A 53,931-nucleotide genomic window follows, 5' to 3' on the forward strand; every position below is an offset into this window, starting at 1 on the left:
ACTGTATTTTAGTGGTGCATGAGGTGTGTCTTGTGGATTAACCATTAATCTTAGTGTGAAAACTGAATGCAAAGTTGTCAGACTGGAAGGGATGTGAGACACGCATCCTGCCAGTCCCAGCCCTTTCAACACAGGAGGATGCAACGACCTGGAGCAGGTATGTGCCTGGACCTGAGTTTACACAGCTCTGCTTCTGTTGCTATGATAAACTGATTTTGACTAGAAAAGATGATTATGATCAGGAAATCAAGGTTGTGCTTAGGAAAAATTGTCACCAGCTGGTTTTGTCAAATGGGTGTGAGCTGGCCACATGAATAACCTCAATTAGAGATCTTGACTCGGAAAATGCATCGTTATTCCAAGTCTGAACTTGCTGGACGTCCACCTGACTGTCTCATTGGTTCAGTAGGTGGAGCCACTCTTCCTCATTAGAATAAAGTAAACGGATTCAACTCAATTATAAATAGAAAAAAAATATATGCCCTCCACCACTGAGGGCTGTAGAGAGTGACAACTAGCTGGAGGACTCGTGAGAACTGCTGGAGCATGAGTTCCAAGTCAAAACCCATAGGGATCATCGGAGCTCCTTTTTCAAAGGGCCAGGTGAGTAAACAGCCTGGCTTTTAGTAAACAGCCTGGCTTTTAATAACCAGAACTTACTAGAAACTTTCGAACTTTGATATTTGTAAGGTGTTAAGCTTAATATCTGCCTGATACAACCTGGCCTGAAATCTCTGTTTTCAAGGCTTCTCACCATTTTGCAGCATTCTATAAATTATGTTACAAACTCACTTATTCTTGTGACTCCTCTGCCTCAGTCAGTCCTACGTGAATCTGCTGAATTTTTTTCTCACAGGTTTTCAGAGAAAAATATCCTGATTTGAATGGAAATAGACTATTTCTGCATTGTAGCCACTTATTTAAATGTCCACGCTCTCATTGCTTTTGGTGTCGCCGTACACGTGTAGGGGGAGTGAGAATTTTCTAAAAAACACATTAGTTTAGTTACCTAACACCTAGAAAAATTTTATAGGTGGGCAGCAATCTTCAGATTCTTTTAAAATGTAGATAACCTAAATATTATCGCCTTTTCAATTTTGGGAGTGATTCATAGTGTTTTAGGGCTTTAATAATTCTGTAAAAGTGTTAGCTCATGGCCTAGGTAGAATCCTTTGGGTACCTCTCTTTGAGCGAGGGAAAAAGAAAAACAAAAAAAGGAAACCTGCCTGCAGGTTGGCCATGTTAAAAGGACAAATGGATTTAACAAACTCCCAGATTCCAAAACATGCCAGCAACATGTAAAGATACAATCTTTTTCTTATGCCCAGACACATTCATTCTGGCAAATCCAGTGAGACTGTAGACACCTTTGACTCCAGCAAGCGTCTGTACTAAAAGAGGGGGAAGAAAAGAACAAAAACAAAAGCAAACAAGATGAAGTGTGAATTGAAACTCCTCAGGCTGATTTTTGTGGTTGTGGTTGCTTTAAATGGTGTTTTTTTAGGTTTCTCAGAACTTTCTCTTTGCCCACCTGGGCAACGTTTTGCTTCTCTTAGTTTTGAACTCTTGCTCAGCACTCTGGCTTTTTTTTTTTTTTTTTTTTTTTTAATTGCAAAACAGATTAGAACAGGTTGGAGGTTAGAGACACAGACTGCATTTGGGCCGTCAGTCAATACTGCTTCTCTTCCCCTGGAATCTTTTAAAGTTCTCTCCTGGAACACGGGGACGTTTTGCTGACACAGAAGTGTTACTTTTAATGCTGGGGTTAATTGCAAAATCTACAATGTGTTCACCTGTTCTTGGAACAGATTCTAACAAAAGATCGTACTGAAATAACTGAAGGAGTGAAGGGAGGAAGGAAGGGAGAGAGAGAGAGATGGAGGGAAGGACGGAAGAAAGGGCTGAAACATGTCCTGATCCCTGGATCTCAGCAGAAAGCCTTAGGCTGATAATAGCAGCCCCTCTAGGGGATAATATTTTGAAAAATAGTCTGATGCATGCTCTGTTCTCCATAATTCTTCCCCCCTGCCCCCTGCAGCTCTTCCTTATTAAAACATGGCCCCATGAGAATGAAGCTTATTGTCTCATAATAGTAAGAACTCAGAGAGAGGGACTGCACTAAGCCATAGCATAGAGGGGAAAAAATGGCCAGTATATAAGCTTCTGTCCACACCTAAAAGAGGTAAAAATTTAATAAACAGGCAAAGGAGAGAAGGTTGAGTCTGAGAAAAGACTCCATCCCCTGCCTCATTTCCTTGCAAGGCAATGGTTGGAGGAAGGAGGTGGTATTAAAAAATGGGGTAGGTATTTATTATATTTATTTTACTGTTAATGAAGGCTCAGAGAGGTTTGATAATTTTCTCAAGGTCACACAGCTTTGACTGTATAATTCCATACAAGACTGTCTGATACCAGTGCCTGTGCTCCTGATCTGCATTGGTGCATCATTAAATCTATAGTGGATCTTAGAGTTGTGCCAGCTAGGGATTGGAGAGGACCTTCAAAGTCAGTTGGGTTAATCAAGTGATTTCCAAAATGCGCAGATAAATCAAACAATGAGAAAAGACCAATCATGAGAGGCGATTTGAATCAGACAAAAGAGAATGCTGCAAAGTGTCGCTCTGGGAAGTTGAACAACTGTTATCGTAATTATATAGTCGGCCCTCCATATCTGTGGGTTCTGTATCTGCGGGTTACATCTGTGCATATGGAGGGTCCACGTTAACGTGATTTTATGTAAGGGACTTGAGCATCTGCAGACATCCTGGAACAAATTCCCTGCAGATATTGAGGGGCAACTTTAGGATCAATTAGAGGGGTGCCTAAGATTTATTCTAAAGTTTGAATGGGAGAAGGAAAAAGGGCAGGGAATTTTCTCAAATTGACAACTTTTGAGTATTTACTAAGCGTGAGACCTGCAGTAGAAAATACCATGCTGGGAGGGTGATGGACACTGCCTGAAATTTAACAATGGAGAAGAAACAAAAACAAACAAAAGACCAAGGCAAAATTTGAGACAAGCATCACTCTAGTGGAGTTTAAAGAGAAATTTATCTACTTGATGAGGGGGTGGGAGTCTAAAAAAAAGTTTGTCTAAAAAGGGAGTGGCGCCCCTGAAGGAGCAAAATGTGTCGGGCTGAGCGTGCGCGGTCCCCTGCTGCCAGGGACAGGGATTTGCCATGGAGGACTTGCTGGGCAGCCAGGGCAGGTCCTCTGGCAATTTGATTTAGGAAGAAATATCTGTTTAGTTTGGTGCTACAGTGCAATCCTAGGGATAGACACACCAGCCTTTTGGCATTTCTTCCCATCTCACACACAGACACAAAAAAGTAACTTTCTGTATTGAAAAGCCCTGTTGGAAATTAGAATCAGAGAGACACATAAAAGAACTGCTTCTTTAGATGGCTATTCTGCCAGGAGGCTGGAGAAGACTCACTGCAGGAACGAAGTGTGTGAGCTTCCCTGATGTAAAATGAGCAAGGGTAGAATTACGCCACCTGTACTTAAGCAGGTCAAAACTTGAAATACTGGCTTGGTTTTCTTGATTTCAGCTCCTGGGTGATGATTTTCCCTGCTGCCGGCTTTCTCCCCAAGAGCCCTAGCTTAATACCATGAGGACTTGCATGGAAGTCTCTCTCGTGCCACACCTTTTTTTTGTTGTCGTTTGCCTGATGTTTTTACTGAGGTTGTTCTCCTGGTTTGTAAAGTTTCTCCATCATCCTGTCTTCCTGAATACCTACTCTTGTTGCTGGACTCAGCTGAAATGTCGTCTGCTCCATGCAGTCTTCCCTGACACACTCGGCCCCAGCAGAGTTAGGAGCACCCTGTTTTTGTGGCTGTGACATCTTGTATCTGTGTTGAAGCAAATCTCCCAAGTACTCTAACTGGGATTAAAAACCCAGGTCCCCTGTTAGCTTGCTAGTTACTGCAAGGCAGAAACCCTCTCCTTTTAATCATTATTTCTATCTATCAGAGTGCATTTGTGCAAAATCTGTGTTCACTGTGTTGGTGACAGGGTGTGATGGGAAGAGGAGATGCAAGTTTTAGAATCCAAAGGACCTGGATGTGAACTAAGGCTCTGCCACTTGTTAGCTGTGTGCCTGGAGGAAAATGCTGTAACCTTTCTGATTCTCGATCCTCGTATTTGACATAGGAGTATTTCAGTCTACCTTGCTGTGATGATTAGAAGAGATAATGTAAATTCCTGGCTCTGTAGGTACTCAAAAAAGATTGTTACTCTTCATAAGGTTAATGAAAAGGGTTCCTAATGGGCATCTGATGGTACTGATCCTGTCTGAATTACTGTATTTTTAAATTGTTCAGCCACGAGGAGGGGTGGAAGAAGGCCCTACAGTATTGAGAAAGGCTGGTCTGCTTGAGAAACTTAAAGAGCAAGGTAATTTTAAAAAATTAATAATTTTTTATTGAAGTATAGTTGATGTACAATATTATATAAGTTGTAGGTGTACAATATAGTGATGCCCAATTTTTAAAGGTTACACTCCACTTATAGTTATAAAATGCTGGCTATGTTCCCTGTGCTGTACAATATATCCTTATTGTATATAAGGATATATTGTATCCTGTATTATGTATAATATAAGCTTATTTTATACATAATAGTTTGTACCTCTTAATCCCTACCCCTATATTACCTTTCCCCTCCTCCCTCTCCCGACTGGCAGCCACTAGTTTGAACAAGGTAATTTTTAAGTTGAAAAATGATCAGCCTGATTTCCTTCCCATGCTGAAGGAAGGAGCAGGCTTCTGCTAAAAGAGAGTCTGTCTGGAGTGACATTTATAGCACAGAATTTCAGCTCTGCCTATCACCTTACAAGTACATCCATTAAAAAAGCTGCAATGTGGAGAATGCTTAATAAATACTGTTGGATGAATAGTCTCACTCAGATGTTTTGTCTTTCCAGCCAGACTATTGTATGAGAATCTGTATGTGCAAGAACTGGGGGTAGGGGTGGGTGGGGAGTCAGGGGAATTGAAAGCAAAAAGCCAGGGACAGCAAGAAGTGCATTACCGGCAAGAGGACCCTAATTTGTAAAAGGAAATTAAATAAAATGATAATATAATAATAGTGCCTAGTGTTTGCATAGTGTGTATGTGTGAATGCACACACACACGTATATACATATAGGCACATATTCACAACCACACAAGTGAAAAGTGATACACATTTTTAAAGTGTAGTCCAAAGCAAACATCATCTTTATATATAAAACCCTGATGAAGTGTTGGCTAGGATATGGAGTAACTGGAATCCTCACATATTGCTGGTGCGAATGCATAATGATACAGCCACTTTGGAAAGCAATTTGCCAGGTTCTTAAATCAATATTTGCCGCATGACCCAGCAAATCTCCTCCTAGATATTTACCCAAGAGAAGTGAAAACATACACTACAAAATGCTTCTACTTGAAGGTTTGTAGCAGCATTATTTATAAAAGCCAACAAATGGGAACAACAAAATGCCCATCACCCAGTGAGTGGAGAAGTAAAAAGTGGTACATTCATACTATGGGATAGTGCCCAGCAATAAAAAGGAACAGACTACAGACACCGTCAAGAATCTCAAAGACATCAGGCCGAGTGAAAGAGGCCAGACACAGAAGCCTACATACTGTATGATTGCATTCATATGACATTCCAGAAAAGACGGGATTGACCATAAAAGGGCATGAGGGGATTTTGGAAGGTAATGAAAATGTTCTAAATCTTTTTTTTTTTTTAATTTTTGTTGCCCTTATTTTTTTTTCAAATTTCCATTCTTTTTTTATTGAAGTATAGTCAGTGTACAATGTTGTGTCAGTTTCTGGTGTACAGCAGAATGTTTCAGTCATACAATACATACATATATTCGTTTTCATATTCTTGTTTATGGTGATGGTTGCAAGACTATAGATGTTTCTAAGACTGGTTGACCTGTACATTTAAAATGAGTGAATTTTGAATAGGAAAAGGTATATATATATATATGTATACATGCATGACTGGGACATTGTGCTGTACACCAGAAATTGACACATTGTCACTGACTGTACTTCAATTAAAATAAATAAGTAAAATAAGTGAATTTTAGTGAACAAAAATGATACCTCATAAAGCTAAAAAAAAAAACCCCAAAAGGGAACAGAAACCTTGGGTAAATGGCCTAGACCGGTCCCTCAGTTAAGAAGCGTAATTTGGTCACATTTTACATCAGATTGAACCATTCGAAGATGTTACTGAGACACAGACACATAGTGACATGTAATAAATAGTGTACGATGACTAGTTAGGTTAGAGCACACTGTAGTGAGCCCATACCACAGTTGTACATGAAGCTCTGTACCTTGAAGCCCAAGCAGGGCCTTTTAGGAAGTGTACCTGGGTCCTTAGAAACTTTGGGTGACCTACAATTTCTCCTTATTAAAACAGTATAATATTAGAGGCTTTATTTCCTGACCTCCCGGAAGTGTTAGGCTCGTTGCTAACCATGTGTTCTTATTTAATTCAGACAATGCCACTATGAGGCAGGTCCAATGGACAGAGCAGCGAGCTGAGCTCTGCTTCAGCAGGTGACAGGTTGGACTGAAATCAAGGACTGTTTATATAGTGTCAGAAAATTTAGAAAATACTGGTGGATTTTCTTCTGGTCATATACATGTACATACATATATATTCTTTTAAAATATTATTTTTATTACATATACAAAACATGCTTATTGTAGACGAGTAGAAAGCACATAAACAGAGAGACAGAGACCAAGACAGTGATGCCACCCATTAAGCCCAAATGAGAAGGTTACCACTGTTAGACTTCCGTGTCTCGCCTAACTGGCTCATTTCAAGAAGCATTTACAGAGAATGAGGTATACAGCAGGCACCTGTTCGCAGCAAAGGTGGAATGATAATGTCACTCAAATTCAAGCTTCAACAAGTTTTGACAGCTGTGAAGACTGTAAGCTTTTTTTTTTTTGGCAAATATACTTTTTAATAAAATTGGAATCATCCTACAGATGGTTTTGTAATCTTTTTTTTTTTTACTTAGTAACCTGAAACTTTTAATTTTAATTATAGAATGTAATGTGAAAGATTATGGGGACCTGTCCTTTGCTGAAGTCCCTAATGACAGTCCCTTTAAAATTGTGAAGAACCCAAGGTCTGTGGGAAGAGCAAATGAACAGCTGGCTGACGTGGTGGCAGAAGTTAAGAAAAGTGGACGGACAAGCCTGGTACTGGGTGGAGACCACAGGTCTGATTTCCTGATTATCTCCTTGGGGCTCTGGCACAAATACCACAAAGGAAGTATAACCAAGACCATGAGAAGAGAGTAAATAAGGAAGGGAAAACATTGATCAACATTTTATACCAAATTTTCTGCCTTTTTTCTTTTGATCTTATTGATTACCACTTTATTTTGGAACCATAGATTTAGCTCTGTTTAAAGTCTTGCATTATCTTTGTCTATTACAGCAGAAAATACATGACCTATGAGTGGATTTCAGCAAAATATTCAGGCTTCCCTATCTAAATAAATAAGCACTGAGGAAATTCATAGTCAGCATATTATACTTGGTTATTGATAATAGAAGCAATTTAGTTCAAAATTTAAAGTGTGTGTTTCCTGCTATAAAAGTAATCATTATAAAAATTTTGAAATAAAAATATATACATGAAAAAAAGTGGCAATTTCAGTTCTCTAACAACCATTTCCACCAGAATTTTGAAAATCTGGCATGTTTCTTCCTTCGTAACTTTTTCCTTGTATATGGCTGTATTTAACAATTGTGTGTGTAAGTTATTCTATGTTTTATTCTTAATCTACACTACAAATTTCCTTATGTTACTTCATGATATAGACAAGCATTTTTTACTGTTGCATAATTTTTCATCAAGGATATATCACTACATATATATGCATATTGTTCGACATTCAGGTCATTTTCAAATTTTCACCATTACAAACAACATAGCAAAGATGATTTTTGCCCACGCCTCTTTCCATGTTTACTCTCAGGGTCCTAGGATGTGTTATCAGAAGAAGTGTGATTAGATCAAAAGTACAAACATCATAACTTAAATCCTCACAACAACTCTATAAGGTAGTTGCTGTTAATATCTTTGTTCTCATGATAAAAAATTGAGGTACCGAGAAGTTAGATAAATTTCCCAAGGTCACCTGCCTAAAAAGGCCCATGGCTGGGATTTGAAGCCAGGTTATATGGTTCCAGTGCCAATGCTCCTAACCACTCTATGCACGGGACCTTGAGTAATCCATTCCAGAAATGCCATCTTTTATATTAATATTTCATACTTTGGAAGCTGTAGGTAAAACTTAATTGACCCACGATTTTATTTAAATATGACACAGTTCTGTTTTATTTAATCTAGGTATTGAATATATACCTTCATGAACTCGTTTTAAAAATGTCTAGTGTGCAGTTGACAAACTTGATTTCCTTTTAGTTTCTTTCTTTATTGCTTATATATCACAATAAATATGTGTCAATGTTAAAAAAGAAAAAGTACAAACATTACAAATGGCTCTCATTGCAAGAGTCAATGACTTCAGCCCCCTCCATCTTCTCCTCTAAAGCCAAATTTTACCAGGGCTTTTGTGACACAACTGCCACTGAGAAACTGGGGCTCACTTTCTTTTTTAAGTGTACAAATTTGTAAGTGGAAATTTTAAGAGAAGCAGATGGCCAAAAGAAAAGAAACCTGAAGGGGGAAACAAACATCAAGCTGAATCATCAATAGCCAAGCATCGAGGCATGACTGCTTCCACTCTGAGAATCTTAAAGTGCACGATTCTCTGGATGGTACTTGGACATTCACAAGTGGGAGAATGCAAACATCGTATTGCACATCCTGATCTCGTAACTTTCGTGTTAGATATTATTTAGCTTTTCCATTCCCACAAGTTTTCTGGAGCCTGGAGTGTCTGAGATGAACTTTGAGTGTTCTGGACCTGGCTGAGTCTTTCAATGCGTAGCAGGAGGGTAGAAAGTTCTGGTGGAGAATCTGAGCTTTGAATAGAGTGAGTGAGCTCCCAGGATACGCTGGCTAAAGCGGATGTAAGGACTTCTGAAAGGTGCTCGCCGACTGTAAAATAAATTGATTTTAAGAAAAATAGACTCTGTCATAATTCACTTGGGAGAATTAAGTGTTTATCAAGAGATGAGAGTTCAGAAAACAGGCCTGATTTAACCCTATGAAGTGGATAGTGTCACATGCTAAAAAGTTTCTTGTGTGGCTAGTGTCTTTGCACACATTTAATTTTTAATTTTTAATTTAAACTGTAATTTGTAATTTTATTAGAAGGTGGTTTTGAAAAAAATTACGATTTTTTAAATAATGTCACTGAAGTGAATAAATATAACTTGTTAGTAAATATTAAGTGTAAGCTATACTTTATTATTATAATTGTTTAATTGGCATCTCCAGTTTAAAACCTCTCAGAAATATTAACTATTTTGACTTAAAGGAAAACTAGGGGAGAATATTGTGTTAACCATAGGGTGGATGTAATGATATTTGCAAACTCGCTGTTCACACAAAAATTTTCCTCTAAAGTTTGGCGATTGGCAGCATCTCTGGCCATGCCAGGGTCCACCCGGATCTCTGTGTCATTTGGGTGGATGCCCACACTGACGTCAACACTCCCCTGACAACCACCACTGGGAACCTGCATGGACAACCTGTGTCTTTCCTCCTGAAGGAACTAAAGGGAAAGGTAAACAGCCGGTTGATATTTGGTTACAAAAGAATTATTGCTAACAGAAGCTCAGGAGCTGCAGCGGAAGTAAGAACTCCTCTGCCACCTTATTCTTGGTTAATTTCTCAAACCATCTTCCCAGCAGCCAGTAAGCAATGGGTGGTGGATAAAGGTGGTGAAGTTCTGTACCTCTACCTTACTTGATAGTTTGCAAACTGACTTCATTTGTAGCTTCCCTTTTGAGTCTTAAATTACCCTTTTTAGTAGGTGGGGCAGAGAGTAATCATTTATAAGCAAGTTAGCAGAGGTTCAGAGGTTAACAAACTTGCCGAATGTGTAGCAAGGCAAGGGCCGGAATGGTCTCCCAGTGCCTCCTCTTTCTCCTACATGCCCCATTGCTGCTCATTCTTACCAAGTGACCCCTTCACATCACAGGGCCTTTTTAAAAATGGAGTTTTTAAATGTGGATTATTATGGTTTATTATTTAATATTTTTACTGTAAGAAGCATACATCTAAATCACAAGAGGAAGAATTACCTCCTTGCTCCCTGGAAATTTCCTTTCTAAAAGATGTAAGATGAAATTCCAGAATAAGATTTAACATTGTGGTCCATAATGATTTTTATTGATACAATTGTAGTCTGTTGGCCTTTGTGATGAGACTTGGGGATCCAAACCTGCTTCTGCTAAATGTCACAAGTGTTGTTTTCTCAACAGATGACCAAAGAGGTAGGTTTATACACTTGCAAAATGTGTAGCTAGCTTATGGGAACAGCCAAACTTGCCTCCAGGACATTCGAAGATTTGGTCAAACTGAAGTTCTGATAAAAAATTCCCTTCAGCCACTAAGCCATCTTCTTGATTTAAGCATTGAGAAAGAGAAGGAAAGGAAGCTATGAAAGTAATGGAAACATACTGATTTCTTTATAGAAGAGTTCTGGGAAAGTGGGGCCCCACTGAAATGGGGCATGGAAAAGGAAAATGCTGACAAACGACTCTGGTTAGGTCTGGCCCACTGACTGAGGCTGGGTAAAGCCAAAGTGATCAAGGGTAGCACAGCGGGGCAGGCACTTCGTTCTTAATCTTGTATTATTTTTTAATGATTTCCTTAAAATTTATGTTCTAAATATGATACGCACAATCTAATAAATGTCCTTAACTTTCGAAGTAAGATTTGCTCAAGGGAAGTATATATAACCAAATGGAAACATTGCAATTTTAGATCCCCGATGTCCCAGGATTCTCCTGGGTGACTCCCTGCGTGTCTGCCAAAGATATTGTGTATATTGGCCTGAGAGACGTGGACCCTGCAGAACAGTAAGTCTATTCCTTGATGTGATTTAGCTTCCTTTTTGTCCTTTCTTGTGCTAGGCATGCTGGTCAAGTCAATGAGAAAAAATTATTTTTAACACTAAGTCTCTTTCTATATATATCTACATATATTTATACACATACATGTCCATACATATATATGAATGTATTCAGGTGATTTTTACCTTGACTTGCTATTAAAAATATATTAATATATATGTAAAGTTCACAGACTTATTTTTTGTATCTTGCTACATTGATCTTTTCTTTAAAATTAGAAAGCATAGTTAGCGTCCTTAAAAACTATAGATTATTTTACTATCTTCTCTTTCATAGCTATATTTTGAAAACTCTGGGAATTAAATACTTTTCAATGACTGAAGTGGATAAACTAGGAATTGGCAAGGTGATGGAAGAAGCACTCAGCTATCTACTAGGAAGGTATGATGCTTTGTGTGTGTGTGTATAACAAGTATTATTAAAAGGACTTGCTATGGACACTAATCAATTTAAGTTATTAATAAAGTCTGTAAGTATAATCACGGTACTTCACTGGGTTTTTTATTTTTATAAAGCAAGGTAAGAACTGTATTTTTCTACTAAACATTAAACCGCCAACTTTAAATTGAATTCCTTTCCTGTCTCGTAAAAGAAAGAAAAGGCCAATTCATCTGAGCTTTGATGTCGATGGACTGGATCCGTCTTTCACACCAGCTACTGGCACACCAGTCCAGGGGGGTCTGTCTTACAGAGAAGGTCTCTACCTCACAGAAGAAATTTACAAAACAGGTAGGTAACAATCTGAGTTAATGAAGAAGAAAGTATACGCCTGGCTGATAAATATTTAAACCTCTTCGATCTGAAAATCAAGTCCCAACTGGCACTTCCAGAATGCCTACCACACGATGCAATGACTAAAGTGTTTTCATTTGTTACCACTTCTTTGCATTCCTGGATAATATTTCAAGTCAGTCTGTACTAAATTAAAAATGTCAACTATTTAATAAATTACATTATTTCCATTTGTTGTAGGGCTCCTCTCAGGACTAGATATCATGGAAGTGAACCCATCTCTGGGAAAGACACCAGAAGAAGTAACTCGAACAGTGAACACAGCAATAGCAGTAACCTTGGCTTGTTTTGGAGTTGTTCGGGAGGGTAACCATAAGCCTATTGACTACCTTGACCCCCCTAAGTAAGTGTGGGAGCATGGAAACCTCCCAATGACATAATTAGCAAATCTAATTGTTCGGTTAAACTTAAGAGTTATCCTCCCAAAGATCTGGGCTTTCAGGAAAGTGCCTTGGCAAAAATTTGTATCATCAGTATAAACTGTATCAATTCCCTCCTTCAAGACATGGAAGAGCTAACTTTTGTGAAATTAAAAAGTTTATAATCCCATTTTGGCAAAAAACTTATCCTTAGAAATAGAAATATACATTCATTTCCAAATAAAAACTTGCTGGCATTAAAAATAAACACAAACATATATATATCATCCCCCACACATAGAGTGGGACTCTTGACAGCAGGAGATGAATCTACCTAACCTGAAAGAAATAAACCATATTTCTATGCTGTTCAAAGATGTAATCCCTAAAACGTCTTCTTTATCTCTTTATAAGGTTCTGTCATCCCTACACAGGTTTCTAAATACATGAAAAACACACACACACACACACACACACACATTACCTTGCTTAAGACTACTATACATATTTTAAAAGCCACAGTGAAATCATTATCCCCAAAACACTGTAAGACCTTGGTGAAGCTATTTAAACTCTCTGGTTCTCGTTCCTTCATGTGTAAAATGTGTAATCATAAGGCCTGGGCAATCTCCAAGTTCATTAATGTTAGATGATCACGTTTTACCTTTTCTAAACCTCAAACATGACATTGATTGACATATTAAATATGGCTGCTATCTAATATTCAGAGAATCTATTGGGAAATAGAGGAAATAAATTAAACTACTTATTTAATTTTCCAATTTCTGTTAATTCAGATAGGGATTTCACCTAAAATTATCTGTGGCTTCCAAATGCCCCACCCTTTCCTCACTGCAATCACAGTGTCTTATTAGTTGAACCCTTAAACATCCTAAAAGCTCATCTTGGCTCTGGCATATAGTGAAGAAAGTGGAAAAATAAATGAGAATAAGCTGTAATAAAAACAAGGGAAGCAAACTCTTCCCCTTTCCTCCAACCTTTCAGAACTCAAGTGGACACTGTGAATGAAGCCAGCTCCAAAAAAGAATTTTTATTGTTGTTCTTATTATAACAGCTTTATATGTTAAAGAGTCTCGACCATCTGATTTTTTAACCTACAACCCAGAACTAAACCTGTTGACACTATGGACTTTGGAGGATAAATATTTTACTGAATTACTTTTAGACAAGAACAATTATGATGTATCTTACTTTAAAGTACACTGTCCAATAGAGTAGCCACAGATGGTTAAATTCATTAAAGCTTAATAAAATAAAAGCTTCAGTTCCACATTTCAGCTGTTCAGGAGGCACAGGTAGCTACTAACCACTGTACTGGATTGCACAGATACAGATTATTCCCACCATTGCAGAAAGTCCTATTGAACAGAGCCACTTAAAGTTATGATTAGTTTTCAAAAAGAAAAATTTTAGGATGTAATAAATATTTTTTACCTCAGCTGCATTCTAAACACAAATAAAAGCTTCTGTCTTCTATTAATGTCTCTGATTAAAATAATCTCTTTAAAGTCTAAATGGGGAAAGCCATATTCCCTTAAGCTAGAGAGAAAAAAATTGATTTTTTAATAAATTAATTGGAATGTGTATGTCCCTGAGAAAGTGATACTGATTTTCATTTCCTTTATTATATTTGTATAATACCAGTGTCATAATTATTCCCATTTTAGGATCTCAAAGCAATATATTCCTCAAGGTAGCAAGAATATATTGAGACCATGACTTGAAATCATTTCTCGCATAAAATTTCTGGAGAATTTTAAAAATATTATTAGCTTTTTGCTTATACTATTATATAAAATTTAAACTGCCCTTGCATGGCAAATAAAGATTTAGTGATTATAATAATATGAGCGATGAAGAGATAAAGGTCTAGGAGGAATGTATCTGGAAATAAAAATTTGAGGTACAGTTGGTTAAACTTCACTAATTCTTTTCTGGAAAATTCAGTAACTCTTAATGCCTAGGTCAATGTCAGTCACCAACTCTAGGGTACAACTCATGGAAGTTGCCCAGTCCTCTGTTCTAACCCAGCCAGTACACTGCCTGGCACACAGCAAACGCTCATTCAAATTGAGTAATTAATCAGTTTATTCATTCAAAAGATTTCAATAATTATTTTACAATCTTAATGCCCCTCCCCGCCAATTAACAGTATGTCTCTCAAAATCTAATAACCCCTAAAGAACCAAAAATGTACATGATATTTAAAAATATAAATATTTAAAACTTTTAAGATTATAAAAATTCAAAGAATCATATAATCTACCAGGTGAGAATGTCACCCTGAAAAAGCAATTACTTTATTTTTAAAAACAGAGATTGAAGAATCACCATTTAAGCATGATTTTATTAAGCTTATGCATTTCTAGCTATGTTATTTTCATACATGGCTTCCAACTCATTTCATATAGTAAGTTTAAGTCCATAGAAAAGGCAAAAACTTGCCAATCTACCTCAATAGAAATGAGTCCATTTTACTTGGAAATCTATGATAAAAATTTTAAGCCATTTTTAAAAGAATATGAAACTGTCTGCTCCTATAATGCAATGAAATCTAGAGTCCTTTACTTGACAAATATCTGTTATCCCAAAGATACAGATTTAAATATAAAAGGCTTTGTAATAACTATTTTACATGTGTGGTGCCTTTAAAAAATGTATTTGAAGACTGAATAAGTCATTAATAATAAAAAATTAAAACAAAAACAATGGCCAAAATGGGAAAGATTGAGTGTCTAGTAAAAGTCATTTGATCAGATACTTCCACATTCTCGGGTAGCTTGAATACATTGTTACGGATATGACAACACGTAGCCTGATGATCTCTGGAGGACAAAAACACAGACAGGGAGATGGGAATTGGAGCTCAACAGATTCACCCTTTGAATCAAAATAAAACAATCTGAACATCTTCTACTGCATCATGACGTAGCACAGCCATGTTCAGGTTTAACAGACTCGAGTCCACCTTCAAAGACGGATGCACTTCCATTTTCTCCCCAGCACACCTGACATCACTGAGTTACTGGTAAAGACACTGGCACCTGGTTAGACTGGGGTGCTGGCGACCCGCTATTTATGGCTTGTGGAGGCACTGTAGCCGGTTCCATCTTGCTAATGTGAGTGATGAATCGAAGACGAAGTTTTAAAGCTGGTTTTAAATTACAGATAATCTTTTCTACCTAAAAAGAAAACCCAGTAAAAAATATTTTAACCAGAGAACCTCAGTTTCTCACCTTTAAAGAAGCGATTTACACATATCCTGAGACAATAAGCTACGGAGTAGAATGGGGTGGGTGAGAAGTTTCTCTACATGTCCTGTTTTAGCAAAGGCAGATTAAATTATTTCTCTCTTACACGTGGGAAAAAAAGTGCTGTCCCTCACACACACCTTATCTTTATGCATTTGTGTGCGATGCATATATATATATCTCCATGTATGCGCTATTTACAGCAACATACCACTTACCTAGCTGGCCAGTCACCCCGCTGCCAGTAGCTAGTACAGTTCACACTGGGAATTCTACACATCCAATAGGGTGATCATCCTTTTAAAATGCCATCTTCACAGAAGCATGAAACACATTTATATTTTGAAGTTCTCTGAATAACTTATGTTCATAACATTTATCTATAAAACTTTTTGTTTTGATTTACACTTAGAATTCAACTAAATCTAATATTTGATCTACTCTTAATTACAATACTTTAAAGAAATAAATGCATCAAGCAGTTCCATTGCTTTCTCAGCTTTACTCAAATGTTCTCTGATCTTACCAAGAAGGATTAGTCCATTAATAATTCTTCCTTTCTGTATTCCCAAAGTTCTTAGGGCCAAATATAAGGAATATGCTAAATAAAACATTTTTGTATCGGTTCCCACTCAGCTCTCCTTGACAGTCCTGCTGAGGCAGAAAGGTCAAGACGCTCCCCACCCCAGGGCCCCAGCTCCAAGGAATGGGTCCTGTAGACTAGGATTCATATGTTTATATATATCAGTTTACCTGCCTTTCTCATTTTAGAGAGAAATAACTTTAAAGTTTGGAGGGGAGATCACTTAACCTCACCTATCCGCTTTCCCTCCACCCTTCTAAAGCAGCCAAGATTCTGTTTCCTTCCCACAGACAGGAAACTCAGTTATGATTTAAGGAGGTCCTTTCTACTCAGAGACAGTCATACCAGGGAGTGGCTCTTTATATGTTGAGTCAGAATGTGCCTCCCTTTAACTCCACCAGACTGTGTATGCAACAGAGAACAAATTTAATACCCATTCCAAATGGCTACCCCCAAATAGTGAAGACACAAGTAATTTCCTAGGACTTTAAACATTCAAGTTAAGCATCCCTGGTTCCTTCAGATACCTTTCATTAGTTATTCTCTTCACCCTCCGGCTTTAGTCTTCTAGTCATGCTGCAATCTGTCTGACGTCCCCACAGTCTACCGTAATCACTGTGGGAAAACTATGCCCCCTGCACTCCTAACACAGGGCCTCTCTGATCTTTTCAGTAGCCATACTGTATGGTTTCTTCCTCGTGAGTTTACTATTAATAAACCCCCAGGTCTTTTTCAGATGTTTTGTTGCAAATACCAAGGGGGAAAAGTGAGAGACATTATAACAGGCATTTACTTTAATACTGTATCTAGAATAATATTCTTATTGCCTAGAAAGGTCTATTAACCATATCCCCTTAAAAGAAAATAACTAACAAAGAAAAAAAACCCCACTTACCCAAACAAAAAGGTCTATCATATGTTCAAGTTTTCTAAACTAAACATCATTAAAAAATAGAGTTAACTTACTTGCTCTTTTACACTGTCACCAGTAAACATATACTTCATATGATACAGGAAATCACAGATGGGGTCCATGTAGTTTAAGTGGGTGCTACACTGGTCTACATTCAGCAACATGTCATAAAATGCCACACCAATCTATTTAACAAACAATACAAAATGATTTAAATGGTCAAAAATGGTCCAATAATTCAGCATGATGCAGCTGGACTCCATCACAAGAGCAGCACAGAGAATAACATGTTTACTGAGTAACTGTCACTATCATACAGACCTCTATGCACATGAGATATGATATCGCTTGCATTTATGATAGAATCCAGAGTGCTAGAAAGTGCCCCTATTAGGGCTTAAATGCAATTTCTCTTCCTAATTTAGCAATTTCTATTAAAATTAAGAGATAGACAGTCCTTTTTCTAGAAACCACCTCTCAATTTCTGGGACACCTGCAGTCTCAGGGATCCTGTATACTGTACCTTCTTAGTTCCACTTTGTGGCTCAACTTTAAGGTTCTATTCCTGACTCCTTCTCTTTTCTCTACACTGTTGTTATAGGTGGTCGACTTCACCCATTCTCATGGTTTTAATTAATTCCTCTGTACTATAGTGCGCTTTCTCAAATGCACTTCTCCGTCCTTAATTTTCTTCTCAACCTAGATGATGAGCATTTCCCCCTGAGTCTCCAGTTTAACATATCCTGCGCCAAACCATTACAGGCATACTAAGTCATGGGGACACTAGTCCTCAAAAATTACTCTCAGATCCTATTAAACTGATGTTCCTACTAATGGTAATGACATGAATTTGAAAAACACTGGGGAAGAAACCTATATACATATACATTTTAGAACTTAATCTTATCACAGAAAACCCAGATTGTATTTACCTCTATCATGCATCGAGTTCTCTCTTGCTGAAATCTTTGTAAAAATGGTCCCACAAGATGGTACACATAAAGTAACTGGAACTCAGTTTTCACTATAGGAAGAAGTACTTCAGTAAGAAACCTGTAATTTAAAGATAAAAATAAAAATTTCTTATGACTTGAAATCAGTTGAATTGTTTGAATTTTGTTAATACAGCCTACTTGAGTATTTGCAAAATTTGTAATAACTTTTTAAAGTTTCTTTTAATTTTGGTAACATTTCTAATTAATCTCACATCTCTCACTGGTTCTTATTTTTATTTAATTACTGAAATAAATTACTTCAGATTTAGGAGTCATTCATAATAGTAAAATTACCAAATGACAGAACGTGAATTATTTGAAATAAAAAGAGAATAACCAACCTAATATAAAGGTCATTCTCAAGAAATTTGAATCTAATTAGTACCAATTATACAGTCAAAAAAATAATCAGGAAATAGGATAATATGATTATACAGTTCAAAAGGCAACTTTTGGGATATATTCTGGAAAAAGCATTTGATTAAGTCTCCGAAAATGGTAATGGAAAACTAGATACCAGATTATTATTTATACACACAAATTAATTTTATTCAAATAATTCTAAAATAAAAGAGAAGTTCTAATGATCTAGAAACTACTTAACACTTTTACTTTGTAAGTTGTTCTGCTGAATGAGATGAATACCTCACATGTAAATGAGATTAAAAAACAAAAACAAAATGAAAAGTCAAATGTCTTTAAGAAATCATAATACCTACTTGGGAATGAGAGAAAGCTGCCCGATGCTAGAATGGTGCCATACGGCGTGCGCCAGAGCTAACGTGTAGCTACAGCTCATCTCCGAATAGGACTGATGGCAAGCGGTGAAATCAAAGAGGCGGAACGGATAGCCGACCCACTCTGTCTCAGACGTCAAGCTGGGACTACTGATAACACTCACAATTCGATCGTGAAGGACAATCCAATATGGCTCCTTTAAAACCAGAAGAAACCCTGATGAAAATTATCATTTATCCAGTATTCCATCCCATATTCAGTATTCTACTCCAAGGCCCCCAATAATAGCACTTTCTCATTCTTTAATGTTTTCTACTTATCCAGCTTGTGTCTTTGTGTGGCTTCATAATGAGTCCAAATTAAGTTAGTAACAACCTGGGGAGAAGCGTTGTTAGAGGGCTCCATATGCGTGTCTGTTCATTTAGTATCTAATATTCACTATACAATAAATTGCTTTACCTATATTTACTACACAGATAACATTGGTACATATTCATAATTGATAAATATATATATAGGAGGTGTGTTTGAAAAAGATGATTCATAAAGGTTCATCATCAAACAAGTTCAGGAAGTACAGGTTTAGACAATATTACTGACATTCAAAGATGTTGCAGCAGACAACTGTGTGGTACTGACTAGACACTGTGGGGGTCACAGAAGGGAGACTTCACATGAGCAGAGAAATCACAGAAGGCTTCACTGAAGAAGCAAGCCCCAGGCCAGCGAAAAATGAGTAGGCTTTAAAGAAGGTGACAGAAGGAACAAGGTTCTGGTATATTCTCTTACATGGCAGAAGTACCTGAAACATGTCTCTACAAGCATCATTTGCAGAAGCAAAGGCTGTAGATACATAATATGTTAAGGAGTCAAAGGCAGATCAGATTGTAATGTGAAAATTAAAGTTGAATAAGCGAGGTGAGACCAAAGGATGCAGGAACTTGTAAGTCAGGTAGATTTATTTAGATCTGATGCAAAAGGCAAACAAAATAGCCACTGTAGATTTTTGAAGCAATAATAATGTGAAAACTTAAAAAAATATGAAACACTTCATTAACTGCATGATGTCCGTATACAAGGGCATCTTATGTGCATTTTATTCTTTTGGCTGAAAGAGAACAGTGCATCCTATTACTATGTACAAATCACAATGATTAACTTACTGGTAGGGCAGTGATGATCAATCCAATTGCATTCATCCATGATGTAATGTTCTCTCTTGGCACTAAAGGCTGACTGTTGGTGAGAAAAAAAGAATAAAAATGTGAAATTATAAAAACATTTGATATAGTTGACAATGGATCTTATTTTGAGAACACACATAATTTGGGGGCTGATAACTGACTTACCGCAATAAAAAATAAAACTACAATGGATTTTTGTTGAGTAAAAATTTAATATACACAAAAACAAGGCTTTTTTTTGTTTTTTTTTTGGTTGTCTCCTTTAACAATGGTTGCTGGGCTGAAAGATTTCACTTATTTATACGTCTTCTCCAATCATTAGCCCCTATTTTATGTTGGTCTTTAGTGAGAAGTTAACATTATTCCTAAGTTAACATCAAACAGCAAATAGAGTAGAGTGGGAACAAACCCAGGTCTTCTGACCCTGTTCAGGGATCATTCCATTCCACCTCTATCACAAAGACAAGATCTGGAACCGAAAGACAGTTACTATTCAGTGTGCGTTGGCCTTGAGACAACAGGTTTGTCTAACAGCTCCAAGTAAAGTAACATCTTCTACAAATAAACAATGAATCTTATGACATAAAACAGGATACACACCTTTTTAGGACAACATTGAGAAGAGCATTTCCAACATCTTGGCCTGAAACAGCCAAGGCCATGAGCTCCACACAAGTAACATGCAGTGCGTGGGCAGCAGGATTGGGAAACTCATTGAATCTCCAGTCACAGTTTGGAAATGGACCAGGAGATTTGCCAGCCATCGGTGCAGATGATTAAAGCAATAACTATCTGATTACCTTGAGATTTATGGCTCACATTTGTATAGTGCTTTACAGTTTTCAAGATGTTTCACATGTAAACATCTCATCTGATTATCAGTTTATCTGATAATGAGCCTCCAAGTGACTTATCAGAGAGTTTAAGAGACAAATAATACAAACCAAATACAAATAAGTTTGACGTGACTGAAATGTATCAATAGTAACCATGTGATCAACCCTAGGTATAAACGGTTGCTCTTATTGAAGTGTTACAACTGTGACATGACAGCTGTGGACGCAACCACAGTATCCCCAGGCTCTCTCGACCTATTTAATAACTAAAGGATAGTTAATAAGAAAATTAGTTTACAATGAGTAGTTCTTTTACTTCAGGAAATAATTCCTTTGTGTAGGAAAATAAATCATGCCCATTCATGTAAAATTGCTCTATCTAGTAAATAGTGGCATGGTGTGTAGACTTATTAAGTACAGTGTGCTAATAACTTAAAATGAAATAAAAGAAATAAAAATACCAATATAGAATCTTTTTCACTAAAAAAAGGAAAATTTCTATTAATGTTTTTAAAAAAATTCAAGGATTTATTTAAAGCAACAAAAGTCTATGTTCTCCAGGGGCAAAGAGATGCAGAAAATAGTGCATTTGTTTAGGAATAGGATTTTTTCTTGGAAATGAATCTCTTCTCTAAGGTCTTTATTAAAATATAAATTTTAATGAAGTAAATTTCTGCCTATCTGGAATAATGCTGCTAATTTTAAGATTTCAAAACCTTTTTACAGAAGTAAAATTAAAAAAAAAATCTTGAAAAAACTGAAGTTTTGGAATATATAAAAAGCTACTATATGTTCTCGTAAATCACTATACAGTTATTTTTGAAGAGTCTGAAAAAAATCACAATTAAAAGGATATTATCTACAAGTCTGCCAATCAATTTGCAATAGTAGGTGTCATCTGGGACCCAGGGATTGTCTTCTCGTGCATTCATAGCACATTTCAGGTAAGTGTCACTTAGACACCAGCCCTGTGGTCGATTATCCTTGAGCGACCCAATGATCGCATGGACAAGTTTTCGTTTGAGACTTTCACGATTTCTCAGGTGCATTTCATAATAGTGCAGAGTATTATACAAATAAGTCACTGGACGATCTGCCAAGAAGAAAACAGATCATTACAATGTTTATCTGGTTAGTAACAACTGTGAAAATCTAATCTTCTATTTCCAAGATTACCAAAAAACACAGTTCAGAAGATTATGAAACTATTTCTCATATTGGACAGCTGCATACAATGTATATTTTTATTCTAGGACAAGGCAGAAAGCTTCTTACCAATATACACAGCTTATACTGAGGAATATTCATAATATTCTAAGGTAGTGCAATTCCACTTCTAGAAAGTTATCCTGCAAAAATGACATATGCGCAAGGAATGTGGCTACAGCCCTGTTTATACTAGCAAGAGATTAGAACAGCCTAGATGGTGAAAAACAGGGAACTGGTCAAGTCACTTATGACATGTATGAAGCAGCTCTGGCTGTACTGATACAAAATAATCAATCTTTATACATTATAAAGGTAAAAAAAAAGTAAGGTGCAGAACAATATGTCTATTACATAAATATCTGTAAAAAAAAATACCAACCCCAGAATACCTAAGGTAGGATACACAAGAAACTAGTAACAGTGATTGCCTACAGAGAAAGAAAGTGGCTCGCTGGAGGACAGGGATGGGACTAACTACTTTCACTGCATTCTGTTCTGTCCCAATCCAAAAGAAAAACGTTTTTAAAGGAATGTTCCCTCAAACTTCATTCCTGTTCTGTAGTGCTAAAATGCAAACCAGGCTTAACGCTTTAAAGCTGTCTTTGATTTCTTTCTTTTCATATTCTCCCCATAACTGGTCAGTCAAGCCCAATTCCTGCTTCCTTGACTATCTGTCCCTTCTTTCTCATTTTCCATGCCATCATACTTGTCTAGATGTCAATCATATACCCAACCATTTTGACCTAAGTCTTTGAAATGGCTTCCTCCTTCCAAGACATGCTGCCTACTACAACTGGATTTATCTCTCTAAAAAATGCTTCCATGGCATGATTTTACTCAATAACTTCTAGTTAACTCTCGATTATCTGCAGGTTATAATCAGAACTTCTCAGCCTGGCATTTAAGGTGATCTACCATCAGGTACACTACACGAATCCTCAATTTAGCCCAGTGAGGCATTTGTTTTCAAAATGCCTTGTTTTTAACACCTCCATGATTCTCCCAAAGGACTCCTTTTGCTTAGTATTCTCTCTTTTCCTTTACGTTCATACAAATCAAATACATCATGGTTCAAATCCTTTTCATTCAAGAAGGCTGCCATGATCCATTTAGTCCACAGGACCATCAGTCTGTTCTAAATTCATACGTTTCTCCTTCTGTACAGATTTGGTAATTAATCACACAATATATAAAATAAGGCATCTCTTGCATGTTACTTTTTTCTTTGCTATGATCTACCTATTGACATTTTTATGTCATCTATTTCATACTTCATGACATCATCACATAGCACTTCCCTTCAAAACACGTTTATTAAAAATTACTAAAATAAAACCTTTAGAACCACTGTTACCCAAATGGTCACGTCCAGCCTACTTTTGTTTATAGAGCTATTATATGGAATTAAAATTTGAAAAAACTCACCATGAAATTTATATAAGCCTCCCAGGTGATCTAGCAGAGTCTCCAACGATTTGGATACTGGGAGCAACTCTAAAAACCTGTGGATTACTATATCAAACACTGGAAGGAATCGGAGACACACATTCCCAAAATAGATGGGCAGATAGGGGGACTGGATCTGCACAGGAGGATCGACCTGCTCCGCCAGGCCCTCAAAATAGAGCTTCTCCGGATATTTCTGTGGAAGTGAGGAAGTGGTAAATGTTTAGGGCATCTTTTTTTTATTTTCTTAAAAAAAGAGCTACATAAACATGCCATTTTTCAAAGAATATGAAACTGTGTTTTCCCCAGCAATGCAATGAAATCTAGAATCCTTTACTTGACAAAAATCTCTATTATCCCAAAGATACACCAAAAGAGATTTACATACAAAAGAATTTATAACTTTTTATTTTGTATTGTAAAATCCATGGCTACTAAAACTGTAGTTTCAATTTGTTCTTGACATTAGAGATAGTCTAGAACCCCGAGGAAGTTTAGAGAGCTAATTCGTTTCTATATAGACAGAGAGAAAAAAGCAGAGGTACAGAGAAAACAGCCAAGTCAATTAGCCAAACACCTAAGTATGGCCTTACAAAGGATTGACCGAAGCACTAATTTGCATCAGTACCTTGTGGTAGTTCATGTGCTTGGTGTGCCAGTCATTCTGTAGCCAGTGCTCTGGGGAATTTTCCTTCACAAAGTCACTTACTCGATTTCTAAAATCATTTGGTTTGAGCAACAGCAACTGGATTATGAAATAACAAACCTGGGCTTCATTCCCTTCATGACTACGCATGGCCTTTGGAGAAGAACAGAAACATTATATGAAAATGCTCAACCCATACAAAAGCAAGGCTCGAAGGAGTCTAAATTTGAGACTCTAAATTGGAATACAGTAAAATCTCATTATTGGAATTTCATTATGTGTCTAGTCTAACCCCAAAACAACTGTTCAAATGTTCCCCAAACATATCTGACCCTTTCTTGCCTATTTTTGGCTTTCACCTGAGATACCCATCTTTATTTTTTGAAATTTAACCCATCATTCAAGATCCATCACCTAGGTGGATGTGATCTCTCATTGCTGCCTGGCAATATTTTTCCTACATCTCTAACTTATCCTTTTATTTTACTGATTTATAGACTTACCTTAGTTCCCCTACTAGACTATGACATTTATATCTATGCTTTACAGGTAAGAGACTAATGTTAACCAATTAAGCCCCCCAAATATCACCAATATAGTATTTTAAAAAATGTAGCATTTTCCAGCCTGGCTCAGTGCTTAAAATTTGGACAGAAACAGATATCAAAGTCAGGAATAAAAAACACAGGGTGATACTGGGTGGCTATAAGAAACACTCAGTTATGACTACGGCTACCAAAGTGTACAGAAATGGTTACCAGCACTCTGTAAAGAAATTCAGTGACTTTTTACTATTTCCTGCTTCTGGCTGGAGCCTCTGAGAATCAGCTCAGAGCATCACAAGGCCAGGACCACATCTGTCTTATTTACTTCTGTACCTTCTGTGTATACAACATAGTGATATTTAATACAAACTTACTGAATAAATGAATAAAGAAATTGAGGAATCTCTAGTTCTTTACGGAACAGACAGCAATGCTCGATTTATAGTATAAATTAATTAAATCCTTAGAAACAATACAGAGTAGATCAGCACAAGATCCAGCAGTCATGCACAATGAGCCAAAAGAAAATGGGACTGTTTGCATAGAAATCTGTTAAGCAAGTGCATTCTTACCAGGCAGAGAATTAATCTGTCCAGTGTAACAATGTTGTACTTCCATACCATGTCATTAAGAATTTCAATGCATTTATTCAGTTGCTGACCCCCAGCTGATGTAGAGAACTCATATACCAGGAAGTCCGCAAAGGTTCTCACGTGGACTACCAAGGCCCTGGCTCCAATTCTCTCCAAAACTCTGAAGAGAAGAGAGTCAAAAATAAATTATATTGCTGTGTGGTATAATAGATTGCCAAATGGAATGCAGATCTAGGTTTCTGGCTTACCTGTAGCCAATCTGATTAATATGATCTGTTTCCAGGAGCATTTTCCAGAGAAGACAAAGGAAGAGAGGCGGAGAGCTTTGCATAGAAAAGTAGGTAATGATGTCATTTTCATTGGTCATTGACTTCCACTTCCTATACTCCTCCTCCACGTTTTTTTTCAGATTAAAACGACTTTCCTGAGGCACATTGTTTTGTTTAAAGAATGCCTAAAAGGAAGACCAGAAGTTTATTTCAATGATTGTAGTAAAAAGGGCACTGCTTTCAGTCAGGAAGCCAGTTCCGGGCTTGACTCTGACACTAATATATTCTAGGTGACCTCAAGCAACTCAGTAATCAAGGCCAGAATTTCTATACTGGGAAAATACTAGATTATCTATAAGATTCCATTCCTAGGTTTCCTAAAAAGAAATTCAAACAAGCTTGAATTCAAACTTTCTTCAATCATCTGTTGATACTTCTGCTCATCTTTGGTGGGCGGGGGGAGAAATGTATGTACCCTCTGGTTACATATTTTAGTCTCTATGAGGAAAATCCATTATACAAATCCAGTGATTCTTAGAGTGTGGTCCCCAGACCATCAATTATCAGCATTACCTGGCACTTGTAAGAAATGCAAATTCTTGGACCCCATCCCAGACCTACTGAATCAGAAGTTTCTGCAGCTGGGGCCCAGCAATCTGTAGCTAAACAAGCCCTCTGGGTGATTTTGATAAGTTTGAGAATTACTGTGCTAGCTCTATTAGAAGTTATGAAAAAGTTGTTCATTATGCCTAAGATTTTTTTCTGAAAATTAGAAGACAGATGAGGTTTTCCTTTCTCCATATTATAAAAGCCAACTTCACAGGATTTCTCTCTGTGTGATTTAAAAAAAAAAAAAGTCAATGTACATATGTGTATTCTGTGAAGCTCCATTAAACTGCATTTCTCCCCACTCCAGTTCATGAGAGAGAGAATTTTTCAGGTAACATGTTAATTCTCTTAAGATTCTAAAACTGTTAACTAATAAGATGAAGCCATAATAATTAAAATTTTAGAAACATACCCAGTTCTAGAATAAGACAAAGAATAACTCAAGAGATTTTAGAAGCAATAGCAAAGTTTTTTAAAAAAAGAAATAAAAGCTAATTTTCTTTGGATGTCACCAAAACGCTCTAGAATTACACTGTAAATGGGAAGAATGGTTTTATATACTGTATATTCAATATGCAATTCAAGACCAAATTACCTGCAGTGGGCCTGGAAAACAACTAAGAGTGTGCGAAGCCCAGTTATGAGGAGTAAAACTCATGATGGTCTGAAGTATGTCTTTACACCAAGTTCCCTGAATTGAATCAGAGCCTGTGAAAAAATCTAAACATAAACAAACAGATGTAACCCAGGTATGAGAGATCATGGCCACAATTCATAAGTGATATCACAGAGAAGGTCACAAATATATACACTCAGAGAATTTCATGGCTCTGCATTCATTGCTTTACTAGTTATAGTCAACTTAGGACCTAAATTCTTTAGTTTATGAATGATTTACATTAGTAAATATGAACATAACTACTGAAGAGACTGCAAAAGACATCTGGAATCTTTTTCTTTTTCTTTTTTTTATAAGATTACAGAGTACCAATGATGCAATACTGGTACAGGCCACCAGAGTGTTCATTCATTCACTCTGATAATGAGGTACAGCACTCACTTTACTGAGCCAAGGAAACAGAATTAAGAAAGAACCACAGATATCTTTTCTGGTGGTTGAAACAGCTACTATAACTCTCTAAATCAAAGAGGTTTACTTATGTAAAATGAGACAGTTTACATTAATAAATTTGAGGTTGCTAAACACATTAACTATTTCTTTAAAACAGTAGATCTCAAAGTGTGGTCTGCAGATTCTGTGGGTATCCAACATCCTTTTGTAGATTCAATGAGATCAAAGCTGTTAAAACAATAATACTAAGATATCACTGGCCTTTTTACTATGTTGGTATGTGCACTGATGGTGCAAAAGCAATGGTGGGTAAAACTACTGGCCATTAGAACAAATCAAACAGTGGCACCAAACTACTAATAGCTATTGCAATTCTCACCATCACACACTTGGAGTATGAAAAAAAAAGCGCCAGTTTCACTTCAGAATATCCTTGATAAGACACAGGAAAAAGGATTATTTTTCTCAGCCCTTAAGTACACCGATTTTTAATATTCTGTGCAATAAAATGGAAGTATGCAAAAGGTTTTCTAGCTATAATACCAAAGCATGATGGGTATCTTGAGGAGAAACACTTGTGTGATTGAGTATTGTGTCAAATCAGCTCTTTTTTTCATGAAATTCCAATTTCACTTGAAAGAACATCTGACAGAAAACTACAGTTATCCAGATCTGGGCATTAAGCAGACATTTTCTTGAAAATTAGCAAAGACAGTCTGTCACTTCAAGAACACATGACTGCATCATTTTACCATTTGAACTTTTGAGTGAAAATTAGAAATTTGGAAACTTAAATCCTCTACCACAAGCCTAATCGTTTTCTAATACTTAAAGACTTTTTCTAATGAAATTTGTAGTGAGATTACAAAATGTAATTTTCTATACTGTATGATGAAGTATGTCAACATTTACAAGATCTATATAACTCATTAAACCAATGTTTTCCAAAAAACAATTTCATGAAGTTATAAAATATGTATGAATACAAAACCATAAAAGGTACAAAACAGACCAACAAACTATAATGTAGGAGTAGAGACTTCACTGATAGGACTTTAGATTCCACACTGCAATTAACATTTCAGAAACTATCAATTTTCCAGTTTTGTATAACATCAAAGAATATTCAAATTGGCTAAAAAAGCTATTAAAATACTCTTCCCCTTTCCAACTTCGTATCTGTGTGAGGCCATACTTTCTTTACCTACTTCTGCTAAAATAACATTTGCAATAGAAGAAATGTAGAAGCAAATATGAGAATTCAGCAATGTTCCTTTATATCAGACATTAAGGAAAGATGCAAAAAATGTAAAACAATGGCACCTCTTCTCACTAAAGTTTTGTTTTGGAAAACAGGGTTTATTTTTCATAAAAAGCACATCATTTATGTTAACGTAACAGGTTTATTACTGTTATTTTTAAATGAATCAAACATTTAAAAAACTTTTACTTTAATATGTAACAAAGTAAATATCATAGATATAATCTATATAAAGAAAATCATTGGAAATTTCAATAATTTTTTTAAGAGTAAAAGTAAAGTCCTGAGACCAAAAAGCTCAAGAATCATGACTTTAAAATGTTGTCAGATGACTGAAAACTGATGTTCAACTTAAAATGATTGCACACAGAAGAACTCAAATTAATGACTGAAATGGTGAAGCTACCAAGAAGAATAGCGAAGATATCAGAAGAGCTGGTTTTCTGGGAACAAGTGAGAAGTATCTTTTCAGTGTGTTATCCCCTTAGCAGTCAGCAGTGGCACAGCACACTCTAGCTCATGTGTTTTTGTTGGTGGTAGCTGTATGTTCACGGTACCTGTTACGTGAGTTGCTCTAGCTAAGGTCAGTATCAAGGCGCGGTTGAGTTCTTCTGATTCCGCTGAGAGCACCGTTTTGGGGTCGCTAAGGAAGCGTGTAAACTGCGGCTGCACCTCCGAGCTACCTAATGCTGTTATAAGCCTGAGTGCAGTGCTCTCAACACTGAAAGGAGGGAGAACAAAAAGAATCATGAAGAAGTTAAGTTGCACATAATATCTCAGAATTACAGAATTAAATCTAATCCTTGGTTAATCACAATGGGAAAATATGCAAACTATAAATTTCCCTTCCTCGATTAAAAAAAAAAAACTCATCTTTTGTGTGAGAATGAGTTTTGCTTAATTTGTTTTAAGGACCCGAGGTGTCAAATTATACAGCAAAAACCATCTGACAATTTTATACATTTGAAAAAAGATAGCTTATAGTGTGTAGGACTGAAAATTTTCACTTGGATATACAGCATTTCAAAAATTACATTTAAAAAAAATCTGAAATGTATTTTCACTTAGAGCAAAATCAAAATGACATGATAAATTAACCATAATCTGAAATATATAAATCTAGTATAGTAAGGGGCTAAGTTAGAATATAACGTCAAAGGCCTCAGAAGTATGTGTTCTCAGTCCAGAGATCCCCAGGCAAGGACTCAACTATTACAATAGGTTTCTACTTAAAAAGCTGGACTCTACTTCTATTTTGGAGTAAAATACTCCAGAAGCAGAGGAGTTTTATGACAAGTGAATAAAAATATTACAAGGCAGAGAATTAGGTTCCCCATCTCTAACAAAGTTTCTAATAAATCCAAGGAAAGACAGTCTGTAATGAGCTCACCAGAGATGGAGCTGGTTCTGGTTTGTTTGTGCAACTGCAGCCAAAGTATGAAGGTGACTCAGGAGCTGAACTCTGTAATGAGGCTGAATGTGGTGCATTCGGTAGCTGAACATCTCAAGAAGGGTGTGCAAGATTCCCCAGGCATGAGACTTGAAAACAGTTGGCAGAAGCTGACCTGGAGGAACAAGACAGTTTAAAGCACCAATTAGTAAGAGCTATACATTAATAGATATTTGAAGAAAAGTCACATCGATTAAAGTCCAGGCAAAAATTTGATCATGAACACACACACATACATACATACACACACACAGATACATATGCACACATATATAGACAGATTTTCCAAATTTTCTCCATAATTTCTATTTTAATTGTAAGAAGAAAATCTGGATCCTAATTAGAGTGCCAAATTTGCTTTTTTCTCTGGAATTTGACAAATGATACTCAAGTTCATCTGGAAAAATAAAATAAGAGCCATGATATGGGAAAAAAATTACTCTAACCTTCTTTACTTATTTATTTAGTTATCTTGAAAATTATTTTTATAAAGTTAATGTTCCCAGCCTTTTGAAGCATGGGGATCACTGTTTAATATACAAATTGCATCATACCTGCTTTATTACCTCCCCCTGCTAAGAAAGTTTTATTTGACTTTGAATTATCTGGGAAGAGTAACCATGGTTACTTAAAATTAAAGTTATACTGTATCGGTAAAAAGTCAGAATTACCATAAGTCAGAAAAGCACTTCCATATTAGGAAGCATCTATTATTTAGAACTACATAACAACGAAGACACATTATAAACTATCGTCTGCAATATAGAAAAACTCCTTTGCTATCGCCAGTCAGACTTAGTACTCATTGCTTTCCCAGGGGCAACTCAGCAAAGGAGGCAAATGGGACTGTGGGTTTTTACATGAGTACAGAGACCATGTCTGTCCTGTTCACTGAATCCCAAGCACCTAGCCTGATACCCACCCCTCCCTCTTTTCATTTTACCATAACTTTACCTAAAAAAAATGCAACCCACTCCCTGAATCCTCTGTGGGTCCTTTTTGCTTAATTTTTCTTTTTGCTTTACTTTCCTCTCTAAGACTTATTGCCTGACATATTCCATATTTCATCTATTTATCTTTTTGTCTGTCTTCCTCATTAGCAGGTAATCTCTACGATGGCAGTAACTTCTGAACACTGCTGTATCCCTAGCAATTAGAAAAGTGCATGTCCAACTAATGAAAGGGTTAATGGTTATAAACACCAGAAACTCCTGTCTTACTGATAAATCCTTTGATGCCCAAAGACTCTATTTCCATATAGACCAATAAACGGCTGTAAGTTTCCACTAGGGCTGGAGCCAAGGCCACACTGGACTTTGCATGAGCAAGTTTTATCACTCTGGTAGCAATGCTGTGGATAAGGCTAAGAAAAAACAAAAAGGAAAGAAAATAAAAATCCGTATTTTTGACATAAATACAAGGATTACTCTACTTACAGAGAATTTGGTACAAATCTGAGCTTAAATACACGAAGTGAATCAGCTCTGTTTTAGCCATTTAGGTTGTGCAGGACGCACAGCAGTGACGCACTGTACAGCTTGAGACTGATGCTGGTTTCCAGGTGCTCTCAACATGCATCAGGACCCCTCTGCTCACAGAACAGCAAAATTTTGGGACAACTCACAAGAACGTGCTTGAATGGTTTTAGTCTTTTTTTCTTTTTCAAATATGTTAAATAAAACCATTAAAGAGATTATTTAACTTTTGCTACAGAATTACTTAGTAAGTCACTGCTAAGACCCAAATGTTAGGTTCTAACAGGGCTTTCCTCAGTTTCGTCACATATGCCAGTAAAGTGCATGTTTAACTCCATCACAATGTTTACCATTTGAAAAAGAGCATGGATTTTCTAGAACCAATACCCCACCTGGAGGCTCACACAGGCATTCTTTTTGACTATGCAGTGTTCAACGTTTTAGCCAATATTTAACAGCTGAAAGTCTAGAAATAAAAGTCTGGATCTCTAGCCCGTCCCCCAAAACTCAGACAAATTAGCTACACTACTGTGCATTCGCACATTACAGAAATTAGCCAAAAGGGCAGCACCGTGCGTTGAGCCCCACACACTTCAGTCAGCCTCAGGCCCCGCTAACCATACAGCTTCCATGCACACTGTAATCTGACTCGCCTTCGCATAGCACCAGCCTCGCTCATTCATATTACAGGCCTGGCTTGAACTTGAGGTTCTAGACTCACACCCAACACAGCCTTTTCTGTCTTTTAGAAACCATAATGTCAATTCTAAAAGCGCCCCTATCCAGAAGCAATATAGGACCAGTGTTACAGCTCTGGCATTGCGGGACGCAGCAATTCTACTTCTGGCGAATTATTTAATAAAAATGAAATCATGGATAGATGCAAGATAGCCAGACAATCTTCATGGCCATCTTTATAACACTGAGACGTTGCAAATAACCTCAGTGTTCAACAATGTGGAACTGGCTAGATAATCATATATAGCCACACAAAAGACTTCTTTGTACTAATTAAAATAGATGTTTCTGAAGAGCACTGAATCTAAGATGTTAACATAGATAAATATATAAATAAAAAGATGTTTAATATATTACCATGAAAAAAAGGTGGTTATAAAATAGTATTGTAGCTAAGGACACATTTTGTAAAACCAAACCAAAAAGCCCCTATAAATTCATATATTTATACATAGAAAAAAGTTTCAGAACGTGTGTGTGTGTGTGTGTGTGTATGTATATATATACACAATTTTACAACACTTACTTCTCACGGAGGGACTATATCAATTATTTTCTTTGGATTTATTTGTCTATCCTAGAATACCTATAAATAAACGATATCATTTTTGTAATAAGATAAACCTAAATTAAAAAAAATGTACTTGACCATAAAATACACACACAATCATCAAATCAAGTCTATACTACACTGATATCAATTCCCTGACATCAGGCCAAATAAAGAGAAAGAACATACCTCATTTTGGCATGAACCGTCAGTGAATCCAGGAGGTTCATCGGTAAGGGAGTAATAGATCCTGAAGCCAAACAGCTCGTTCCAGGAAGAGGTATCCTCATAATTCCATTTCCATAAATAGTTTCCACCAGAGCTCCCATGGGTAATGTAAAACATTCTGAATTTGTAGAGTATGCATTACAGAGCAGGGCGATCTTATAGTCATTCATCTGTAAACTCTTATTTCTAAGACTCTGCTGTAGGAACCTAAAATTTCAAGTTCCATAAACAGAAAAAAATGCAAATAATTTCCAGAAAGGTAACTGCACTGTAAGACAGTTTAATTTCATGAAACTATATATTAATACTATCTTTATTCCTATAGGTATTATAGTTTCTGCCCAAAATAGAGTGTTAACACATATAAAAGTTTGAGAAGCATTTCAGAAAGAACTTAAGTAAGTATAAGTTAACAATTAATGGCTATTTAACCATTAAGTATGTACTACATACATGTACAGCATTAAGCTTCAGATGATGAAGAAATAACTCACAGATTCATGAACTAGGCTTCTATTATCTATTTGCTTAAGTACACACTAAATCTTCACTACAGATATCGCTAAGAAGAGATAGTTTAGAGGTGTCTCATAAAACGAAAGCCAAATAAAGCGTGAAGTCTGACTACCCTACAGTCTTCTATGATGAGATCTGGCAGTCCACTTCAGAAGTTCTAGGTGGGAAGTTCACCTATTCCTAATACTCCTGACTGAAACCCAGTCCTATCCAAAAAAGGGAATCTTCTTTGAGTAATCACAGCTTTGGAAATGATGTGAGGGAGCAAGCCAGCCAGATCAGCTCAATCAATCCTGGCAGCCCAGGGAGTGAATGACATCTCAGTCAGATCATGCGCAAATCCCAAATACTTAAGAAATTCTGAAACATTTTCACACACTTTTGGAAATTAAGTATTTTAACTGAAGTAAAACATGTAAAAGCAAAGATTAGACCTGAAAATTTTAAAAAAAAGTATATATATATATATATATGTGTGTATATATATATGTACGTATGTATCTCCACGTACTAATAAACAGGATTGGTTAATCTTCTAGTTGTTTTCTGATGCTGGTATTGATCAGTTTCTCTTGGTTATGACATACACATTAACTATTTACCCTTACCTCTAGTGGGTGTGGGAAGATTTACATACTTTACATAAATAGACCAATATTAGTTTATACCATACTGTTTATTAAATTTAAAAAAACAGTCAAGCTAAAGTAACTTACTCATGATGAAGCTTTAGGGAATGAGGTATTGGAATCTGTAGCTTGGAGTTGTCATTTTGGGCTTTTCTATTGAGGTGAATCCAAATGCAGGTCATTGCAAAGGCATGAGTTGACTGGGGTTTGTTAATGTCGGGAACTGGGATAAACTAAAAAACAACAATTTGCATGTTATAAGAAAGAGAAGAATTAACTAGTTATATGTATTTTAGTAATCATTTCTGATATATCTTTTTTTAAAATATCCTGTATTCAAATATTCAACTCCAATTGTTCTTTGACTATTCAACAACATAAATCAGAAGGTCTAACAACTATCAAATATTGAAACTATTGCAAGATTGTTCTCACTTGCCAAGAAAATAACAGAAATCCACAGGTGCTTAGTCAAGCTTTTCCTACTGCCACAAAGCATTCACAATCATTAAATTTTTATTCTTTAAAAATTAAATGCAGCATTATGAAATCTTATTGAATATGGTAAATATGAATACAGAATTTTCTAAAAGTCACATATATGCTTTTCAAAAACATAAAATTTAAGAAATATGCAATCTAAATGAGTAGCACCAAACATATTGTACATTGATGGGTGAAATGACATGGATATCTGGAATTTGCTTTAAAATTGTCCAGCATTAACAAAAAACGAGGAAGAAAGATGAAGTAAGAATATTTATTGGTGATGGGTACATGGGAGTTTATTTTCTATTTACTCTACATTTTTTGTGCATTTTAAAATTTCCATAATAAAATGTCTCAAAAAAATGTCAATCATCAATATATACCATATTTTATTCAAACACCTTGAATAATAAAACATTAGGAGGACACACTCAACTAGCAAACAACCAAAAAAAGATACTAACAGATACTGATGTTATTTGATCATTCAACACGTATAGATTAAAAACAGTTTCATGCTTTTTAAAATTATAAACCTCCTTAGAATGTATTGAAATAGTTTGCCATATTAGATACTCAATTGTGTTTTAAGATAAACTTCAGAAATAATCTAGTTCAATTTCTTCATTTTACATATGAGTAAACTAATGTCAAGAGAGACAATGTCCATCCCATGATCACAAAACTGGGGAAAGAACCAGGCTTCCAGCTTCCAAGTTCATGGTTCTTTTCACAAAACCACAGTAAAACCCTTAAACATAAATTGGACATAATTCTAATCATATTCTAATCACATTCTAATCACACTGTTAACTATTTAACCAAACTTACTTCTTTTTCTGGGTACAGAAGGTCAAAGAGCTTCATGACAGGAAGAAAATCAGCAAGTGCATTTTTCTGAATACTTCCAGAAATGAATTGCAAGAGAACCCACATCAGATGATCTCTGCCTTTAATCAGTCCTCGCCCTGCTAACTGTAAAAGATCTTTAAATACACATCTACACAGCCAGTTAAAGAAACAGATATATTAAAGTTTAAAGAAAAAAAAGAGAGAGAGAGAAACCATGCTCTCAGAAAGTTAGCATCAAATTTTGGCATTTACTAATTACTTAGCCTCTACTCAAGGCACACCAAGTAAAGCCTTTTAAATTATTTTAATATTATATATGTTTTCTCCTTGACCTCCAAAACAACTATGCATATCAAAAGTTAAATGTTTTAGAACATAATTAAGTTGATTATGTGTGCAAGTTTAATATGGGAATATTAAAAATATCTCATCAAAACACATACCGAAAGGATTAATTTTTTTTTTATATTTTTACTTCTCAGGGACTGGTTATCAAAAATGCTTTTCCTGGTTTCCTGTAGATTATAACATAAATTAGTGATAGTGATGGGGCTGGTGGTAAGTGGTGGTTGAAAGGATTTTAACAACTCTTATGAAAGAATTTTCCCCAAATAATCCAGGCTGCAGAGATGGTATAGACAAAACAACACTTATTTTACTGCCTTTCAGTGTGTCTAAAGTCCTATGCCTAAAACCAACCCTCCCCATGAAATTACTCTTCCACTTGGATTCCCTGTTTTGGATTCATTGTCCTACTCTTTCATTCACTGCCAAAGTAGAAAGCAGTGAGTGATCCTAGACTCCTGGTCTGTCACCTACTGTCACCAAGTCCTACTCATCCCTCAGCATACCTGGTTTCTGGCTCCTCCTCTCCGTCCTGGTTTAGGCCTGCAGCATCTCTCACCCAGATCACTGCAGTAGTTCCCTTACTAGCTTCCTTGATTCTGATTTTGGCTCCATCCATCTCTACTTCACTGTCTTCCTGTATATCGTCATTAACAGTAATTTTTCCAACTCGTATATGATGATGTCATTCTCTTCCTCATTTGCCTCTCAAAGTAAATTTAACTCCTTAGAACAAACACGTGGCCATATAAAGTTCTCCACGCCTGGTCCTGCCTTTCTGCTTTCCTCATCTCACCAATACTTTCCCCTTTATATTTTTCTTTCCAGTTATCACACATTTCTGTCCCTTTCCAAATGATGATCTTACTTCTGTGGAAATACATTCTATCCTTTCCTCTTGGCAAATTTCTACTTATCTTTCAAATACTAGTTTCAAGACTTGTTGATAAAGCCACTCCTGATGTCTTTATAGGCACTATTCTCTTTCATTTCTATTGCAAGGAAACATGCTTCCATTACGTGAAATATTACATTATAATCAAATTATTTATATCTGTATCTTCCCACTAGTAAGGAGCTCTTTGAGGGTACTATACTAAGGCATTTTCATTTTGTATCCCCTGGTCCCTGCACTGTGAATATGTAAAATGAATAACTGAAACCAGTTTTCACAGTGACAAGAAAGTGAAAAGTTAAGAAACCATAAAAGCACTGAACAAAACAGAAATCAGAGCTTGGAACTTCTGTTCACTAGGCAATGTCTATGCCAGTCTAAAACATAATCAACAGGAAAGGTGGCTCTGACAAAGAGTTTGGCACTTACCTTCTGATGAAGAGAAAGGACCATATGTGGAAAACTTGCAAACTGGAAAAGCACAAAGAAAATGAGCTGACTCGAGAGATGCTGCCACAGCAGTTGGCTTGTTCCCCCATCATCAAACTTCTCCTCGGTCTCGGATCGCTCCATGGCGTAAACCACCAGATCCACCAACTGGTCCTCCAGCACAGGGCAGCGCTGCTTGTGCTGTAGGGCAGAGATTAAATACAGTATTCCAAAAGCCTCCCGGTTAGTTTCAGAAGTTACCAGTTAATGGGCATTAATTGTAACAAGAGGCTGAGAAGCATGGAATGAAGTTGAACTTAGAAAGTTAAGGTTAGATTTAGTCTATTAAAGCTGCATCATGTTACATTATCATAGAGGATGAGTTTCATAAAAAATTATTTTTCAGGTCTCACACAAAACAGATTTCCCATTAACTTTTGACTTTATACTATAGACATCATTGTTCCAATTTGACAAAGGGAACTACATGGTAGAAACTTTTGTTATTTATTTTTTGAAAAAAGATAATGTAAAAAGCATATGAAATGGAGCTTAGAGTATTGATTTTGCAATCTAATTAAAAATATAAAAATCCTGGATTTCCAGGAATCAAATATTGTGACAGGAGAGCAGACAAAGCAGTGCGTGAATCTATTCATTTAAGAGTAATCTCCACAAGTCTACACTAACTTTATATACAGAGGTATATCTAAATAAATGCCAGATTACTCAATGTCTATTTTTCAATATGTGGTATTGACCTGACACTGAAATGGAAACTTCCTCTACCAAAAAAAATAAATCGATCTCAAAGTTAAATCTCTGCTCTTCCCTCTGAAGACAAACATAATGCAGCTTTAATTTTAAATTAGACTATTTTGAAATCTAAAATAAGAAAATAATTGAGTTTAAACACTAAAAATGAAAATGCAACTTCCCTTTCTAGAGGCAAAAAGATTTTTATGCTTTTTAAAGTGATTTAAAAAAATACACTTTTACCAAAAGAAATATGTTAAGCCATATTTTAAGCCATTTTCATATTTTTAATAAAATATGTCATATGACTTAATAGCCAGGCAGTTGGAAGCCCTTCTAGTGAAAATACTAATATAGATGCTTTCCCTCTAAACTTTAGATGTGATTATCAGTCTTTTGCCATGAAAAAGGGATATGATTTCTTTAAATTTAGGGAAAAAATGCAAAATGGGGACGAATTTGGAAAAAAACAAAACATAATGAATAGCATCCCCTCTTTTGCATGCTTTTTGCCAGCTCCAAACTTATAAAGCTCCAATATAGCTGCACTTTCTTAAAGCATGCAAATAGAACAAACATCTATCCAGAACAGTAAGCATCAATGGTTGTTTCATATTTTTTCCAAAAAACACAATGCCATGATCACAGTTCAACCACATTACAGGTTTACAAAAAGAGCAATAGTAACACCACCAGTTGAGACTACGGTACTTTTCCTCCAAATGTAGTTATCATTATGAAGCAGAGCAAAGTGCAACAGACAACACTACAAACTATTTCTTAAGTCAGCATGCAAAACTACTGTGTACAGGGCTTGAAATTCACTAGTTCTGCCAACCACCAACAACCTAAGGAATGTGTCAGACAACACAAATTTAGAGTGAGATCATTCAAAGTATACAAGAGTCAGAAAAATTTGTGAAAAGAAGTAAAGCCAGGATTTCCAGTAGGAATTTTTCATTAGTGACGGGAATTTGCTTCTAGTTTGGAAACTAACCAATTTGTCATCTATTTCTCCATCCATGATGGTCTTCCATCAATCTGCTTCAGGAAAAAAGAATAAACTAAATAAAATTGGTTTTTAGCACCTGAGTCATTTTTGAGTCTCCCTTTTTAGTATTAGCTATTTGTTTTAAAGAACTGGATTTTTACCTACATTTTTTTCACAGTGTAGTGATGGTCATACAGTTAGTGATTTAAAGAGGAAAACCAAACATATAAAGATTTTTGGCAAAGTAAGAACAAATAGGAAATTAACAGTTAAAGCTGATGATCTTTCAATACATATCATGACTCTAGATTACCCTCAAATTTTCTGTTAAGAATTAAATCAGTCAGGAATTTCTATGGCACCAAATGCTCTGGTTAGTTTGAGGGTAGCAGAATGTCTACCAGAATTAACTCTATTATATTTCCCAGGTGTTTTTGGTTAAAGCCAAGGATATTTCTCAAACCAAGTTTAGGGATAGCTCAAACATGTTCCTTTTTTAATTGTCAATTTTAAAGATACACACACACAGAAAAAGGGACAAGAAAAAAGTCTGGAATATAAAATGATCTCTGCTGCTAAATACTTTAGAACAAGTTTTGCTTTCATTTTCAATTGCTAAAAGATAAAACATTAAGACTCTCCACCACATAAATTATTTTACAAAGTGGAACAAGTTAAATTTTTTTTAAAGCAGCTTAATAATCTGTGAATAAAGGTTAATTAGCAATTACCAGGCTGTGATAATTCTGGTAGCCAATGGATGCTAATGTCTATGGCTATTCAAACTTTCTTTCTAAAAATTTTTAAAATTTAAGTCTTTAAGATATAGGCATACAAGTTGAATTAGTCAGTTTACATCATACATATATGCACATTTAGTTAAACCCTATTTTCAATATTTTAATAATTCAATTTCTGCATAAATAGCTCAAACTGTATTGGAAACTTATTTTAAATTTCCAGCTTTGGTGAAAGCTGAAAATCAGGCACAAGGCATTAATAGAAACATTAACCTCCACCCATGCCTGATTCTTTCCCACCATTATTTCAAATAGCAAATGATAATGACTTTCAGTCTCAGCAATCATATCCTGTATTAAGTGGCCCCTGACATTTTCATATAATACTTTTGGTACTGCTTCTGTGGTGCAGCTTGAACATATTGCACTTAGGTGGGATTAAGTTAATTTAAAATCATTATTTCAGTGCCGGAAATCAATTTTAAAGCAATACCTATGCAGGGCAAGTTGGGAAGAAAAATCCCTTTGTGTGTTATATATCATATTCTCTGCCAATCAGAACTGGAGCCCTATGCCAGTTTATACCACTTTCAATGGTGCCTTTCAAAGATAGACTGCATGATTGGTCTAGTACTTCACTGTCTCAGGGCAGCCGGAGTTCACATACCACCACATAAGAGCTTGAAGAGAGAATCTGTTTTGTGATGCTCTTATTCAGCAGAAGGAACACAAACTCTTGCCTAAACACACAAAACAGGATTCTTCCCCTGTGAACACTCTACCTTGCTGGTCACAGAACTGGGCTATTTTTGACCTTCTGAATGCAACCGATTTTAGGGTGAAATACCATAGCCCAATTCCTACTGGAAAATGCAATATGGACAGCTGGTAAAAGGTTTCAAAGCTTTAAGTAAATTATTGCATTGCTAGAGAAAGGACAAGAAAGTATAGTGCAGAATATAGTTCTGTAACGATAAAGGAAGTGACAAGGTAACCTGTTTATTTTTAACTGTATGCTTCTTATACAGTGTGTTCTCATTTTCTACCCTACTTTCCAGGTGGTAAAAATAATATATTACGTCAATTCAGCATATATCTTATATCTACAAGTCCACTCACTGCAGTTTTCTGCCAAAACAATTACTGATGAATTGTGAATTTCTGACAATGTTTACACTACAGTGGGATCTTAATAATGTTCTGTCAGCATTTCCATTATAAACTTCATTTTTTATGGATGTATGTCTTAGTCATAAACTTTTTTTAGGTTGAAACTTGTTAGTTATTGAAAGGATCAGATCAGAAATACTCTTCTCTAAAAATTGCCAATTTCTAGTTTGAGAAGAGCTGCCCCCCAAAAGCCAAAAGCTAAGGATGGCTAAGGATAGCTGGGGGAAGGTACTTGCAGCTCAAATGACCATGGGTACATTGATCCACCAAACTGCAAAAAAAAAATGAGTCAAGTATGACTTAAAGTTCATTGCAAAAATTAGTTTTGAGACATGGCATGAAGCATTTTTTCAAAGTTAACTGAATACTTACCTCTAACTCAAGTGAAAGTTGATCAGAGTTAATGACTTGGTATTTAAGATGTTACATTGACAGGTTATATGAGGTAACTGTCAGATACTGTAGGGTGAAGCAGTTTCAGTTTCACATGTACAAAGGCTTGTCCAAACAAGGAGACTTGGTAAATTTTTCAGAAGAAAAAACTTAAAATAATAAAAGAGATACTGCTACTAGGGTGAGGTTTGGCATGCAAAGTTTCAACACTGAGCAAGTTTTATGGCCAAGCTATATGTCCTTAAAAATAGGGCTTTATAAATGGAAGCACTGGCACAACCTTCACTATAGTATTGCAAACAGTAACGCTATTTTATATAACCTAGACAAGAACGTCTTTTTAAAATCAAAAAGCTGGTCTATTTTAATACATTGGTCTCAAAAATGTTTAACAAAAATAATTGGATCCACTATTTTGCTTAAAATCTCAAAGGTGAAAAGTCCTGGGGCAGACTTGGGACTGCATAAGAGTTTGGTTTATAAAGTTTGGCCATTGCGTGTTCCTCTCACCACAGGTGGGCTTCGACTGAGAGGCGCTCACTCCAGGAGGAGGACACTTCTGGCAAAGACTGACAAAGAAGGGTGTTTGTCAAGCAGGTGTGGGGCCACCTAAGAGTGTGACATTTCTTAGTCAATCCCCATGTTTCCAAAAAAGCCTTCCCTGTGTAAAGCTTACCACTCCAACTTTTAAAAGTAACACATCTCTGTTAAAGTGCTTTTTTTCTCTTTTTTGGTTTGTTCTTAACTTGTTTTTGTTTTTTGGGCAAAGCAACGTAAGTATTTTTATTGATGTTGTTATTTATTTATGTTTTAATAGTCTGGAAAGATAAAGGCCACCACAAATCTTTCCATCTCTGAAAATTCCACCAGGCTAGCTTTAGCCCTAAAGTATGAAAAACAGAAAAATGGAGTGGGAAGGAAAAACAACCCATCAAAAAGTGACAGGCTTTATCATGTGCCAGGTGTTGTCTTTTAGTTTAAAAAATAAAAATAAAAAAAGAATATTAAAAAAAAAACAAACACCAAAAACCAAAAACCAAAACAATCCACCAAAAACAACTCTCATATCCCAAGAAGAAATTCGTTTTAGTGGCCTTGGTCTCAGCATGGTCCTGCCAATTTCAAGCCCCGACCATACATGTATTCTCTAAATGGAATCAGTGGCTACAAAGCGGCCAGCGTATCGTTAGTCACAATACAACAGTAAGGTTGTGAACATACCTGAGCAATGTTCAAGGTCTAGAGCATTGGAGGATGGGCAGGACAAGACAGGACAGAACAAAAATAAAGGAAGAAAAAAAGAAAAGACAAAACAGTGACTATGAGGCCAGCCTCAAGGAACCCAGAGTCAGCACAAACCCTCCCACATGTTAAACCACCAAAAACAAACATACACCAAAAAGAAAAAAGAAAAAAAAAAAACAGATCAGCAATGAGGCCACGCTGAAGATACCAAGGGTTTTAAAAATAGACACCCAAACAACAAAAAAAGTCAAAAATTATGGTTAAGTCATGTGTAGGTTTCTCTGGCAAAAGGTATACTTGAAACTGGCCTTATAGAAAAAAAAGCAATGCAAAATAAACCAACTTTTAAAATATCTCCTTTTTAATTTAAACATTCTTAAAGCAATATATAAATGATAGAAACAATACATTGTTTAATAAACCATATATTAAAAAAAAAATCACCAAATAGTTCTTAACTGTTTTGCTCAGTTAGCTATAGCAAAGGAAAGAGAGAAGAACAGTGCAGATTCTATGCAGAATTTACTAGGTTCCAGCACAGTACAGTACCTGCTTATTTAAACCTAGCATATTGCAGACCATATCCCTGGAATAAGGCTGCTCCAAAACATATCTCAACAAAGCAGTCTGTGGTTCAAACAGATCCTTTAAAGAAAATAAAGAAAATTACTGCTTCAAGATCAAAGAAAATGTTAATTTAAATAATTTGAAGTTGGGATAAAAAAAATCCTCTAAAGGCACTTGTTACCTTCGCACAGTAGGCAGTATCTAGTGGGAAAAGATCATACGATTTTAGTGCTTACAATGAATCTGTTCCCACCCCTCATTTGATAAAAGATGTAACTGAGGTGAAGGGACTCGTCCAGGGTCCTAGAGGAAAACTTAGAAGTGGTTTCAGCTACAGTCACATGGAAGTCTTACGTATCACTGTAAGGAAAGGATTTTTTGCTCAGAAATCTAATCAAGAAAGAATGAAGACAGTTTCTAAAGATTCTCATACAGGTGTAAACATAAACACCATTTCCAAATTTGGAGGGGACAAATGACTTGATAGCACAGGGGTAAGAGTGTAGATTCTGGAATTATATTGTCTGAGTTCAAATCCTGACTATACTATTTCCTAAATGTGGGGCCTTAGTCAAGTTACTACCCAACTGTGTGTCTCAGTTTCATCATATGGATAATGGAAATACTACGATAATAGTTAAGAATAAAGGTTGTTGCAAAGCAAAGTTCTTAAAACAGTGCCTGGCACACAGTAAGCACAAAATAAATTTATCTGTTTTCATTATTATTGCTATCATGATGATTGTAAATCCATTTAGCTTACCCCTTTTTCACATTCCAAAGTTTTGCTGACTAATATACCAAGTCAAATTCCATTCTATTAAATTCCATTATAGCTTTATGTCTATATCTTATATTTCCCTTTTATGGATGTTTGTGGATTTTTTTCCTTTGAGAACTTTCGACCCTACTTTTGTCTTCCCTTACCCCTCCCCTTTTGAAAGAAATCTAACAAATAAGAGGCTGACTCAAGTTTTGGGGACACTGCAAATTCATTTTTGGTCCATGATTTGGAAAGGAAAAGTGAAAACAAGGAATCAGTTTAAAAATTCAACTTTCTAACCCCAAGTGCTTTGTCAGAAGCGGATCACTGGAACATACACACCTGCAGTATCAAAAACCACAGGCTAGACTTGGGGGCTGAAATTACACGATAAACCATAAACTATGTTTCATTAAATATTTATTTCTTCAGTCTATGAAGAGTCAATTTAACATTACACATAATATAATTCAGGATGAAGTCTCTCTCAGATGGACCAAAAGTTTCATTATATTTAACAACATACCTTATCATATGGCAAAAGGCCTTTCAAAGGAAAACGGAGAGTTGCAGGATCCAATTTCCATGAATTACAAATGGCGCCCGAGTTATTTACAACTGGCAGAAGGCTGCAGCGGCCTGTATGTGTTACAAAAAATGTTTTTAAATAAATGTGAACATAGCAATGCCAGGTCCTTCATTCACTCTACAAATATTTAATCAATAGCTATGCTGAAACAGGGACTGTTTTAAAAAAATGGTTTAATTAGAAGTTTGGAAATTTTGTTTTGATTATTTTTAATTCAGATGGTTAAAGACCAATTTGTACAGGCCTTCCAAACTCACAAATGTTGCATTTGTCCAAATATCTAGGACAGAGGCCAGCAAGCTATATATAATCCATGGGCCAAATCCCAATAGCTAGCCACCTGTTTTTGTAAAGTTTTATTGGAATACTGTTGCCTTTGTACTGTAATGGCAGAGCTGAGTAGTTGCAACAGACAGTATAGCCCACAAAGCCTAAAATATTTGTTACATCACCACTTATAGAAAAAGTTTACAGACCTTTAGTCTATGGTCAACCTGAGTAACTGTAAGCATAACGTTCCTAAAGGCCTTAGATACAGTATATGACCATCAATAAGTTCACGTATCCAACTGCCTGAAGAACACTGTCAGGCCTTAGATACAGTATATGACCATCAATAAGTTCACGTATCCAACTGCCTGAAGAACACTGTCACTTGGATTTCCCACAGGCACCTCAAGTTCAACATAAATTGAATTCATCATCATCCTTCTCAAGCCTGTAGTACTTCTATAATTCACTAAATGTCAGTATTCACTCAGTTACAAAAGCTAGAAGCCTAAGAATAATCTGTCTAGTGTCTGTTTAGTTTATTTTTGTATTTCTAGTGTCTAGAATAGCACCCGATTCATAGAAAGTACTCAAAATTTGACCACTGACTAAATAATGGTCTACATTCCCAGACTGTTCTGAGGCCACCATGTTCTCTAGAAATAATCCAGTAATATATATGAGCACTGCAAAATTGCAAATCATGTGCTTATCTTTAAAATAAAATTCTGAGAATCTAAAAAAATGAAAAAATAGGAAACAAAATAAATGAAAAACTGAGCAAAGGTGTGAACTGGAATGGGCTGAGAGAGTCAGTCTGAGAGTCTTGTGTGCTGTGGCCAGACAGAAGCAGATCTCCTGACACTTCCAGATGACTCCTGGGTGCTTCACTAGCTCTATCAAAAGTTCCCCTAATCACAAGGAAATACATCTTCTAGAACAGTTCTACATAAAGCTTAGACCCAGTACAGACAGTTGCTCCTCCCTCCCTGCACTCAACACACAAAGTGCCCCCAAACAGGTAAAAGATCATTATTAAGCTCCTAGTGTTATATTAAAATGACAAGCCACCAAGACATGTATAAGATAGTCAGACCTTTATTCAATAGTCAGATCACTAAAAATCAGGTACTAGTATATTTGGTATATTGTAAACCATAACCCTACCACAAATGGAGTTTATCCTTGCTGTGGGCCTGAAGGTATCCACAAAATCTGATACAAGGTTTCCAAGTAACTAAAACAAAACAGAAGTATAAATATAATAATCAAGATTCCTCGGAATACAAGGATCGTTTACATAAAATGAGATAACATGTAAAGATTTACTACAATACTTGCACATAAAATTACTCAAAGTTTAGTTCTCTTTTGCTTCCTTTGAAAGAATTCCTTACCAGTTCATCCACCCCTGAATTAAGCCAAGTCATACCACCGTGCCCTTAGTGTATATTTTATCACATGATATATAGACTGTCTCAGCAGAGAAATGAAAGAAATATATTAGCATAATAAAAATACATATTACCTAAGGATAAAGTGACCATTTAAAAAAGAAGCATACAAAAAATAAGATTAATATAACTACTTTTTAAAAAAATTTCTATTAAAAATTTTAGAAAATATTAAATTTACCCAGTGTGGAAGTTTTCCCTCAGGATATAGTTTCCTGATCTCAGTGACTGCAAAATATGCTGGCAATAAGCAGGCATTTCTTTCCAAGATATACGCTATAACCTAAGAAAAATAAAAGGGCACTGTTATTATTTTACCAGTCCCACAGACAAGCCTTTTAAATGTAACGACAACAACAACGGTATTAAAAAGTACAGATATCATTTTATGGATTCATTGGGCTTAAACTGTAGCGTAAAACATTCATTTATATGTGAAGAATGTCTAAGAATAATAAACAATAGAACAGATTGCTAACAGTAAATAACATTGAAAAAGCTTTAAATATTAGTAGACTCCAACAGGAAGGCAATGGACCAAAGTAACAATTTTTGCAATGTTAGTTATGAAGCACAAAGATCTTTTAATTGGTCCATAGGGTGATGGCTGGTAATAGTTGAAAATACCTTAATATCTATATTATTTTCATAATTAAAAACCATGAATTAATCAAAATTTAAAATTTCCTTTTGAAATATAATGAAAGTAAAACAGCACCTTAAAAGTAGAACTGATTTTTCTAGAAGTAAATGAATGGAACATTTTACAAACTACTGTACGTTTTAAAAGCACAGAACTATGTAAAACTGGACGTCTTTTAGGGTATGATCAACAAACTGGAGACATGTTGAAATTACCTCTCGTGCTGCTAGAAGCTGCTGCACAACAGCTGAGCTGACTGTATTGGGAATTGTCAAGATTTTCTCCAAAATCACTTTCAAGAGATCTCGAACACCCTGATATAATGGAAGTCATAGGTTAAAATTAAGTAATGTCCCCTGTGCTAGTTAAAACATCTAAAGGTTTCAAGATTAGATACTTGGAAAGTTACCTTCAAGGTCATACTTAATTTTTCTGAACCACAGCTGACATTCAAGCCCCTAACATCAACCCAAGAGAAGTGTCATGTTCCAAGGCAGAATTCTAAAGAATGGCTTGTGATATGAATGGACAAAGAAAGTCACTTATAAATAAAAGTTAAACTTTCCACACTCTGCTAAGCTTTTTTGACCTTTGTAACATTAGAAGAGTTTCTATTATTATGAGGGTCAAAAAATTTGAGCTTAACAGACAGAAAGATATTTGAATAGAACTTGAAAGTACTCTGAAAACATGGGCAATAATAGTCAACTTTCTAGCAGATGACCCTTTCTGCTCCTTCCCACTGGCACAGTCTAACTTTATTCTCCCTTCTCATCAGCAATCACCCACCTTAGTACTTCAAACTTATCCAATAATGCTATTCTGTTCCCTGGTCATCTGCTCATATCTATTACCAGTTGCATTATTGCAGGGCAGAATCTGATATACAGATAAGAACTTTCCTTCCATAGTATAAACTGTGATCAAGAAGGCAGACAATGTAAAATGACTATAACTCAATAAAAAAATGTTTAAAAAAAAGGCAGACAAAACATATACATGAGAGAAATCAGAAACAATGATAAAGCACCATACAAATAAGAAGATAAAAACTACATATTAACCTGCTAAAGAAACTAGTAAAGAAAAAATAACCAGATAAAGCTTCCTAGAATTAATTTTGTATTAAATCATGATTCAAGCCAATAATTATCAGTTAAGTCATTTTAGATTAGAGAAAATACAGATGGGAAGCACAGGGTCAGGTATTGGCAAGTCTTTCAAAAAGGAAAAGAATAAAAGTAGCTTGAATGAAGCAGAAGCCTGTGCAGTGACAGCGTTCCTGAGCTGTGGGATGAGACACAGTTAGGGAGGGCACGCTGCTGTTCGCGGTCAAGGGCAGGCTGAAGATATTTGCTAGGAAGGACACGTGTCCACGGGTGGTCAAGGGGAGGTGAAGCAGGACTTGCTCCCTTCGTCAGCTGATGCCTACATCCCTTCTCAGTCCCACACACACCCCGGCTCTGTGTTCTTTCATTTGAGAGTGGCCCCAACATCATAAGATCTGTGGCATGAAGGCACCCAGGGTCTGCTTGGTGACTTCCCTACTTGTCATAGAAATTTATTAGCCACCTGCCTTTTTAAGAATGCTGGGAGGGGAGCAGAGAAGCTGTGGGAAATACTGAGCAATTTTAAATCCCTTTAGGAAATGCAACAAAATGGAGACAGATTTTGTAAAGACTTCCACTTCATCTCTCCCATGTGAAATTATGATATATACCCTGAAAAGTTAATTATGCCTGAAAGCAATTACTTTGTATAATTAGGAAGAAGTACCTTGTAATCCACTCCTCCAATTATTTTCCGAACCAGTTTAAATGTTAAGGCCCAAAGCTGTGTTCTTTCCCATTCAAGAGTTTCAGAGTTTATGAGGGATTCACAAATCATCCTAGAAAAAAGTAATACCCATTCTAGTTACAAGACAGATTTTGCAAGTTCTGTAATAGGCAAGATCTGCATACTTTGTATATTCGATTTGTCGTAGTAAGTAATAAAGGTACATTATTACTCAAGCACACTTTTAAAAAATTATGTATAGTATTTCACATTTTTTACTTGTATGAAAGACTAAACACAAAGTAGGATTAAATAATATTAATGACATTATATTTTTACTAGTAAGAAATCTACCAAAAGCTATTGGTTAAATGTTTATCCTCTATCATTTCATGGCCAAGTGTATTTTTCCAAAATGGCTGCAACAAGATTTCTGATCCCACACAATCCTCTAAAATGTGACACTGAGACCCCTCCCATGAAGTGTATCAATGTCATTCTCTATCCCTAAATCCAGGCAGCCCCAAGACAGGCAAACGGGATGCTGTATGACTTTCAAGACAAGGTGATGAAGCTTCTGCTAGCTCTCTTGTAAATGCTTGCTCTTGGACTCCACCATGGTGTGAGTAAGTCAGTCACATGGAGAGGGCGTATATAGGTTCTGGCCAATAGCACCAGCTGACGTCCCACAGACAGCCAGGTGTCCTCCAGGTATGAAAGGGGAAACCTTTGTCATGACTCCAGTTCTAGCCACTGTCTGACTGCGATCATGAGACTTGAGAAAAAGACTACCTACTATTTGCCCAGTCAAGCACCATAGTCATGGATGTTAATAATAAAAGGATTATTGTTGTTTTAAGCCACAAAATGTTAAGGTAATTCATCATGCAGCAAAAGTTAACTGGAACTGACCCAGCAATTCCACTCCTGGGTACATATCTGAAGAAAACAAACACACTAATTTGAAAAGATACATGCACCCCTACATTCACAGCAGCATTATTTACAACAGCCAAGATATGGAAGCAACCCAAGTGTTCATCAGCAGATGAATGGATAAAGAATATGTTTCACACACATACACGCTCGCACACGCGCACACACACACACGCACACACACGAATACTACTCAGTCATAAAGAATGAAATTTTGTCATTTGCAACAACATGGATGGACTTAAAGGGTATTATGCTAAATGAAACAAGTCAAACAGAGAAAGACAAATATTGTATGATATCACTTATATGTGGAATCCAGAAAATAAAACAAACTAGTGAATATAACAACAACAAGGTTAATTGAACAAGCTTGTCAAAGTAAATGATCTTAGCCCCTGTGCTGAAAGGCACAGCCTGCCTGGTTTCAAGCATTTCAAGTAAGTAATTCTAAGACTACTGCATTCTAGAAATTAAAACTGAAATATTATGAAGGATTTCTTGTTGAGTCTAATTCCCTTTTTCATTCACTTATCCTTTTATAACAACCTCAACCAATTTCTTTTTATTTTTTTTTTTTATTGAAGTATAGTCAGTTTACAACGTTGTGTCAATTTCTGGTGTACAGCACAATACTTCAGTCTTATAGGAACATACGTATGTTCATTTTCTTATTCTTTTTCACCATAGGTTACTACAAGATATTGAATGCACCTTCCTGTGCTATGCAGTATAAACTTGTTGTTTATCTATTTTATGTATATTAGTTAGACCAATCTCTAAACATTAATAAAAAAGACAATTCTTTAGATTGTTCATATCCACCATTATACATACCTGGGTGGAAGGAGACCAGTCTCGACCGCCATTGCTAAGCAATCGTAAAGAAAAGAAATTCTTTTAGGACTATGTTGGCCGTGAATAAATTTAACAATCCACTGGATGCATTGTTCATGAGATTCCTGGAAAACGAGAAAATGATTATATTTTAGGTCTAAACTTCTACTTCATAACTAACAAATAGCTAATAGTACATGGGGAGCACATCAAGACTATGAATGAGATACTCCACTGTAAACATTCGTGGAGAACAATCTCTAAAAAATAAACTTTCAGATTTATTGTGGCTAAGCTAAGGGAGAAGGAAGGCAGATTATTCATTGGGTCCAACTTTTGGTATCCTTTGCATTTTGGATCATACGAATATATTATCTATTAAAAAGTTCAGATTTAGTACTTCAGTTATATTAAGCTTAAAACCTCCAAAATGAGTACAGTTTTATTAACATATTCATGCCTAATAGAAAACTCTGGCAAAGATTGTGTAAGGTTTTGTATGCACTGCTCTTAATGGCAGATATAAATATTCCTGTCACTGGGGAAAAAGTCCATTGTGAATTAGTACATCAGACTCATGAGAATTTAGTGTGACTCTAACCCCTAAGAGCCCAGTTATGAATCCAATGACATATTCAATTTCTAGACTTGCATAACTTTAAATTTGATGCCAAAATGTGATGCTCGTATAAGTTTGTCTTCTAGAATATTCTCAAGATGTCCTGCCCCTCTGCACTACCAGTGTCACTCTTATACATTTCTATTGTTGAACATATACTGCTGATTGAGAAATAATTTATTTTGTCCTGGCTCCCCCACCAGAATATAAAATTCTTGAAGACAAGAACCATATCTTAACTCATAAATTATTTAATAAATTTTTTTTTCATTTTTAAAAATTAAAGTAGGATTTACAATGTTTCAGGTGTTCAGCAAAGTGATTCAGTTATACATGTATACCTTTATCTACTTTTTCAGATTCTTTTCCATTATAGGTTATTATAAAATATTGTATATAGTTCCCTGTGCTATACAGTAAGTCCTTGTTGTTGTTTAACGCATTAGTAAAAAAATATTGGAAAGCTGTTTAACATCACTCAGAGAAACAAAAAAATAAACCATACTGAGATAAACTTTTTCACATTTTAGATTGGCAAAGATCAAAAAGTTCATTAACATGGTACTGTGCGGCTCTAGGGAATAGATACTCTTATACATTTCTAGTGAGAGCGTAAATTAGTAAAACCCTTAGGGAAAGCTACTAGGCAATTTCCATAAACGTTACACATAAACATATCCTCTAACCTAGCAATATTACTTTCAGGAATTTATTCTGTGTCCTGTGCGTAAAACTATTCATTATAGTATTATTTAAAGTGAAAAAGGTAAGAAGCAACCTGTCAGTTGGTAGGAGACTGGTTAAATAAAGGAAGGTGCAGCCCTATAACAGAATATTATGCTGCTATAATAAAGTAAGAAAGGAAGACAGAAGTAATTCTTAATGGATTGATGTAGAATTATTTTGAGAATTTACTATTAAGAAGGAAAAAAGCAAGGTGCTAATGAACTGTACACAGCATATGAACATTCTATTAAGATCCTATGCATAAAACACTTCTAGAAGGAAACGTAAACTCGGGATATTGGTTGCAGACCAGAAAAGGAACATGTGGCTAAGCTAAGGGAGAAGGAAGGCAGATTATTCATTGGGTCCAACTTTTGGTATCCTTTGCATTTTGGATCATACGAATATATTATCTATTAAAAAATAATTGAAAGTAAAATAAATTTTTTAAATGAACGTATTGCCACTATGTGACCCACGTCTGAGCAGCAAGTGTTAATTAACCACTAGTCACTCAACTGCAAAAAGGTCTCATTTTTCTACCTATAACGCACCATGTGAAGATAATGTACTAATGGAATAAAAGCAGCTTAAGGATCACATATTTTGTCTTTTTCAAGGCTATGTTTTCTGGTGAATGTTCTTTGTTATGAAGTTTTACTTTTCCTTTCCTCAATTTTATTATAGTATCTTTGTATACTTATTAAAGCATCTTTGTACCTTTACTATAGTATATTCATTATATTATCTTTATATCAATGCTGGGCCAGTTCCTTTGTTGAGTAAGTGAATGAAATTTTTATCCATTACAATCCCTAATCCAGCCCTTTTGAAGTGTACCAAATAAATCAGAAGAGGATGAAAATGGTTTTATATAATCTAACACGCAAGAGATTTTTGGAAGCACTGTGTTGCAGTCGATCTGATTTTTTAGTATAGATTCTCCATTGGAAGAATACAAATTGAAACAAATGGAAACCAGAATAAACAAATAAAAGATGATAACAACTGTATTCCTCCTTTTCCACAAAGACCTTAACAGCAGCATCAAAGTAAATTTAAAAAAAAAAAACAAGGGGTCAGCTGGATGTATTAAAAGTGCAGTGCTCACCTGAGAAAGACCACTCCAGAACTGTCTGAAGGCCCCCAAACAGCTAATTAGTTTTGTTTTTTCATCTTCTGGAGTGTCCATAAACATTCTAAAAAACAATAACCGCATTATTTGCCACTAGTTTTAAAAAGTTAATTCAACATCACCACTATAGTTTATCTTTCAAACCTCCAAGAGAGACCTAAATAAAACCTTAACAAAGATACACTCAGATAAAAACACAAAAGTCTGCCGTATATACTCACCCAGGGAAAGCCTCTTCTATAATTTCCGTTTTCTATTAAAAAAGAAAGCAAACAATTGTAAATTTTTCAAAAAGGGGGGAAAGGGCCTCTACGAGCAAAATAATATAATGCAACATCACAGGGCAAGTCACCTTAATAAGCAACGCGCAAAAACAAACAATACCTGCCCGCCCGGCTTGTAACAAAGGATGCTGTTGATTTCAAAGGAGGCTCTGAATTTGACAGCAGTTTGAGAACCGCGCAACTCTTGCACACATACACGGTATCACAACAGAGAAGAGTTTAGGGAGAGGTTGCCCGGGCCAGGTTCCTTGTGCCATTGCCCCCGAACCACCCCCTCGCTCAGCCATCGCCTGGGATCTCTGGCCGTTCCACTCACCACCACCTCCTCAAAAATGCTCTGCAGTTGCGTCTCCATCTGGACCATCGCCCCCGACTTTCTCGGACGCCAGGCGCGCGGCCCCGGTCAGACTCGAGCTCCTGGAATACAGGGGCAGAAGGCCGGAGACGGCCGCAGGAAACCTCAGCTCGCCCGGGGGGGGCTTTCCTCTTCATAAAACCAGCTGAGACGGCTCCCTACAGGGCCCAGCAAACAACCGGAGCCTGCCCGGAAGTCGGGGAGCGCTGGGTGCGCGCGGAAAACGAAACCCGTAGAAACTAAGGACCCGGCCAGACGGTTCCGCCTGTGGAGAAAAGTGCCGCCCGCGAGCCATACGAGAGCGCCCCCAAGTGGAGCCTCGAGCCTAAGTCACCCTGAGGCGTCTTTGGCGGCAGGCCGCCACTTTCCAGATGAAGCGGGAATCGCTTCCAGCTTGCTGTTAACGCCTCTGCACCCCGGAAAGAAAAAAAGACTGAGGCCCAGGGCATGCAAAATATATTCATCCCATCACAATAGCCTGCAAATCCTAACCCATTCCGGTATCATCAACTCCAAGTCCAAAATCTTGTCTAAATATCATCTAAATCAGGTATAGGTAAGACTTGAGGTGTGAGTCTTTCTGAGGCAAAATTCCCCTCCAACTACGAACCTGTGAAACCAGATAACAGGTTATCTTCTTACAAAGCACAATGATAGGATGGGCCTAGGATATACATCT

At 36.2% G+C, this 53,931-nt stretch overlaps 2 protein-coding genes across 4 annotated transcripts; one reads left to right on the top strand and one right to left on the bottom strand.

The window, feature by feature from the left end:
* Positions 1-290: 290 nt before the first annotated feature.
* On the top strand, positions 291-12,611 carry ARG1 (arginase 1). The gene is made up of 8 exons (XM_032484929.1): positions 291-603; positions 4,324-4,396; positions 7,073-7,247; positions 9,572-9,731; positions 10,937-11,031; positions 11,362-11,466; positions 11,678-11,814; positions 12,058-12,611. The coding sequence occupies exons 1-8, from the start codon at positions 547-549 to the stop codon at positions 12,222-12,224; spliced, it is 969 nt and encodes a 322-aa protein (XP_032340820.1). The 5' UTR covers positions 291-546; the 3' UTR covers positions 12,225-12,611.
* A 1,716-nt stretch (positions 12,612-14,327) lies between these two features.
* MED23 (mediator complex subunit 23) lies at positions 14,328-53,460 on the bottom strand. 3 transcript variants are annotated; one of them, XM_006180729.3, is made up of 30 exons: positions 53,214-53,460; positions 52,835-52,866; positions 52,590-52,677; positions 50,134-50,258; positions 48,361-48,472; positions 46,800-46,898; positions 46,123-46,224; positions 45,655-45,724; positions 44,155-44,267; positions 42,848-42,943; positions 42,275-42,292; positions 37,004-37,204; positions 35,314-35,457; positions 34,081-34,226; positions 32,810-33,055; positions 31,078-31,220; positions 29,798-29,972; positions 28,965-29,128; positions 26,670-26,794; positions 25,445-25,650; positions 25,176-25,356; positions 24,041-24,211; positions 23,392-23,608; positions 21,614-21,850; positions 20,522-20,687; positions 19,901-19,973; positions 18,719-18,933; positions 17,937-18,057; positions 17,058-17,189; positions 14,328-15,439 (listed from the first exon to the last, which is right to left on the bottom strand). In XM_006180729.3, the coding sequence occupies exons 1-30, from the start codon at positions 53,259-53,261 to the stop codon at positions 15,272-15,274; spliced, it is 4,134 nt and encodes a 1,377-aa protein (XP_006180791.1). In that variant the 5' UTR covers positions 53,262-53,460; the 3' UTR covers positions 14,328-15,271. The 3 variants fall into 3 exon arrangements, with proteins under 3 accessions (XP_006180791.1, XP_006180792.1, XP_032340819.1); XM_006180730.3 differs by lacking the exon at positions 42,275-42,292; XM_032484928.1 differs by lacking the exons at positions 14,328-15,439; positions 17,058-17,189; positions 17,937-18,057; positions 18,719-18,933; positions 19,901-19,973 and adding an exon at positions 20,088-20,390 and having other exon boundaries at positions 53,214-53,267.
* Positions 53,461-53,931: the final 471 nt, after the last annotated feature.

This window comes from Camelus ferus, chromosome 8, assembly GCF_009834535.1.
Source record: "Camelus ferus isolate YT-003-E chromosome 8, BCGSAC_Cfer_1.0, whole genome shotgun sequence".
Lineage (NCBI taxonomy): Eukaryota > Metazoa > Chordata > Mammalia > Artiodactyla > Camelidae > Camelus > Camelus ferus.

Excerpts from the sequence above, each read along its gene's own strand:
- ARG1 (XM_032484929.1), top strand. The coding sequence starts at position 547 with ATGAGTTCCAAGTCAAAACCCATAGGGATCATCGGAGCTCCTTTTTCA. Across the intron at positions 604-4,323 it reads CTCCTTTTTCAAAGGGCCAG|CCACGAGGAGGGGTGGAAGA; the intron begins GTGAGTAAACAG and ends TAAATTGTTCAG. Across the intron at positions 9,732-10,936 it reads TGAAGGAACTAAAGGGAAAG|ATCCCCGATGTCCCAGGATT; the intron begins GTAAACAGCCGG and ends TTGCAATTTTAG.
- MED23 (XM_006180729.3), bottom strand. The coding sequence starts at position 53,261 with ATGGTCCAGATGGAGACGCAACTGCAGAGCATTTTTGAGGAGGTGGTG. Across the intron at positions 52,678-52,834 it reads ATAGAAGAGGCTTTCCCTGG|AATGTTTATGGACACTCCAG; the intron begins GTGAGTATATAC and ends ATTGTTTTTTAG. Across the intron at positions 33,056-34,080 it reads TCCCTAAAGCTTCATCATGA|GTTCCTACAGCAGAGTCTTA; the intron begins GTAAGTTACTTT and ends TTGAAATTTTAG.